The sequence below is a fragment of the Mustela putorius genome, unplaced genomic scaffold, assembly GCF_011764305.1.
Source record: "Mustela putorius furo isolate JIRA1106 unplaced genomic scaffold, ASM1176430v1.1 tig00003845_pilon_pilon_pilon, whole genome shotgun sequence".
Classification (NCBI taxonomy): domain Eukaryota; kingdom Metazoa; phylum Chordata; class Mammalia; order Carnivora; family Mustelidae; genus Mustela; species Mustela putorius.
In genome coordinates, this window is record NW_025421998.1 from 5427834 (window position 1) to 5499922 (window position 72089).

The window sequence follows — 72089 nt, forward strand, 5'->3', positions numbered from 1 at the left end:
CATTTGATAACTTCAAGAAATGGTTTGAAAAGCCAGTCTCCCCCAGGTTTTAATTTGTACTTTCTGTAGGGGGCACCTAGGGGAAGGGGCATTGGGTGCAAGTCAGAGTATGACCATTGGGTGCAAAATGATGTGGGTCTGTTGGAAACCTACCTGTCCTCCATTCTAGTGCTAATCCTGGGCAAGGTTGTCAGCTTTCTCACTTGTAAAACAGGTGTAACAGTGCCTGCCTCCAGCAGCCTTGTCACCATTTGTCACCATTAAGGACAGTGAGTGCAGTGAGATGCTCTTACCATCATTGTCCAGCTTTCACGGAGCCTTGAGATAAAAAAACAGAATGCATGTGTAGACACTGTCCGTTACTGTTCAACTGAATTATTCAGTAAATTGTGATGTGGGCCATTGCCACATGTGTAAGTTGAAGAGTGAAATCTTCAGAACGGTGACCAATACTCCTAGCCAACCCCACTGTCACATGCAGACAGAGGTTGGAACAAACGAAGAGCCCACAAGTTGTCATCGTAAAACTGTCTTTACTAACAAAACCAAAGAACCCCACACACGTTTTGTGGCCATCACCTTTTTTTCTTTCAAATTTTAAAATGGTATTGTGCATACACATAGTTTTTAAATTTAGACACATCTTGGAGATCACAAACAAATCAAGAGATCACTGGGAAATGTTCTGAGATCTGAATTCAAACACGTAGAACCGCTGAACTGACTTCCAGAAGTCCTCTGTTCCTCAAAGTGGGTGCGCTTCTGCCTCTGCCTTCAGGGACTGATCCGGCATCTGTCCCTTCGGCAGCAGCTACATGACAGATGCCAGGAAGGGGGACGATGCAGTCCGAGAACCGCACAGCTGTTACCACCCGGTGGGTAAGCAGGAAGGTGTCAAACCAGCTGATTAAAGAAGGAAAACCCATAAATAAAAGCTCCATTTATTCCATAAATATTTTTTCTTTCCCTCAGTACATCAGTTGGAAAGAAGCCTAACACTGACTTCTCATACGTGGGGAGATGCCCGGGGAAGTGAGTCCCCCTTGCTGTTTCCGGTCTGGAGACACGTGCCCCGAATCAGGGCTTCCACGTGCTCCCCCTCGCTGAGGCAGGACGGGCTGCAGGTGTCTGGGGGCATCCCAATTGCAGTCCCACTGGCTTCCCCTGAAGAATTAAGTTTGGGCAAAAGCTTTTAGCCGAAGCCTCGAGGCAGGCAAGACCTCCTGAGCTCCCATGTGTGGTTTGGAGGAGGTGGGTGGGGAGGGAGCGAGCAGGGCTGCTGGGCTCCGCTGTGTCATCAGGGGAGCTCTCCTGCCAAACCGTCTCCCTCAACGGGTTCAGGACTGCAGAGTCTGACTAGGAATGGGGCGCTTGGCCACCGGAGAAGCACTGGGCGGGCCGGGGAAGTTGGTCACACTATAACCATGAGAATTTATACCCCGGGAAGCCATCAACCTCGCTTGAGAGAGGATGGTCACGACTTAGGAACAATGTCTGCAATGAAGGGATCCATGAGGCTTCATTTAGAAAATGAAGGTCACAAGCTAGGAGGCCACAGCCCCGCAAATAAAGGGTCAGCAACATCCTACTAACTGGATATGCCTGAAGATTTGTCTTCCACGTTGATATTCTTGCTCCTTTATGAAAGGAGAGGGAACCAGGGCTGATGAGTGATTAGACAGACCCTTACAGGCAAGGAGCAGACCAGCGAAGAAGCCTGTCTAGGCTTTTATGACCCGTGCCCTAGCTCCCAAGAGGACAAGTACATGGAAAGTCCTAGGCCACTGGTATGGTGATGACAAAACTCTTCTAAAAACTGAAATCCAAAAGAATTATTGAGAATATGCTAATCAAAATTAATGCCCCTTTTTTTTTTAGATAAAACAGGTCAGACAGATAATACCATAATTTTCTTGGTTAGATTATGTTTCCCATATGTATAAATGCAGACTAGTCCTTTTTCACTTAATATATTTCATCAAATGTGAGATTTCAATCACCCAAAAGTAGGCCAAAAAATGACTGTATTCCTCCCAAATTTATACTGCAGTAACTTATCAAATTTTGAAGTAAGCTTAATTGCAAGGACAAGGGAACAGATGAGTATCTGCTTATCACCACCTGGAACTGTATCCACTGAACTTATAATAGGTTACGATGTTGATAAAATTGAGGTGTTGTCTGTTTTAATAATGTAAACCAAATCTACAACTGCCAGTGCTTAGTCACTCCTACTTGATTTACATTATGCTCATGAAAAGGCTTCCCTTGACTGTTTTGTGGGATCACGACGTCCACTGGCCAGGGCACAGGCCGTTTTGGATGGGGTTGAAAGGAGCCTCTGGAACGCCACACAGGTGCCCGGAGCTTCTACTGAGAACAGGGAGCCCCAGTAGAGCTGCCATGCATGCCCTCTGGCTTCTTAAAAACACTAAGGGTGAACACAGAACACAAAGGGGGAGCATTCAGCTAGCTTGTGCAAAGGTGCAACCCCCACCCCTCCATCTGTCCTGTTAATTTCAGTCTTCGGACCAGTCTCCCCTCATGCTTGTCTGAAAGGTACTCACAGAAAGTGCTGACAAAGTATCACTAGGATATCACCTCAGAGAAACTTCCTGATCTGTAAGAGGGACACCACCTGACCATTCCTGCTTGTCAACACAGAGGACACCTCCCTTGAAATACTATGTACAGAGAAGTGGCTGCCACCGTCCTCTCGTGCGTGGTCGGCTCCGGGCTCGCGGAAAGAGCAGGGCTTCCTGTCTGGAGCAACTTAACCTACACACAACACACACCAAGAAACATGCAAGTGCTACAGAAGGCCGGATGTGAAGAATTCGTATTTTACACGGGGAGGGGAACACTGTTACAAAACGCTGATGGGATGGTTTCTGTCATTCATGCTCTAACTTGAGGGTCTCTGCAACAAAGGGGGCCTGTGAAGGTGTTTGCTTCTCTCTCTCTCTCCTTTTCTTGCCTTCTTCAGGATTCATAGTTGGTTCCGTGGCAGGCACTAAGCAATCTGGCTTTTGGTCCAAACAGGTGTCTTAGTAGTCTCTCTACATCTTTGTGTTCCTCTGCGAAGGGGCAAGTTCAAATGCCGGAAACCGGGAGGTCTCTGGTGCCAGGATGTCGGAGAGGAAGTGAATCGCGCCGGCCATGCCTGCAAAGTACAATGTGGGTCCCTTTATTAGAGGCCATTAGGGAGTGTCTGAAACCAAGTGAACTTTAATCATTTCCTTTACCAGGTGCTATCGGGATGATGGAAAAGGTGCCGAGGACTTTATCAATGACTTAATAAAAAAAAAAATACAAAACAAACACACAAAGAAATCCTTACATTAGCACCCAGCAGATAACACCAGTTTTCTTCTTCTTCTTCTTCTTCTTTTTTTAATTTGGGTTCTGGGCTTTAATCTCATATCTTGAAACTTTAAGATGATCTCACGGAATGGCTTCCTACAAAGCTACAATGCTGCTGTTGTGCTATTTCAACTATAAAACTTCCTCTCTCAGAGCTTTATTCTTCCAAACAAAAGGTTGCATTTTTTTTTTTTAAATCTCCTTTAAGTTTTAGGAATGACACTTTAATTTTTAAAACTTTAAATTTTAACATTAGCTTCAGGTGTACCACTGAGGGAGTCAATACTTCTATACATGATTCTGTGCTCATCCTGGGTCCTCTTCATCCCCTTCCCCTGTCCAGCCCCCGCCCCGCCCACCTCCCCTCTGGTAACCTTCAGTTTCTTCTCTGTAGTTAAGAGTGTTTCTTGGTTTGTCTTTTTTTTCCCTTTGTTTTGTGTCTTAAATTCCACATATGAGTAAATCATACAGTATCTTTCTCTGATGGATTTGGTTTGCTTTGGGAAGTGGGACATTTGACCTTCTCCATCTATGGCATTATGGCAAGATTTCATTTTTTTTAAAAATTTTATTTATTTGACACACACACACAGAGGTCACAAGTAGGCAGAGAGGCAGGAAGAGAAAGAGGGAGAAGTAGGCTTCCTGCTGAGCAGGGAGCCGGACATGGGACTTGATCCCAGGACCCTGAGACCATGTCTTGACCTGAAGGCAGAGGTTTAACCCACTGAGCCACCCAGGTGCCCCAATTTCCTTTTTTTTTTTGTGGTTAAAAATATTCCATTATTCTCTCTCTCTCTCTCTCTCTCTCTCTCTCAAACACACACACACACACACACACACACACACACACAAATGCCACTTTAAAATGAACTTTGTTTTCGGGCGCTTGGGTGGCTCAGTGGGTTAATCATCTGACTTCAGCTCAGGTCATAATCTCAGGGTCCTGGGATGGAGCCCCATGTCAAGCTCTGTGCTCAGGGGAGAGTCTTCTTATCTCTGCCCCTCCTCCTCCTGCTCTTTCAAATAAATAAAATCTTTAAAAATATATATATATAACGAACTTTGTTTTCATCAAAATCACTGCAAATCATTGTGGTCTGCACCAAGATTGAGTTTTAAATTGATCTACAGGAAGGTGGGCAAGGTAGCCTGCTAGCTGGCTGGCCCCAGCCTCTAGGCCCCTTTTTAACTATTAAACAGGGGCACCTGGGTGGCTTAGTGGGTTAAAGCCTCTGCCTTCAGCTCAGGTCATGATCCCAAAGTCCTGGGATTGAGCCCCGCATGAGGCTCTCTGCTTATCGGGGAGCCTGCTTCCTCCTCTCTCTCTGCCTAATTGTGATCTCTGTCTGTCAAATAAATAAATAAAATCTTTTAAAAAAATAAACTATTAAGCAAACTGAACTTAAGTTTTAAAACTACCCCTGCCCAAATCTCTACTCCAAGGTTTTACTGGAGAATTCTACCAAACATTTAACACCAATTAATATATTTTATCTGTCCCAGAAAACAGAAGAGCAAAGGATAGTTCTCAATACCATTTATTAGGTTGGTATTACTTTGATACCAAAGCAGACAAAGACAGTAAACAAGGGAAAACTCTAGGCCAAATTCCTCATGAATATAGATGCAAAAGTCCTCAGCAAAATATTAGCAAATGCAACTCTTCAATCAGAACATTTCCTCCCTTATTGGATCTTTGTTTATAGCTTTCCTTTTGATGTAAAATTCATAGCAACAAAACACACAAGTCCTCAGTGGACTCCTCTGAGTTCCAACAAATGCATACACCCGTGTAAACCAAACTCCTATCAAGAGATAGGGCACCCTTCCATCACCTGCCCTGGAAGTTCCAGTCTGTCCCTCTCTTGCCCTAGAGGCCGCCATCGCCAGCACGGATTAGCTTGGCCTGTTTCAGAATGTCCTTTGAAAGGAATCCCAAAGCATACAGCCTATTCTGTGTGGCTTCTTTCCTCGATGATTTTGCAATTCATTCATATTTTGTGTGTGTCATTCGCTGTTTTCCTACATTTTCGTTGTTCTCAGACTAAACCTGTAAGGTTTTGTTTGAAGAAAGGGTTCCAGTAGCCCAAGAAATCTGAAACTCACTGACTTATTAGAACCCAATAGGAAAAGATGATGACCGATGACTCCCTAGAGTGGTCCATGCTGGAATGACCTTTGTTTTCTTGTTTGGTGTGGTGGGGCAGCAGACTCACCGAGTCACAGCACCTGGGCCGGGGAAAGCTCCAGAAGGGGTTACAGGTGTCAGTGACTCTTTCGGCCTAGTCACCTCCACGAAGACACTAGAACTACTCTCCACACACCCCACAAGGATCTACTTTGACCCGACTGCCGGCACTTGTGAGGCACCAGGAGCAGATGAGTCTAACTTCCCAGCCTTTGGGAAGTGGTACATTTGACCTAGTCGGGCTTTGGAGCTGCTGTTAATAAACTTGAATGAACTCCACTGAGAGTTTGGGTATTAACTCTGTTAAAGCTGATGCAAAAATGCTGCATTTTTATGATACAAAAGACTGAAAATTTTTTCTGAGAATTATTTTTTTCATTATGATGGCTTTGAATATTAAAAGGATATTATTCTGCATAAGACAATAGCAAGTGCTCTGTTTTCTGCTTTTTTTTTTTTTTCTAATATATGATTAAGCAGAAACAGAATAGGGCCATCCACCACAGACAATTCAGACACCAGAAGGGAAACAGAGGGGCACTAGCTTTACATACATCAACGTGACACACACCAGCTTCACAGAGCAGGTGAAACAGAAACACAAACTACTGAAACTTACCAGATATGAAACTGATAACTTGATACTATTGACACTGTTGATAAATTGATAAACTATTAAACAAACTGAACTTATAGTTTTAAAACTATCCCCTGCCCAAATCTCTACTCCAAGGTTTCACTGGAGAATTCTACCAAACACTTAACACCAATTAATATATTATCTGTCCCAGAAAACAGAAGAGCAAAGGATACTGTTTATTGGGTCGATATTACTTCGATACCAAAAGCAGACAAAGATAGTAAAACAAGGGAAAACTCTAGGCCAAATTCCTTATGAATACAGATGCAAAAGTCCTCAGCAAAATATTAGCAAATACACTTCAGCAATATGTTAAGACCAAGTGAGGTTTACCCCAGAGATGCAAGGCTGGTTTAAAATTCGAAAATCAACCAATGTAATCCACAATATATTAATAATTTTAAAAGAAAAAAAAAACATTATGTTAACTGATGCAGAAAAAAGCATTTGACAAAATGCAACACCATCTATTGTTTGGTTTTTAAAAAAATATTCAATCATTTATTCCTTCTGAAGTTTACTTCAGAGTTAGTATAAAATGTAGCCCTAAAGTAATTAAAATTCATCAACAATTTATCCTAATACCATTTAGCCTTTGACCTTTGATTTCTGTGGCTGGCATTACAAATTATCTAATTCTCTCTTTCTCTCCCTCACACACACACACACACACACACACACACACACACACATAGAATACAAATACAAAAAATGTATGAGTCCTCTCTGTAGGGTTTCTATTTTGTTTTCCTGAATTATATTCTACACATGGTGCTTTGCAACAGACTTACTGTGTTTGTTCATTTCCGGTCTTTGCTTGTTTTTCAGAACTTTCTTCTCTATGCTATCATTTTTCCAACTACTAATACTTTCAAATTACTAAGATCAATTATTTATACTTTTTTATATACCTGAAATAATTAAACACATTTAAGTAACCAGTTTCCTGTGAATAGATCGGTTTTATATATACACTGTTACAGACAATATGTAGAGGAGTAAACTTATTTCTTCTATTACTGAGCAGCAAACATTCCATCTTGTGTGCACATATTTTCCACCACTGAGAAATATCTGAAGGACACTCACGGGTACATGAATTAGGTAAGGCAGAGAGAATCCATACAACTTTCAGCAATAAACTACATTGTTCACAGTTATTTCATGGCTGTGGAGTTATTACTCGAGTTAGGAGCCAATGTAATAGAGCCAGTGCAGAGAGAGGCAGAAGCACCAAACTCACTCACCCACGTATTTAAACCTGGCATTTCCTGCTCGCTCTTACCTTCGAAGAGAGAATAGGGCCGGTCGGGAATGCGACACCCGTGTGCTCCATAGTCTAGACACCACTCGGCAAACTACGAGGAAACATATTTAAGAGCAGAGATTTCACTCAGTGAAAAGGCATGAAAGACACCACATGAATTCACCAAGAACTCAAGGAAGAAGATTCTCGGGCAACAGAGAGCAGTCAACATGGCCCAGCTTGGCCAGGGGTACGGTGGGGGGGGGGCGGGGCAGGAGAAACAGGGGAGACCACAGAGTTGCAAGAAATGGGCTAAGAGAAGGGGAGAAGCTGTATTTTTTGATTCTGCGCAGGCTCCGGAGTATTCAAAAGCTGTCTGAGTAAAGGTTCCTTACTTTGCAAGCTCGATAAAGGTACTTTTTATCCTGTGTGACATGGTACAGGGACAGGAACGAGTAGCCATTGCCGGCGGTCCCATGGCAGATCCCATAGCCCTTCCGAAGCAAACCTCGCTGCCAGATGACGTCACTGCACTCCATGGCGTCCTTCAAGTACTTCTCCTCCTTAAAGACCTGGGCCATGAAAAGGCAAAGCGGTGTTGAAAAGATGTTTCTAGTTTCCCGTTCTGCTTAGTCGATGACACGTTAGGAAACGTGACACGGCTCTGGGGGTAGAGCAAACGCCACCAGCAACGCCGTGTACCGAGCCTCACCATCTTAATCCACCCAAAGTCTCCTCCCCTTGTCCTCCTGGTTCATGGTTTTGCAGAAGTAAAATGAGTGGTTTGGACGGAAAGAGACAAATGAGCTCAGCGAGGACAAAAGCCCGGTGAGAGGAAGCTGTTTGTGCCTCCTCCAATTCCCTTTTACATTTTCTTCTCTTTCTCCCCACATTTCATTTATTTTGTTTCTCTAGTCCTGCCCTCAGAACCTGTCCGCATCTCCCCCTGCTTAGCTCAGTCCATGTGTGCGTAAATGAATTAGAGGCAAAAGCGTCATCAGAGACGCTCTCCTTGGGGGGAGCAAACAGGATTCATCTACCTGCGACTGATTAGCAGCGACCTCAAAAAAAAACAAGATGAACAACAGGAATCCCTGTCTGCGAGGGTCAAAGGGGAAGGAGAGAGACATTTGCATTTCACTTACTTTCTTCATGTGGGATCTATTTACCAGGGTCAGAAGTGAGACTCTGATTCCTGAGAGCAGCTGAGTGTGAGCTCTGGGGTCACACTGCCCTGTGTCAGAATCTCAGCTCTGTCACCTTTTTAACTGTGTGGCCCGGCCCTGGACAAGTCGCTCAACCTCTTATGTCTCAGTTTTCCCAGCTATGCAAGGATACAAGGTCTTCATCTCAGTGGCTTGTTATGAGTATTAATGACACCAAATCAATCAAATGGGGGAAAAGAAAAGTCTTTTCAATAAACAATGTAGGGACATTCAGACATCCTGATGCTTAAAAAAAAAAAAAAAAGACTCTCTTCTTCTGTCACATATACAAACCTAATATGTGAAACATACATGTAATATATAAAACTCAAGATAGCTCATAGTTCCAAATCTTAATCCGTGCAGGCAGGGAAGAATGCTATCTGTATAATCTGTGGCTAAGTAAAATCGGTGACCATTAAAAAAGCGAAAACTGGGGCGCCTGGGTGGCTCAAGTGGGTTAAAGCCTCTGCCTTCGGCTCAGGTCATGATCCCAGAGTCCTGGGATCGAACCCCGCATTGGGGGGGGGGGTCTCTGCTCAGCAGGGAGCCTGCTTCCCTTTCTCCCTCTCTGCCTGCCTCTCTGCCTACCTGTGATCTCTGTCAAATAAATAAATAAAATATAAAAAAAAAAAAAAGGGCGAAAACTCACTGAAGTGGGGTCAGGAGGTTAGAAGGAAAACCTGCTCAATTCCAGGAAGACTTGTCAGTTACAGATCCCAGCAGAAAAGGAAACAGGAAAGAGGAAAGAATCATCAATTTTAGGCCCCATCAGGAGATCACGGTGTCTCCTACAAGGAATCGGCTAGCCCTGCAACTCAGCCAATGAGAAACCGCCATGACCCTGAACTCCTGCTTTTGTCCAGTGGACTTACATTCAAAACAATCTCTCCCCCCCTTCCTCCTCCTTCTCCATAAAATAATGTTCATCTCCTTTGTTTGTTGGACTTGCCTATGGTTCTGTTATAGCTTGCATGTCCCAAAATGTAGAAGGGGGTGGGATTATCCACTATTCTTGAATAGGCTCATTTTGCTGGTAAAATAACTGACTTTTATTTTTTAGGTTAACAATTTCTTAGACAAGATACAGAAAGAAATTATCATAAAAAACTTGAAAACACATAAGACTTTATCAAAATTAAAAACTCTATTCATCAAAAGATACCACAAACATTATGATCAGGAAACTACAAAATTATTTCTAAAACATCTATCTGACAAGGACTTGTAACCAGAACATATGAAGAATCCTTACAACTCAATAACAAGATAAAAGAAAGAATAAAACAATGTGGATAAAAGGAATGAACAGACATTCAACAAAGGAAGATATATAAATGAGCCAGGAACACAGGCAAAATTGCTATCTATTAAAAACTACAGTGGGGGCACCTGGGTGGCTCAGTGGGTTAAGCGTCTGCCTTCAGCTCAGGTCATGATCTCAGGGTCCTGGGATCAAGCCCTGCATCTGGTTCCCAGCTTAGTGGGGAGCCTGCTTCCCCCTCTCCGACTCTCCTGCTTGTGTTCCTTCTCTCTCTGTCTCTCTCTCTGTCAAATAAATAAATAAAATCTTTTAAAAAACCCCCAAAACTACAATGAAATATCCGCCAGAATGTAAATAAAAAGCCTTTCAATACCAAGTGTTGCCAAATATGTGAACTCTCTTACGTTGTCGATGGAACGTAAAAGGAACAACACCCTTTGTGAAAAGGTCTAGCAGTTTCTTACAGTTACTCTGATCCAGCGATTCAACTCCTAGTATTGGCCCCAAAGGAATGAAAACGCGCATCTACAAAAAGGCCCGTACAAGTGATGTTCATAGCAGCTTATGCGTAAAAGAGTAAAAAACTAGAAACAACTGGAAAACAAACGGATGAAGTGTGGTAGATTGATGTAAGTGATGCTTAAACTTAGGAAGGTCTCCCAATCTTGAGGAAGAAGGAAAGAAAGTGCAATTTGAAGGGATCTCCAGCTGATTCTGACGGGCATCCCAAGATAGTCCATGTTTCAAAATAATCAACTTGCAAATGAGCTTCTGGAACACTGTTTACATGAAAGCATGTTTGATGTAAGCTCAACAGCCGGCCATCAGAGAGCACTTCTAATACGGCTCTGATGTGGGGTTTCCAGCAGAGGGACGTAGGTAGGAGTGGGGAAGGCAGGATGGTTTCATACTTCACAGAATCAAGAGTATATTATCTCATTGTGGTATGACTTACATGGTTTTCCTGGGCAGCATATTCGTAAATACCTTTCCAAGTACAATTTTCATTGGACCAATGTTAGCATTTGTTGATAGTGGCTGAATCCACACAAATGCTAACACCGGAGGGCCCATCTGTGTAGTTCGAAGGTAGAATTTGTTACCAACACCTGTAATCTATTGTCAGATAATCAAGAACTGCTCAGCAAAGCAGCTTCTAGCTATAGGGTCCAGAAATGTAAGCTGCTAGAAAATCATCTGCAATTCCTATAATTCCTAATATAGCATAGAATATTATTAAAACCCTGACATTTTTCAAGGATCATCTAGAATACTCCATAATTTCAAATTAACAATATGTGTTCATACAAAGTAGAGGACACCCAACTATGCACATGATCAGCATTTCTGGGAAAGGAAAACAAATTAAGTGAAACTAGATTCAGTTTATAGTTTTATCTGTGAAGGATATTAATATTTTTTTCAAATACTTGAAAACCTTGTGATTCGGTAAGCATTCTTGAAGAACTTATGGGTTCATATGCCAGCAAGAGAAAATAGTGAAAACTTATATAAAATGTAAGCACTTCCTAATTCTGAGACTGCTTTAGTGAATGCAGATGCTCTGAATCTGAGTTAACAATAACGCGAGAGAAAAGGGAGCCTCGAGCTGATTTTCTTCTCGCCTACCTCGGGTTTGAGAGTCTTGATGGAAATGGACAAAATCAAGTTTTAGTGACTGAGTATGGGATATTCATGTCTCTGCTCTACGCTTAAGAGAAGAGAGAACTTTCTGTTTCAGAGTAAGCAAGGCAGGGCCAGACATTCAAATGATACTCTGAGCCGAAGCCAGACAGGAAGCAGGGGCTCTGGGACATCTGTGGCATTGCTCCCCATCTGACCAGCAATGCTAGAAGCAGACCGCAGGGACAGGCAACAGCACCAGGAGAAATGGGCCTTCTCAGGATGATGGCCCCGCTGGATGTCGGGGCTCCTAATTACCTGCTTACCACTGACTCGGGTGGGGACAGGGGAGATCCCCAGAAGCAAAAGGTTCCACTTTCATCAAAGTCATACATCTGTTTTGAATATCAAAGAGTCCTTGTTTGTTCACAATACACTCATTAGGGTTGGACAATTCTAAAACGGCAGATCTATCTCTGTGTCACCGAAGTTGCAACAGTCTCTCTAAAGCTCTAAAAAAAGGGAGGCAACGATTTGAACAGAATTTTGTTTTAATTTAAAGACTGAGGTTGTGTTAAGATGAATCATTAAGTTCTTATTTCCAAAGAGTATATTTCACTGCACTTTCTAAAATCATAACTTTCTGAGTTATTTTCTTAAATGCTCATACCTGACTTTTATATTTGAATATTTTAGGTATTACTGTTGTAGGAGGACTAAAAAATTCAGAAAAATTAGCCAATATCATGAACAATTCCCACAATTTTTCTGAATTATTATGGTTAGCCACCCAGGGAAAATAAAATTGATTCGGGGACTAATTCTTTTGTTATTTCTAGGTAGAAATATGAATTTTGCTTCACTGATTCTATTAAAACTAAAGAGTTTAGGGGCACCTGGGTGGCTCAGTGGGTTAAGCCTCTGCCTTCAGCTCAGGTCATGGTCTCAGTCCTGGGATTGAGTCCCACATCGGGCTCTGCTCAGTGGGGAACCTGCTTCCTCCTCTCTCTCTCTCTGCCTGCCTCTCTGACTACTTGCGATCTGTCAAATAAATAAATAAAAATCTTTAAAAAAAAAAGAGAGTTTATGCCAAAACCCTAATCAATTATTATGGTTACTATTATATACCTTGATATATGAACAATCTCCAACACCAAATATTACAAATAAAGATGCATTAAAAAGATAAAATTACAGAAGAAGTACTGCTTACAATGCAATTACAAAATGGGCAGAGGACCTGACTAGACATTTTTGCAAAGAAGACATGCAGATGGCCAACAGACAATGAAAAGATATTCAATGTCACTTATCAACAGGGAAGTACAAATCAAAATCATAATGAGGTATCATCTCACACTGTCAGAATGGCTAAAATCAAAAAGACAAGAAATCACAAGTGTTAGAGAAGATAGGGAGAAAAAGAAACCCTGGTACACTATTGATGGCAATGTAAATTGGTTCAGCCACTGTGGAAAACACTATGGAGGTCCCTCAAACATTTAAAACTAGAGATAACATATGATCCATTAATTCTACTACTGGGTATTTGACCAAAGAGAACAAAAACACTAATTCAAAAAGATTATGCACCTCTGTTTACTGCAGCATTATTTATAATAGCTAAGATATGGAAGCAACCTGGATGTGCACTGATAGACAAATGGATAAGAAGTGTGTGTGTGTGTGTGTGTGTGTGTGTCTATTACTCAGCCATAAAAAAGGAGATCATAGCCATTTGGTACAACATGGATGGACCAAGAGGGTATTATGTGAAGTGAAATAAGTCGAACTGAGAAAGGCAAATGCCATCAGATTTCACTCATGTGGAATCTAAAAAAGAAAAGTGAATAAACAAACAAAAAGCAGACTCACACCTGTAAATACAGAGAACAAACTTGTGGTTGTGGGGGGATTGACAAAATGGGGGAAGGGGAGTGGAAGCTAACAGGCTTCCAATGGTGGAATGCATACGTCATACGAATCAAAGGCGCAGCATAGGGAATAGAGTCAATGAGACTGTAGTAGCATCACGTGGTGACAGACGGCAGCTACACTTGTGGTGACCAGAGCATAATGTAGAAATTGTGACATCACTATGTTGTACGAAGTACTACAAGTCTGTGTGTCAACTACATTCAAAGAAAAAAAAAATTAAGATTTTATTTATTTATTTTAAAGAGAGAGTCCGAGGGACAGTGGGGCAGAGGGAAAGGGGGAAGCAGACTCGCCGCTGAGGGAGCCTGATGTGGGACTCGATCCCAGGACTTTGGGATCATGACCTGAGCCAAAGGCTGATGCTTAACCGACTGAGCCACCCAGGTGCTCTCAAATTAGAAATTTAAAAAATAAAATAAAACGTGGTATAGTCTTCTAAAAAACTTGCTTGAAAACTTTTTTTTTTCTTTAAATGTGTATTATTTTTCCAAAAAATGTTAAACTACTTAAATATTGCAGGATACAGTAAGCTGTTTGTAATTTCAACTTCTATGTAATAAAATACTATGAAAACATACTTAAAGACAACAAAAAAAAAAAGCAGCATTGTTTGCTTTCAACTTATAAGGTTAATTCTTAGTCTAGGAGAGAAATCAAATATATTCCTAATATTATACCCAAATATTATCTTGAGACTACCAGAATTAATCAGTAAAGGTACTGCCTATTTTTTTGTAATACCCCATATGTGTAAAACTTTGAACATCACACTCCTCCCTTATGAATGATTTTATAACAATTTGAAGGTCAAATTTAAAGGGCCCTAAATAAGCATCGTCGTCCAGGAATGAAGCTTATTCAAGCAAGAAAATAAAATGATGTGAAGTACAACAAAAAAGCATTTGGTTATAATAGTGCCTACTGCCTTCTCGGATATTCACATGCAGAATGTAAATCCTTACTCTGCTGCCACCCAGGCTTTCTTTTACACATGAATATAATCCCTGTTAAAACACACACGCATTGGGGAGGGTATGTGCTATGGTGAGTGCTGTGAAGTCTGTAAACCTGGCGATTCACAGACCTGTACTCCTGGGGCTAATAATACATTATATGTTATTAAAGAAATTTAAAAATTAAAAACAAAACAAAAAAAAAACACACACACATGCACTCACAGCTCCAACTGCCGGGGCAAGATAAAGTGAAATAGGGAGACTTAATTTTGTAAAAACATCGATTGTAAAGGGTTTTTTGTTTGCAATCAAATGGGCTGGCCAAAACCAGACTGAGAGCCTGGTAGAGGAAAGTGGATCTCCAAATATCCAATGCGTGTGACACGAACGGCGACACTGACCTTGTAGGCCTGCATGAGCATGTGGATGACCCCAGGGGCGCCGTGGCACCAGTGGACCAAGCGATCTGTTTCATTGCTCAGTGATGACGGGTAGTTTCCAGAGCGGAATCTTTTGTGGCGCACATAATCGATACTAGGTTTCACCATTTCTGTCAGGGTTTCTTGGTCCACTTTTGCTGCTGGCTTTAAACAGAGGAAAGCAAAACATTTATTTTTCCTTACTTTTTTTTAAAGGGTTTGTACTGTAGCTACTATAGCAAAGCCTCAAGGCCTCAATTACCTGGAATACCGAGAAGCATATAAAGCTCAAATTAATTCAATTATCTGGTTATTTAAGACTTGGGGGGGACCTTTCTTTAGTTCAATTTGTTTTGAGGTCGAAGCCGAAGTTTGAAGGCCGTCTGCTGGAGAATTCTCTCTTGCTCAGGGCAGGCCTTTGACTGACTGAATGAGGCCCACCCACATTATGGAAACGGCTTTACTAAAAGTGTAAGCATCTATGGGAGTGCTGACAATTATGACTCCATCTCCGGCCCCCCATCTTGTTCCTGTTCGCTCGGTGACCTCTGCTGTGGCTACGTGCTCTGGGCCCCTGGGAGACTGATACATGTACCTTAGAAATGGTGACCAGGGCAGGGACTGGGGGAGGCTTATTTTGGCCTCTCATGAATTTGTCCAAGGTAACACAGTCTTGCCCTTTCCTGATGCACAGACGGGGGCCCCAAGATCTCCGTAAGGGGCAGTTGTCAGTTAGGTGCCTACAAACCCTTTGAGGGTGTGCAATCCCTCTGACCTCACTACAGTGCCCTCTGCACATTCCCTCTGTCTACACAATCTATGGTCTAAGGTCTGGTCTTCGCAGAGAATAACTAGGCAGCTGCTGTAGATCGTCCTCTGCTGCCCTCCCCCGGTCAGAAAGTCACCCTGAATAAAACTCTGTAGTCTCTGCTTCATTTTCTGGTCTCCAAGTGTCTTCTCAGTCGGGGGATACTTTACTGTCCCTCCTCACCTTCTAATGCCATTTAAATGTAAATCTCACTCAAAATGTCCTCACAGAAATATCCAGAAAAATGTCTGACCACTTACCTGGTCACTGTGGCTCGGCCAAAGTAGTAGAGACTAAGAGCCATCTTAGACAGCCAGCTAACATTTATAATGGGGGCTCTGAAACTCCTACATTAGGCAACCTTTCAACCGAGCAGTTCCTCCAATAACAAAATATAACAACAACAGCCCAACTTCAATCCCCGTGGGGGCAGGGAGGGCCGCCCAGAACCTGGTGGACACACAGGCCTGCCCCTGTGTTCGGTTCTATGCTTCATTTCAACTGTCTCTACACTGGCCTTTCTGAAGCTGCAGGATCTGGTTCAGTTGCTCCAGACCCTTCCACCTCCAGCAGGAGTCAGGGGAGGAACAGTCAGTTCGCGGGCCATCTCGCTGATGGAGATTCAGTGGCTCCATGTGAAGATTTTCAAAGCCGCCCTCCTGCACCCACACCTCCCCTGTATGCACAGGCGTTCAGCTCTGCCTCCCCCAGCAACGGCACTTCTGGTCCCCGGGGCCCGGGTGCTGCCTCGCGGACGCGCTGGCTTCCAGGGCATCTTTCTCTGACCCCATGCATGATCCACCTCTGTCCCATCTGGTCCCCCGCTGCTCTTTCCTCTACTCTCAGTCTATGTACGTGTACTCTGGGGCCCCAGAGTGTCTCCTAGTCTCATCAAGGAAGTTGGGTTTCTGGGGTTTTTTGTTTTTTGTCTGTTTTGAGCTCTTTTTCAAGAGGAGAAATGTCTTTATTCTGCCATCCTGAAAGCGAGTTTAAGTCACATTTTCAGTTTTTGTGCGGCCTCTTCTGAGAGCCTCCCCAATGAAACCGCACAGCAGAACCTACAGCACCACGCAGTTCCCCGCTGCTCTGAGGAGCGGCGTTAAGTGCCTGGCTGAGCGGACAGGTGAGACCTGGCTCTGGCTTGGGAGCTGGTGTAGCACACTGCGGCCTGTGATTGCTACAAGAAAACTGACATCGATTTCTATACAGAATCCTGCCTGAATTACAGCCTAAAGTGTATTCTCACATTCTTCACTTTAAAACAGATAAAGGGGACAACTTTGTGACTTGCGTTTCTCTCAAGGAAGCCCCTGATATCCAAAAAAATGAACCTAAATATCTACATCTAAACTTTAAGGTTTTGTCTTACTGGTGTGGTTTTCATAGGGTTCCATTCCCCTAAGGGCATCATTTAAAAAGAAAGTTTCAGGGGCACCTGGGTGGCTCAGTGGGTTAAGCCTTTGCCTTCGGCTCAGGTCATGATCTCAGGGTCCTTGGATCAAGCCCCGCATCGGGCTCTCTGCTCAGAGGGGAGCCTGCTTCCCCCCCCCCCTCTGCCTACTTGTGATCTCTGTCTCTCAAATAAATAAAATAAAATCTTAAAAAAAAGTTTGAAAGGCTAGTGTTAACACATTTTTTGCAGAAATAGAAAATATACACAAACTACCAGTGTTCCAAACTAATAGCGCTATTTTAAAATGAGCTCTGGAAACCCAGTTACTTTGAAAACGTGTCTGCACCATAAAGAAAATTCATAAACTGGGATATGTACACTTTGCTTCCTACAACAATAAACAAAGAGAACTAATTACCAGAAAAGGGATTTTCGTCCCATGTAGATATGGATTTCTTTTAGTGGTAGAGTAGGTTCAAAAAAAGGAATTTGAAGTAAAAAATTTCTCGCTTTTAGTTAAAAAGTTTTAATCCAAATGCTAATCCATGTTCCTTGACTTACTAGCTGTGTGATTTTTTAGCATTAATTAACTACTCTGTTATGGGTGTGGTAAAGAAAGGCTTAATTAAAAAAAAAAAAGAAAAAGAAAAAAAGAAAAGGCTGTGTAAAAAACAGGGAGGGGAACCAGAGGCCGGGAGGCTGAAGCAGGGTGAAGCGGTGTTGGCGGGTGGCGGGGGGGGGGGTTCTCTGCCTGCCTGATGCAGCAGTGACCACTCCAGATGGCAGGCACGACTGAGAGACGAGATCATAACCACGACAAACCAGTTATAGGTTTAGAACAGGTTTAGAACACAGCTGGTAGCAAGTTGGGATGTGTGAACATGAAAAAGCCCCTGTCTCCGTTGGGATTCTGGAGACCCTTTCTGCTCCGTGGGTCCCCTCTGTTCAGAGTCACTACTGCAGTGCGCAGAAGGACGCCGACAGAGGAGGAATGCGGGCAACAGACCCGACTCGGCACAAAACCGAGTGGAGAAGGTGCTCTCGGCACCTCACTGTCGGGGGGCCATGAGGCAGAGCTTAGGTTTTCATGATTCAAGGGAGGATCCTTCTTTTATATCAGCCTGCTTGACTTACACTAAAATTTCCATCCCCATTTACTCTTTGGCCAAATAGTTTCTTTTCTTTCTTTCTTTCTTTTTTTTTTTTTTTAAGATTTATTTATTTGAGAATCAGACAGAGATAGAGAGAAGACAGCATGGGCTGGTGGGGGGGGTGTGAGGAGGAGAAGCAGGCTCCTTACTGAGCAGGGAGCCCGATGTGGGGCTCGATCCTAGGACCCTGGGATCATGACCTGAGCAGAAGGCTGACACCCAACTGACTGAGCTACCCAGGCACCCCATGGCCAGATACTTTATACCGTGGCCCCTGTCTTAGCATTTCCGAGTGCTCTCACCCACCTGCATTAACATGTAGTAGATCCCTGTCATGCCGTGGGCCGCCCCCACGTACTGCTTCCGGTGCCACTGATACAGCAGTGGGCAGCGCTCGGCCTTCCTTTCTTCCCTTGACAGAGTCTTGCCGGAGTCAATGATAGCACTGACCACCTAGGAGATAAGGCGACAGCGTTAGTCTAGAAAACTTACATGGACCCTGCTTTCATCTCCTTGACACTAACAACTCTCTATTGATCACTTAATCTAAAAATCTACAAGCAGTCAGCAGCCACGACTGTTACCTTTAGTTCATAATAAATACAAGCAGAGAAAAATCAGAAGACAATCTCAGGACAGAAAAAGAAATGAGGAAGTCAAACAATGAGACTGAAAGTTCTTGGGAAGAACAGTTTACTAGAATCTAGTAAAACTTCCTATAAAAACTCTTACTTAGTTGCCTCGTATCTGCAACGTTTCCCCAAAGGACTGGCACTATATCTTCTAGGAAAGGCTGGAGGGAATAGCCTTATTTATGGAAAGGCTAATGAAATGAGGTCTCTTGTGGCCTGCAGAGTTTAGTTAAATCAAAAGAAGAACCTGTCTGTAGTGACTATGTAGCAAAGGCACAAAATGTTCCCTCCTCTCCTTTCTCCCTTCATACTTTCGGTAACAGTGCTCCAGGTTCTAGCTGGGTATCTGGCCTGTTGGCCATAGACAGACACAGTCCTTTGACTATTTCTGGAAGTAGGAAGTGAGCAGAAGTGTAGCAGACAACTTCTGGATCGTGGCCTTAAAAAAGAAGCTGCTTATCTTCTACTTCCTCCCCTGTCTTGAGCTGATGGGTACTCAATTAGCTTTGGGTGGGCAGGCAGGCAAGGGCATGGCCCTAGGATATGGTAGGATACAAGAGAAGAACCCAGATCTGGAGCTGTATGTGCTGGGACTGCCTACCAGTTCAGATGCATTAGGAAAGAGAAATAAATATCCTATCTTTCTGAAGCTGCTGCTGTTTGGTTCTAGTAAAGACAGGTGAATTAACAGGCCCAAGAGGGGGACAGATTTAAAAAAAAAAAAAAAAAATTCCAAGAAAGGAGAAAAAAGGAGCTACATATTGCCTATATGAGATCCCTTAAGAAATGACTCCTACCAAGAAGCAGTGTCCAGCCCGTAATGGTAGGTTGGGATGGTAGATATGACGGGGTGCCCATGGTTGATGCCAACCCCACAGTACCTCTTTAATAGCTGACTCACACACGGTGCCTGGACCAATCTCCGTGTTCAGGTAGAGCAAGGCGTACAGGTAACCTGCCCGTCCGTAGAGCAGCTCGTCGGGGAGGTCTGAATCCCTGCACACAATGGTCCTCTGAAGCTGCAAAAGTCTATCCAACAAAAACAATTCCGTTTTCCCAGAGAATGTTGGAAACACCTCTTCAGGAAACTGTTAGTAACCCTATCGCTGTAGAAGTTTCCTGTTATTTATTTTTCATTTAAAACTGATTTTAAGGAATGCAAACAAATGGAACCCAAACAACAAAAACTTCTCCACTACAATCATCTCCCTCTCAGATATCACAGTAACGACAACACACCTTTCTGTTCAAAATATCTACCTTGATACTAGCCTAACCTATGTGAGAGATGATAATCAATTTTGAAATCAGAATTAGAAGAAGGTGATTTAAAATTTAAGAGAAAATAGTACTAAATAAATAAATAAAAGGAAAAAAAAAGAAAATAGTACTAAAATGTTGTCAATGCTTGGGAATTAGCTTAACTCAGTCTATCAGTCAAGAAACATCAACAGAGGGGCGCCTGGGTGGCTCAGTGGGTTAAGCCGCTGCCTTCGGCTCAGGTCATGATCTCAGGTCCTGGGATCGAGTCCCGCGTCGGGCTCTCTGCTCAGCAGGGAGCCTGCTTCCTTCTCTCTCTCTTTCTCTGCCTGCCTCTCAGTGTACTTGTAATTTCTCTCTGTCAAATAAATAAATAAAATCTTAAAAAAACAAAAGAAACATCAACAGATACTCCACCAGGCACCAGGGGAGTGGAGTCTGACTTCTATCTCTTCCAAAACAGAATATAAACCAGAGGGGCAATAAAAGGTTTACACTGGCTGTTCCAAAACAACTGAACCTAAAAATAACTTAGTTATGATAGCAGATCTAAGGCATATAAGCTAATTTTTGTGCAATGAAGGCAACCAAAAATTAATTACGAAAAGGATCAAAGTAACATGAAGAAACATGTTTGTTTCTCCCAAAATTAAGGCAGACGCAAGCTTGATAGAAAGGAGGCACGTGATCTTATCATCACGGCTCAAGGTTAATATGCAAACCTCTTTACTTCTTGGAAAGACCTGCTGGCAATAGCAGATGAATTAAAAAAGAATTTTCTTTTTGAATGACTTCCTACAGGAAGACCTTGATCTGAGAAGTTAGAGTAAATACTTCCAGTTTTAAAGACTCACTTTGTGATGCATTCCTGGGACTCGCAATCACTTTTGAGTTTATGATACACCACAGCTCCTACAGCAAGGGGTCCAGCATCCCCACAGAGGAAGGTGACCCTGCGGCCATTCAGGTTGCGAAGGGTTCTCTTTACGTAGTCCAGGGATCGGAGCAGGTAGGTCTGGTCACAGGTGACCCGGTACAACTGCAGGTACAAAAGGGCTATGCCTGGAAAAGTCCCCCGGCCCCAAAGAAAAGCATTATTACCTTCCAGACATTATTTTGCGATCACCTGAAAAACTTACACAAACCCTCTGTTTCTGAAGGAACATCAACAAACTAATTACACCTGGCACATCTTTTAAAAACAGAAAGAAAAAACCTCTCAGGGTAGAAAAACCTGAACTGAGTTTAAATCCCTTCTTTTGCTAATTGCTCTTTTAGAGTGATTCAGTACCTCCTAGACAAGGTAAAAACCTAAGACTGCCCACACATTCCCATTTTCTGTACATTCATTTCAAGATTTTACTCCTTCTCTGTATTTTAAGCTAACTGGATCCTTTCCTTTCTACTTCTCATATAATCACTTCTTCCTATCTTACCCCAAATTAAATCATGACTTTCTAAATTTTACAGACCTACCAGGCTCCCCACCAAGCAGGACCCGATGCGGGGTTTAATCCCAGGACCCTTTCTAAAAAATTAGAAAATTTTTCTATTTCTCACAATTTTTCAATTGTCTTTAGTGACCAAACTATCCAAATGGCCAACCGACCAGTGAGACAACTCACAGTTTATGGAATAAGCCATATGACGCAGAGTAAGGTAACAAACACAGAAGACAGAGTTTATCACCTATGCAACTTTCCTATCTCAAAATTTTTATTTATTTATTATTTAGGGAGAGAGCAGACCATGAGCTGAGTGTGAGCCCCCTGTGGGGGCTCCATCTCACAACCCTGAGATCACGACCTGAGCTGAAACCAAGAGTCAGATGCTTAACCGACTGAGCCCCCAGGTGCCCCGTCACCTTCCTATTTTAAAGGACAAATCCAGACACTTAGGTGAACCAGAGAGGGGTCATCTTCTGGAAATCTCCAGAGGATGACCTATATAGCTTCTGGAAGAAGCCTGCTATTATTCCTGGCCTCCAGTCACTATGATGGCTAAGTAAAAAAAAAAAAGGATCTGTATAAATATATGCTTAATAAAATGTTATGGAGAAAGTACTGAAGGAAATGATAGGATGGTGAAAAGGACAAAGAGAACATTTATTCATGTTAGATGGGGATTCTCTCATATTATGTTCTTTGTCTAACATCCTACGCTCACTTCTGTTAGTTTTCATTTTGCTTTTTATTTTGTTGTGATGTTTCACTTGAGTGTAACTGGCACGTGACGTTCCAGCAGTCTCCAGTGCACCACACGGCGTGCTTTACCAGCTGTGTTCTGCTGTGTGTTTTGCTTTTTAAATTTCTCTAAATAGGTAGTTTCTTTTTCTTTAATTCTCCATTTCGGAGCATCCTATTTCACTTTCAAATGCTTAACAGCTCTCTCTCTACATGTATCTGAAAAGTCCTTTTCTCATTATCTATTTCTTGAAAGTTGTTAAGTTAGATATAAAAGTACCCTATTTGTAAGCCTTAAAAAGTGTCCTATAGGGGCGCGTGGGTGGTTCAGTGGGTTAAAGCCTCTGCTTTCTGCTTGGGTCATGGTCCCGGGGTCCTGGGATCGAGCCCCGCATCGGGCTCTCTGCTCTTGGTAGGGAATCTGCTTCCCCCTCTCTCTGCCTGCCTCTCTGCCTACTTGTGATCTCTGTCTGTCAAATAAATAAATAAAATCGTAAAAAAAAAAGTGTCCTGTATTTAAGCTGTTTCTGTATTCAAGAAATTGAAATTATAAACATATAGAAAGCAAGCTGAAAGTGAAGTACCTACAAATTTCAAACATATTTATTATAAAAGGTTTACAAATAAGTACTTCACGATTGACCCAGAAATCCTTAAAAAAGAGAATGATAATGTGGTCAGCCTGTGAACATTAAAACCTATAGTTATAGATGTATTCAACACTTAAATATTGTAATTAATTAAATAATTAATTTTAGAGATAGGGAGGGGCCGAGGGAGAGAGAGAATCTTAAGCAGGCTCCACATCCAGCACAGGGTCCAATGTGCAATAAACATAGGGGTGCATGTATCTTTTCAAATTAAATTTTCTCCCTATGGAAAAATACCCAGAAGTAGAATTGCTTGGATCACCTGGTAGTACTATTTTTAATTCTTTACATTTACTTTCCCACCAAAAGTATACTATGGCTCCCCTTTCTCCACATCCTTGTCATCATTTTTCATCTCCTCTATTTTTAACAAAAGCCATCTTAACAGGTATGAGGTGATATCTCATTATGGTCTTGATTTGCATTTCTTGATAATTAGTGAACACTTTTTCAGGAATGTGTCAGCCATTTGCATGCGTTCTTTGGAAAATATCCACTTAGGTCCTTGGCCCATTTTTTTAAACTGGATTATTGTTATTATTATTATCATTTTTACTATTGAGCTGTGTAAGTTTCTTATACATTTTGGATACTGACCCTTTAGCATAAATATGGTTTGCAAATATTTTCTCCCATTCTCCCAAAAGAAAATTACTTTTTCTGTTAATTGCTTCCCTTGCTGTGCAGAACTTTTTAGTTTGACATGGTTCCTCTTGTTTATTTTTTCTTTTGTTGCCTAAGCTTTGGGTATCATATAAAAATAATCATTGCCAAGATTTGAGTCAAGGAGCCCCTATGAATTCTCCTAAGAGTTTCATGGTTTCAGGCATTACATTTAAAGTCCCTAATCCATTCTGAGTTAATTTTTGAGAGTGGTATGAGATAGCAGTCCAGGTTCACTGTTTTGCACATGACTTTCCAGTTTCCCCAATATGATTTATTGAAGAGATAATTTTTTTTTCTCCATTGTGTGTCCCCTTGTTGCCTTTGTTAAGGATATTAACCATTTATGCTGGGTTTATTTCTGGGCTCTCTATTTTGTCCCACTCAGCAATGTGTCTGTTTTCATGCCAGTACCATATTGTTCTGATTACTATACCTCTGCAATATATTCCAAATTCAGAAGTGTGATGCCTCCAGTTCTGTTCTTTCTCAAGACTGTTACTGCTATTTTGGTTGTTTTGTAGTTCCATGCAAATTTTAGGATTTTTGTTTTCCGATTTCTGTGAAAAATACCATAAAACTTAATAGAAATTATATTATCTATAGATTTCTTTGGGTGATATGAATATTTTAACAATATTAATACTTCTGATCCATGACAATGGGATATTTTATCTATATCTTCTTCATTCTTTTATCAATGTCTTACAATTTACAGCACAGAGGTCTTTCACCTCCTTGATTAAATTTATTCCTAAGGATTTTTCTTTGATGCTATGATAAATGGAATTGTTTTCTTAGTTTCATTCTCCAAGTTTCCTGCTAGTCTTTAAAAACACAACTAATTTTTGTATATTAATTTTGTACTGAATTTGTTCATCAGTTTTAACAATTTTTTGGCAGGACCCTTAGGGTTTTCTCCCTCCAAGATCATGCTACCTGCAAACAGAAACAATTTCACTTTTTCTCTCTGACTTGGCCAGCTTTTATTCCTTTTTCTTGCCTAACCGCTCTGGGTACACGTATATATTCATTTCCTCTTGATGAACTAACTCCTTTATCATTACATAGCAACTATCTTTGTCTCTTGTTAGAAGTTTTTGAAGTTGAAGTATATTTTCTCTGTCATAAGTATATCCAACCCAGCTCTATTTTGGTTTTCATTTGCATCAAATGTTATTTTTTCCGTCTCTTCACTTCCAGCTCTTCCACTTTCTGCAGTCCACTAGAGCTGACATGAGTCTCTTGTAAGCAGCATATTGTTACATCTTGTTTTTTATCCATTCAATCACTCTGTTTCTTTTGGTTTGATAATCCATTTGAATTTAAGGTACTTATGATATGTAAGGACTTACATATGCCATCTTATTCATATTATTACTCATATTCTGGCTGTTTTATATTTTCTTCCTTCCTCTTTCTTTCTCCTAGTCTGATGATTTTCTGCATTGGTACACTTTGGTTCCTTTTTAAAAATTGCTTGACTAATACTATACATTTTTCCCTTGTGGCTTATATAACATATAACATTCTATTTTAAGCTGATAAGTTAACTCTGACAAAAACTCTACTCCCTCCAACATTTTGTTTCTAATGTCACATTTACATATTCTATATCATATATCCATTTAAAAATGTCATAGCTATAGTTCTTTTTAATATTTTTTGTCCTTCGACTTTTGTGGTAAAGTGATCTACACTACAGGGTCTGAATTTGACTAATACACTTCCCTTTATCAGTGTTTTATTTGTTCATATTTGCATCCTTTCATTGCAGCGTAAAGAACTATTTCAGGGGGCACCAGGGTGGCTCAGTGGGTTAAGCCTCTGCCTTTAGCTCAGGTCATGATCTCAGGGTCCTGGGATCGAGCCCCACATCTGGCTCTCTGCTTAGCAGGGAGCCTCCCCCCCCCACCCCCACCTGCCTCTGCCTACTTGTGATCTCTCTGTCAAATAAATAAATAAAATCTTTAAAAAAAAAAAAAAAAGAACTATTTCAGCATGTCCTGTAAGGCAGGTCTTATGGTAATGGACTCCCTCAGCTTTTGTCTGTGTAAGCCTTTGTCTCTCCTTCATTTTGAAAGGATGGCTTTGCTGGGTATAGTATTTTTGCTTGGCGTTTTTCTCCTTTAAGGACTCTCCTCCCACCCTACGAGGTTTTTGCTGAGAAATCCACTGATAGGTTGATGGGTGCTCCTGTGACATAAGGAGTTTTTTTGTCTCTTACTGCTTTCAAAATTACAAAATTATCTGTGTCTTTGGTTTTAGACATTTTATTACAATGTGTCTCACTGAAGGACTCTTTGGGTTGAATATATACTGGGAATTACAGGCTTCATGAACTTTGATGTTCATTTCTCTCTTGAGATTTGGAAAGTTGCCAGCCATTATTTCTTTAAATACGCTTTCTGTCCTTTTCTCCCTCTTTGTCCTTCTGTGACTCCTCTAATGCACATGCATTGTTTCACTTGATGATATCCCATAATTCACATAGGCTTTCTTCACTCTTTTTTCATTCTTCGTAACTTTTTTCTCCTCTGACTTTACAATTATTAATTACATGTCTTCAAATTCAGAGTCTTTTGTTCTGTTTCAGTCTCCTGGTGACGCTTTCTATTGCATTTTTTCATTTCATTCACTGTATTCTTCAGCTCTCCAATTCCTCTTCAGTTCTTTTTTTGTTTTTATGATTTCTATCTCTTGTTAAACTTCTTCTTTTATATATAGTTTTCCTGATTTCATTGAGAGGTCTTCCTGTGTTTTCTGGAAGCTCAATGAACTTCTTCAAAACCATTAATTTAAGCTTTTTCTCAAGCAAATTGTAGCTCTCCATTTCTTTTGTAGGTACTTGAAAATTATTTTGTCCTTTTGCTGGTATTCTTTGATTTTTCATGTTCCTTTAGGTCTTACATTGTTGTATTAGCATTTGAAGAACTAACCACCTCTTCCAGTCTTTACTAACTATGTCTGGAGGTGGGGGTGGGATGCCTCTGTCAGCCCTGCTAGGGATTCTAAGGCTTTTATCATACCTTCTCTACATATATGCCTACTCCAAATGTCTTGTTCTGTCTTAGGAGTGAATTATAATGATTGTATGACTGCTCCTAATTCCACAAAGTCAGGATACATGCTAGGACTCTCCTGTTTGTTTTCCCTACAACAGTGTTAAATGCTCAAGTTTGTAAGCTCTCTTTTACTTCTACAGGGTTGAGCTGTATTTCTATTTATTCTAACTGTCCACAAAGACTTGTACTCACTGCCTTCAGAGGCACATTCAGTTACAGGGTGGAGCACCACGTGGGTAAGGAGAATGAAATGTCAGAGATGCCTGTGGGTCAGATGGGAGGATTCATAGACCAATTGTCCCCAGTAGCCTGTGGCCAGGCTTCCTAATGGAATGCGTGGTTAGTAAGACCTGCGTTCCTTGTTGAGTTCTGAACACTGGTTGCCATGCTCCCAGTGTCTCCCTGCCACTCAGTCATGTAGATCACCCCTGTATTCTGAGAGAGTGAGAAAGAAGATGTCTTTGATAGCTGTGGAAGCTGCAAACTCACTCACATGTTCTCACTTTCCCGTGGGGGAAAGTGCAGACCAAGTTCGTCTTTTAGCCCTAAGCTGTGCCACCCTGGAGATGGGTGACATGGAAACAGGAAACTGTTCTGCTTATTCTCTTCAGTGTTCCCAGTCTCAGATTTTTCTCTTCTCCCAGTGAGTGTGCCCAACTTGTCTACTGGACTCCTAGATCCCACAAAGGTTCTCTCATCTGTGTGTGATTGCCAAAAGCAGTGTTCTTTGGGAGAAAGTTGGTAGAAAACTCCTGTTCCACCATCTTGCTAATGCCATTTTCCTTGGGATTTCCTGTTCTTTCAAGGTTTGGTAAAATTTCCCAGTGAAATTTTGGGGTAGATCTTGAACACCATTTTCAAGTTTTTATTTGGAAGTTTGTCTACTTAGATATTAAATCTCTTCTGGGGAGAGGTTTGGTAGACTATGTAGTCAGAATTTCCATTTCATTTACATTGTGAATAAATTTATACACAGTGAAAAGGAGTGTGGCTTCTAAAATTTCCTGTTACAGTGGTTTCTCCACCTTATTTATAATGTTTCTGTGCCTTCTTCCCCTATCTGCAAACTTCTGTTTATATATCTGCAAACTTCTGATATTAATTATATAATTAAAAGTAATGAATGTCATTATAAGCTCATGCCTGTGTTCCCTTAATCGTATCTTCATTATGGTCCTCTACCATAGGATGGCTACTTTCTCCCACCCCTTCTCCTTTTTTGTAAAGGGCCAGACAGCAACTTTTATGTTACCCTTTAAAGTCCCCATTCGGTCTCATTGCATACTCTTCTATTTCAAAATTTTTAAGAATTAAAAAGAAAAAAATATATAAATATATATTAGCAATAGGTGAAAGCTCTGGCTGTTCCACATTCATCAGGAATTGGTATTGTCAATGTTTTGGATTTTATCATTTCCCTAATAACATACGATGTTGAACATCTTTTCATATACTTACTTCACATGTGTATTATTTTTTGGTGAGGGCCTTTTAGTTATGTTGTGCATTTGTAAAAGAGTCTTTTTTTTTCCCTGACAGAGAGAGAGCATGCACAAGCAGGGGGAGCTGGAGAGGAAGAAACGGGCTCCCCACTGAGCAGGGAGCCTGATGCGGGACTCAATCCCAGGGCACTGGGATCATGAACTGAGCCTAAGGCAGATACTTAACCAACTGAGTCACCCAGGCTCCCCTCTTATTGAGTTTTAAGAGTCCTTTGTATATATTCCAAAAAAAAACCCCTTTATCAAATATGTCTTCTGCAAATATTTTCTCTTTTTTTAAAAGTTGTGTTTATTTGAGAGAGACAGAATAAGAGAGTGAGAGAGAGAGAGAGAGAGAGAGCATGAGCAGGGGGAGGGGCAGAAAGAGAGGGAGAAACAGACTCCCCACTGAGCAGGAAGCCCAACTTGGGACTCAATCCCAGGACCCCGGGATCATGACCTGGGGCAAAGGCAGATGCTTAAACTGACTGAGGCACCAAGGTGCCCCACAAAAATTTTCATCTAGTCTGTGAATTGTCTTCCCATTTTCTTGACATTATCTTTCACAGAGCAGTGTTTAATTTTAGCAAAGACCAGATTCTGATTTATTTAACTAATAATGTCTTTGGTGTCATATACAGAAAGTCATTGCCGTACCCAAGGTCATCTAGGTTTTCTTTTAGTTATTTTCTAGTTTTCCAGTTTTCTATTTTACATCTAGGCCTATGATCCACTTTGAGCTAATACTTTTGAAAGATGTCTAAATTAACTTTGTTGCACGTATATGCCCAGTTGCTCCAGCGTCATTTGTTAAAATGACTGTCTTCCCCCATTTTGCTTTTGCTCCATGGTCAAAGACCAGTGAACTGTATATAGTAGACTACATTTAAGTGAGTCTACTTCTGAGCTCTCTGTTCTTTTCTAGCCATCCATTTTTTGTCACTTCTTGCATCACACTCACACTGCTTTGATTGTCATAGCTTTATAATAAATCTTGGAAGTTGGGTAAAATCAGTCCTCTAACTTTGTTCTTTTCCTTCAATACAGAGTTGGCTATTCTGGATCTTTTCCCTTTCCATATAAACTTTAGAATCGGTTTGTCAATATCTACAAAATAACTTGCTGCAATTTTAGTCGGCATTGCACTGAATCTATAGATCAAGATGGAAAGAACTGGCAAGACGCAAGTCTTCTCATCCCTGCACACGGAATATCTATTTAGCTCTCCTTTGACATCTTTCAGAAGACTTTTGTAGTTTACCTCACACAGACGTTGTAGACTTTTTGTAATTTAAACCTATTTCATTTGGGGGAGTGCTAAGATGAATGGTATTATTATTATTTTTTTAATGGACTTCTTCATGAGTTTGTGTCATCCTTGCCCAGGGGTCATGCTAACCTTCTCTGTATCTTTCCAACTTCAGAGTATGTGGTGTCAAAATGAGCACATATGGTATTGTTTTTTCATTTCAAGTTCCACTTACTCATTGTTACATAGGAAAGTGATTCACTTTTGTATATTAACCTCATAACCTGTAATCGTGCAATAACTTACTCATGGATTTTTTCATTATTCTGATTTTCTACATAGAATTATCATGTCATCTACAAAGAAAGTTTTATTTCTTCCTTTCCAATTTGTATACCTTTTTATTTCCTTTTATAATCTTATTGCATTAGTTAGGACTTCTGGTATAATGTTGAAAGCTATTCTGTGAGAGAACATTCTTGTCTAGTTGCTGAGCTCAGCAGCAAAGTTTCAAGTGTCTTATCATTAAATATGATGTTAGTTTTAGGCTCTTTGTAGATGTTCTTCACTAAATAGAAGAACTATTCCTAAGTTTCCAGAGATAGTCTATCAAGAATAGGTGCTAGATTTTGTCAAATGTTTCTCTGCATTTATTGATATGATAATGTGGTTTTTCTTATTTAATTCTATTCCATTCTCAAATCACACTGTATCATTTCAAGGATAGAGCCAGCACTTCATAATAACAAAATATTCCTAATTCCTTCCTCTCATCCCTCATATCTTGAGGTCATTCAATTTACTTATATATATTACATGAATTTAAGCATTCAGAAGTATCTATATCTATCTATCTATCTATATATATATATACATACATGACTGAACAGTGTTATTGTTTTGAACAAATATTTCACACAAATGTTATTTTGTATATTTTGACTTGTTAGAGCAATTAAGAAAAAAATAATAATTATTTCACTTTTACTTATTCATTCTCTGATGTTGTTCTTTTCTTCATGTAGATCCAAGATTCTAACTTATATCATTTTCCTTCTCAGAATAACTTGTTTCAACATTTCTTGCTAGTAGGTCTACTGGCAACAAATTCCCTTAATTTTTATTTGAGGTTGTAATTTCTCACTACCTTTTCAAGGTTAATTGAGCAGGTTACAGATTACCAGGACCCTGATTCTTTCCTCTCAGTACTTTAAATACTTCACTCCACCCTCATCTTGCTCATATGGTTGATGAAAAGAAGTCTGGTATAATTCTTTTTTTGCTCTGCTGTAAGTAGGATTTTTTCCCCCCTTCTGTCTTTCAAGATTTTTTTTTTATGGTTTTATGAAGTTTGAATATAATATGCCTATGTCAAGTTTTTGGTTTTGGTCTATCTGTGGAGGTTTTTTTTAGTGGAAGGCATCTCTGCTATTTGGTGTTCTCTGAGCTTCCTGGATTTATGGTTTCGTGTATGATGTTAATCTCTAGAAATTTTCAGTCACTATTGCTTTAAATATCGCCTCTGTTTTTCCTTCTGTTCCTTCTCCTGATATTCCCATTTCATATATGTTGTACTTTTTGTCATTGTCCCACTGTACTTGAATATTCTCTACTGGGTATTTTTTTTATACTTTTTTTCAATTTCCTTTTCAGTTTTCTAAGTTTCTATGTCATTTTCAAGGTCACTATTTCTTTCCTTAACTATACCTCACCTAATAATAAACGTATCAAAGGAATTCTTCATTTCTATTATAGTACATATGATTTCTAAGCACATCTGTTTCATTTTTTCTTAGAATTTCCATCTGTCCTAGGGTTTCAAAGATGGTGGTGGAGTAGGAAGACCCTAGACTTTCCTCATCTGAAAAATACAACTAGGTAACTATTGAATCATCCTAAATACCTCAGAAATCAACCCAAATACTGAAGGAACAAACTCCAAAACTAAAGGAAGGAAAGAGGTAGGAAGTGCAGAGAGACGGTTTCTGAACCATGAGAGAAATGGATCACGAGTGTTGTGGGAAGGAGGGAGCACAGGTGGTGGAGAAGGGCAAGAGAGAGAAGCACACAGGGGGATGCACAAGAACATTTCTCCAAAGCCGCTGACTTGGAAAATGAGAGGGGCTTAATTTCGTGAGTTCTTGCAGCCAGAGGGGCTTAAAACCTGTTGTTTTAAAGGTCAGCTGACATAGATGCAATAGAGCCTAGAGGGCGCTGTGCAAATCATGGAAGGAGGGCAAGCAAACAACCCGAGGGGCAGATAGTGTAGAAAAAGCGATCAGAAGAATGTCTGAGGCACACAGTAGAGATTATTTGCTCTTCTTGGAACATGTCCCTGAAAAGCTGTATTCAGGGAGATGCCTCTCAAAGGAGCTAGCTGGCACCATTTCCCTCTCCTGACCCGAAGCATAAAGAGAGTCACTTGCAGGAAGCAGCAAGGTGTAAACACTGTCTGCCTAACTTTTTGCACCAAGAAGCCCCACAACCCTGTGCTCTGGGGAGACTGCCCTTCCAGTCACACTTCCTTCAGTCCCAGTGTAGAGGGCCCTCGCTCCAAAGACCAGCACAAACTCATGCCCACACATCTCCAAAACAATGAGTTCTGCAGGGCCTCAGTTCCAGTGGAGGTGGTGACAGGTCTCATTTCAAAAGCAGAAGAGTACACCTAGTTAAAACTTGCCACATTCAGGCCAGGCAACAAACATGCCCACAGCAAACTACTGGTTTGAAGGATGGAGAAGCCAAAAACAGCAGTAAAGTCCATGCAGCACCCACCAGAGACACTCCCTGAAGTGCCAGGTCTTGGGCACTATACGAACACATTTCATAAAGCCATTACATTCAGAAGCATGACACAGAACTGGTTTTTCTAACACAGAGAAGAAGGCAGAAATTTAGAAAAATGTGAAAACAGAAGAATTTGTCACAAATGAACAAGATAAGGCCACGGCAAGAGATCTAAGTAAAACAGATATAAGTAACATGCCTGATGGAGCATTTAAAGCAATGGTCATAAGGATACTCACTGGGCTTGGGGCAAAACACAGGAGACAACAGTGAGATCCTTACCACAGAGATAAAAGTTAAAAAAGAATCAATCAGAGATGAAGAGTTCAATAAAAAGAGATTAGACACACAATTAATGAAATAAACAGCAGGCTGGAAGAAGTAGGGGAACAAACTAATGACCTGGAAGACAAAGTAATGGAAAGAAATGAGGTAGAATGAAAGAGAAAAAGAGAACTATGCATCATGAGAATAGACTTAGGGAACTCCATCAAATGTAGAAATATCTTTCTTATAGGAGTCTCAAAGGAAGAAGAGAGAGAAAAGGGGAAAGAAAATTTATCTGGAGAAATAATAGCTGAAAATATCCCTAAGTTGGGATAGAAAACAGAAAGCCAGATACAGGATGCGGAGAACTCTCAACAAAATCAATAAAAGAAGGCTAATACCAAGACATACTGCAATTAAATTTGCAAAATATAGTGATAAAAAAAATCTTAAAAGCAGCAAGACAAAAAAAAAAAAAAAAAAGGTCTTTAACTTACAAGGGAAAACCCATAAGGCTAGCATGAGATTTTTTTCAACAGAAACATGGCAAGCCAGATGGGAGTGGAATGATATATTCAACATGCTGAATGGGAAAATTATGTAGCCAGGAATACTTTACCAAGCAAGGCTATAATTCAAACTAGAAGGAGAGAGTTTTCCAGACAAACAAAAACTAAAGGAGTTCATGACCACTAAATCAGTCCTGCAAGAAACATTAGAGGGGACTCTTTGAGTGGAAAGGAGAGATCAAAATTGACAAAGACAAGAAAAGATCAGAAAAAAAATCTCTAGAAAGAATGACAACACAAGTAATAAAATCGCACTAAATACATATCAATAATTAAATGGATAAATGCTCCAACCCACACAGAATAACAGAATTCATTAAAAAAACAAGACTCATCATGTTGCCTACAAAACTCACTGTATTTTAAATTCAACCAGTACATACAGTACACCATTAGTTTTTGATGTAGTGTTCAGTGATTCATCAGTTGCATATAATACCCAATGCTCATTGCCTCACGCGCGCTTCTTAATGCCCATCACCAAGGGGCCATCCACCTCATCCACATCCCCCCATCCACCTCCACCACCTCCCTTTCTACAACCCTCGATTTGTTTCCCATAGCTAAGAGTCTCTCATGGCGTGTCTCCCTCTCTGATTTCTTCCCATTCAGTTTTCCCTTCCTTCCCCTATGATCCTCTGTGCTGTTCCTTATATTACACATAGGAGTGAAACCATATGATAATTGAAAAGACTCACTTTACACCTAAAGTCACATTGAAAGTGAAAGGATGGAGAAATATTTATCATGCAAACAGATGACAAAAGAAAGCCAGAGTTTGTAATACTTCTATCAGACAAACTAGATTTTAACCAAAGACTGTAACAAGACAAAGAAGGACACTATAGGGGAGGAGTTAAGGTAGCAGAGGATTAGGGGGACCCTAAGCTGTGTTGTACCTCAAACACAGTGTTATATAGCAAATTATTCTGAATACCCAAGAAATCAGAAGTCTGAGAGAACAAAAACTACAAGTCTACAAGTAGAAAAGCGACCATTTTTTGGAAGTTAGGAGGGGCTGTGAGTTGAGTTGGGAGAGATAGAGCTATGGATACAGTGGCAGGGATAAAGCCTACTTACAGAAGCCACTGCAATGTATTTTAAGCAAAATCTGACCTTTTAGAAGTCTGCTTTAGTGGGGAATGTGCCAGGCTTAAAGATGCTCTGGTGGTGAAGTAGGGCAGAGTCCCAGGTGTGACCCTGTGGTCTGAGAAGCCCCTGGGTTGCAAGAATGGGTGGCACCTGACTGCTGTCCTGTGCCCAGACATTGGAGCACAGAAGGTGGCTGAGAGCAGCGAGTATTGGTGCTGGCTTTCTGCTCTGTTTGGACATAAACTGAGAAACACTAGGTGGCTGTATGGTCACTCTCCCAGGACGGTCCAGCAAATGGTGAAAGCATGGTGATACACTCTCCTGGAGGAACAGTGTGGGTCGGCTCTGGAGAAGCCCATACAATTCGGAGTTTTGAAACTTGGTCCTGCACCTGAGATAAAAAAAACCTCAGACACAGCCAAGGTGAATGCAGAATTCTGATCAAAACAGAGGACACAGGACTGGCTGACTGTTCTTCTGTGAGGGCTCACTGGAGAGTGTGGAGGTGAACTTTCACCTCCAGGGCTAGAAAGTAGGACACTACCATATTCATCAGTGCTGCAGCCTCCAGGGAGGAAAAGAGCACCACCTTGTGGAGGCCAGAGTAGCTTATAGCCAGCCTGCAACCCTGCGCCCTGGAGGGGTGCACTTCCCACTGAAACAAGTCAGCCTGAGAATCCGTTACAGCAGACATCTCCTTCAGACCAGCATGAACAACTTATTTACACTAAATTTCCTCATCACAGAGGGCTGCAAAGCTTGAGCTCCAGGGGTAAGAAGGATATAATGACCTTTTTTACTTTCATTCTTTATTCATTTTATTATTTTGTAATTATTTTATTTTTTCAATTATTTCTTTCTCTTTTTTAATATTAACTTTAAATTTATTTATATGTGTATACTTTATATTTTTTTATTTTTTGTTTACTTTTACATTATTTTATCTATTTTATATTGTTCTCTAGATCCTTCTAACAAGCAGACCAAAACACACCTAGGATCTAGTTTTTTTGTTTCTGTTTTGTTTTCTATATTTTTCTTTATCCTTTATGATTTTTTCCCTCTTTTTTCTTCTTTTCTGAACCAAAATGACAAGATGGAGAAATTCTCCCCCCGAAAAAGGAAGTTCAACTCGTGGCCAGAGATTTAATCAATACAGATATAAGATGTCTGAACTAGAATTTAAAACAATTATTAGAATACTAGCTGGGCTTAAAAAAAAAGCATAGAAGACAGTAGACAATCACTTACTGCATAGATTTAAAAAAAACCTAAAATCTAATCAGGCTAAAATTAAAAATGCTATAACTAAGATACAATCCCAAATGGAGGTCATAAGAACAAGGATGGATGAAGCAGAAAAGCAAATTAGTGATATAGAAAATAAAATTATGAAAAACAATGAGCCTGAAAAAAAAGAAGGAAAGATAGGTAATGGACAGTGAAGACAGAAAATGAAGAGAGGAAAAAGGGCAGGTTTATTTGAACAAATGACAGCTGAAAACTTCCCTAATCTGGGGAAGGGCATAGACATCAAAATCCAAAAAGCACAGAAAGCGCTCAAGAAATTCAAAAGAAGTTCACAATCACTAATGTGCATCATAGTCAAATGCGCAAAATACACAAGGAAAGAATCCAGAAAGCAGCAAGAGTAAAAAAAAAAGTCCTTAACCTAAAAGGGAAGACACATCAAGTTCACAGCAGATCTGTCCACTAAAACTTGGCAGGCCAGAAAGGAGTAGAAGAAAATATACAATGTGCTGAATGGGAAAAATATGGAGTCAAGAATTCTTTACCCAGCAAGACTGTCATCCTGAATAGGAGAGATAAACTTTCCTAGGTAAACTAAAGGAGTTCATGCTCACCAAACCAGCCCTGAAAGAAATATTACATGGGAATCTTGGAGTAGGGGGGAAGGGGGAGATCAAAAGCAACAAAGACTAGAAAGGAGCACAGAATACCACCAGAAAAAAATCACACTAAATTCATCTTTCAATCATCACTCTGAATGTAAATGGACAAAATGCTCAAGTCAAAAGACAAAGGGGTATGAGAATGGATAAAAAGCAAGATCTATCTATAAGCTGCCTACAAGAGACTCATTTTAGACCTAGAGACACCTGCAGATGGAAAGTAAGAAATGGAGAACCATCTCTCATGCTAATGGACATCAAAAGAAAGCTGCGAGTAGCCATATTTATATCTGACAAAATTGACTTTAAAGTAAAAACTGTAACAAGAGATGAAGAAGGGCATTATATCATAAATGAAGAGACCTATATCCATCAAGAATATCTATTCTATTCTATATTTATGTTCCCAGCTTGGAATACCCAAATATATAAAACAATTAATAATAAAGAAACTCAATGATAGTAATTCAAGAATAGTAGGGGACTTTAACACCTCACTTACAGCAATGGATAGATCACCCAAGCAGAAAATCAACAAGGAAACAATGGCTTTGAATAACATACTTAATCAGATGAACTTAACAGTTATATTCAAGACATTTCATCCTAAAGCAGCAGGATACACATTCTTATCAAGTGTACATGGAACATTCTCCAGAATAGATCACATACTAGGTCACAAATCAACCCTCAACAAGTACAAAAAACCTGAGATCATTTTATCATGCATATTTTCAGACCACAATGCTATAAAACTGGAAGTTACCCACAAGAAAAAATTTGGAAAGACCACAAATATATGGAGGTTAAAGAACATCCTGGTAAGGAATGAATGGCTTAATTAAGATATTAAAGAAATGTAAAAAATACATGGAAGCAAATGAATATGAAAAGACAACATTCAAAAACCTTTGGGATGCAGCAGAGACAGTCGTAAGAGGGAAGTATATTACAATACAGTCATATCCCAAAAAACAAGAAGTCTCAATGAGCAATCCAACCTCACACTTAATGGAGCTAGGAAAGGAATAGCAAATAAAGCCTAACACCAGCAGAAGGAGGGAAATAATAAAGATTACTGCAGAAATAAATGTTATAAAAGCAAAAAAAAAAAAAATCAATAGAACAATTCAACAAAACTAAGAGCTGGTTCTTCAAAAGAGTTAATAAAATTGATAAACCCCTAGCCAGACTTAACAGAAAGAAAAGAGAAAGGGCCCAAATACATAAAATCATGAATGAAAGAGGAGAGATCATAACCAACAAAGAAACACAAATAATTATAAGAGAATACTATGCAAAATTATATCCCAATAAACTGGGCAACCTGGAAGAAATGGACAAAGTCCTAGAAATCTACAAACTACCAAATCTGAAACAGGAAGAAATAGAAAATTTGAACAGACCAATAAACAGTAAAGAAATAGATTCAGTCATCAAATATCTCCCCCCACACAAAGATCTTGGGCCAGGTGGATTTTCAGGGGAATTCTACCAAACATTTAAACACTAATTAATACTTAAACTGTTCCAAAAAACAGAAATGGAAGGAAAAGTCCCAAACTCATTCTATGAAGCCAGTACTACCTTGATTCCAAAACCAGACTCTACTAAAAAGGAGAATTACAGAACAATATTCTTAATGAATATGGATACGAAGATTTTCAACAAGATACTAGCAAATCAAATCCACAGTACATTAAAAGAATTATTCACCATGATCAAGTGGGATTTATGCCTGGGCTGCAGAGGTGGTTCAATATTCTAAAATCTGTCAATGTGATACACCACATCAATAAAAGGATGAGAACCATATGATCCTGTTGATGATGCAGAAGAAGCTTTTGACAAAGTACAGCATCCTTTCTGGATAAAGACCTTCAACAAAGTAGGGTCAACTGGAACATACCTCAACATCGTAAAGGTCACATATGAAAGACTTACAGCTAATACCATCCTCAATGGGGAAAGATTGGGAGCCTTTCTCCTACGGTCATGAACAAGAGAGGGATTTCCACTGTCCCCATTACTATTTAACATAGGACTGGCAGTTTTGGCCTCAGCAATCAGGCAGCAAAAAGAAATAAAAGGCATCCAAATTGGCAAGGAAGAAGTCAAACTTTCACTCTCTGCAGATGACATGACGTTCTATGTAGAAAATCCAAAAGACTGCACCAAAAAATTGCTAGAATATGTGCATTCATCAATATTGCTGAATATAAAATTGATGTGCAGAAATCTATAGCATTTCTATACATCAATATCAAAGCAGCAGAAAAAGAAATCAAGGAATCGGTCCCTGTGTAGTCGTGCCCCCAAAATAAGATACCTAGGAATAGGTAACTAAAGTGATAAAAGATTTGTATTCTGAAAACTACAGATCACTTGTGAAATAAATTGAAGAGGTCACAAAGAAATGGAAAGATTTCCATGGTCGTGGAGTGGAAGAACAAACATTTTTAAAATGTCTGTGCTACCCAAAGCAATCTCACATTAAATGCAATCCCTATCAAAATACCACCAGCATTTTTCACAGAGCTAGAATAACAATATTAAAATGTGTATGGAACCAGAAAAGACCCCAAATAGCCAAAAGCAATTCTGATAAAGAAAAACAAAACTGGAGGTATCACATATTCCAGATTTCAAGCTATTTTACAAAGCTGCAATCATGAAGACAGTATGGTACTGAAGCAAAATCAGACACACAGATCAATGGGACAGAATAGAGAGGCCAGAAATGAACCCACAGCTGTCTGGTCAATTAGCCCTTGCCAAAGCAGGAAAGAAGATCCAATGGGGAAAAGGGTCTTCAACAAATGGTGTTGGGAAACTGGACAGCCACAGTCAGAGGAATGAAACTGGACCACTGTCTTACACCATACACAACAATAAATTCAAAATGGATGGAAGACCTAAATGTGAGACAGGAAATCATCAAAATCCTAGAGGGAAACAAAGGCAGAAACCTCTTTGAACTCAGCCATAGCAACTGCCTATTAGACATGTTGTCAGAGGCAAACAAAAATAAATTATTGGGATTCATCAAGATGAAAAAAAGCAGTTTTAGAGGCAACATACCTCATGATAATCAAAGCCATCTATGGCCTCTACCATCCACAATGGCGAAAAATTGAGAGCTTTTCCATAATGATCAGGAACAAGGTAAGGGTGTCCACTCTCACCACTGTTAGTTATTTAACAGTATTGGAAGTCCGAGCCACAGCAACTGGACAACACAAAGAAATAAAAGGGACCCAAAATGACAAGGAAGACATCAAACTTTCACTATTTCCAGATGACATGATACTCCATATAGAAAACCCAAAGACTCCACCAAAAAATTGCTCGAACTGATACATGAATTCAGTAAAGTTGCAGGATATATAATCAATGTATAGAAATCTGTACTGTTTCTACACACCAATAATGGCACAGCAGAAAGAAAAATTAAGCAATAAATACCATTTACAGTTTACACTAAACATAATAAGATACCTATGAATACCTAATCAAAGAGATTAAAGGCCTGTACTCTGAAAACTGTAAAACACTGATGAAAGAAAGTGAATATGACACAAAGAAATGGAAAGACATTTCATGTTCATAGACTGGAAGAACAAATAGTGTTAAAATGTCTATAGTACCTGAAGAAATCTACACATTTAATGCAAGTCCTAACAAAATACCAACAGTACTTTTCACATACCTAGAACAAACAATCCTAAAATTTGTATGGAATCACAAAAGACCCTGAATAGCCCAAGTAACCCCAAGAAAGAAAAGCAAAACTGGAGGAATTACAATCTGGACTTCAACTTCTATTACAAAGCTGTAGTAACCAAAACAGAATACTGACATGAAAACAGACATAAATCAATGGAACAGGATGGAAAACCCAGAAATGAACCCACAGCTATATGGTCCATTTATCCTTGACAAAGCAGGGAAGAATATCCAATGGGAAAAAGACTTCAACAAAAAGGTGGTTGGAAAACTGGATAGCAACATGCAAAAGAATGGATCAGGACCATTTTGTTACACCATACACAAAAATAAACTAAAAATGTATTAAAGACCTAAATGTGAGAGCTGAAACCATAAGAATCCCATACGCAGTAGGCTGTGTGACATCAATCATAGCAACTTCTTTCTAGTTATGTCTCCTGAAGCAAGGACAAAAGCAAAAATTAACTACTGGGACTACATCAAAATAAAAAGCTTATGCATAGCAAAGGAATCAATCAACAAAACTAAACTGGTCCAGATGATATATCTGATAAAGGACTAGTTATCCAAAATATATAAAGAATTTATAAAACTCAACACCAAAAATACAAGCAATCCAATCAAAATATGAGCAGATTTTGATAACAGTGGAGGGGAGGGGGCAGAGATCCAGCAGAAACATGGACAGATATTTCTCCAAAGAAGACATCCAGATAGCCAATGGACACATGAGAAGATGTTCAACATCACTCATCATCAGGCAAATGCAAATCAAAACTAAAATGAGTTATCACCTCACACTTGTCAGAATGGATAAAGTCAACAACACAAGAGACAACAGATATTGGTCAGGATGCGGAGGAAGGGGAAACTTCTTACGCTGTTGGTGGGAACACCCAATCTGGAGAACAATATGTAGGTTCCTCAAGAAGTTAAAAATAGAGCTACCCTATGACCTAGCAATTGCTCTATTAGGTATTTACCTAAAAGACAGAAATACTAATTTGAAGGGTTACACACACCCCAATGTTTATAGCAGTATTATCTATAAGAGCCAAAATATGGACATAGCCCAAGTGTCCATCAACTGGGAATAGCTAAAGAAGATGTGGTATACATATATACAGTGGAATATTACTCAGCCATAAAAAGGAATGAAACCTTACCACTTGCATTGACATGGATGGAGCTAAACAGTATTACGCTAAGCAAAGCAAGTCCAAGAAAGACAAATACCATGTTATTTCACTCATATGTGCAATTTAGCAAAAACAAAGGAGCAAAGCTAACAAAGAAACAGCCTTTTAACTATAGAGAACAAAGTGATGATTACCAGTAGGGATGTCAGTGGGGGATGCTGGTTAAATAGGTGATGGGGATTAAGGGGTGCATTGGTTTTGATGAGCACTGCGTGTTGAATGGAAATGTTGGATCATCTTGCATATTTACTTTTCACTAAAATCCTTAGCATTATTAATCATAGTATTTGAAAACTCCTGGTTTGATAATATCAACATTACTACTGTATCTGATTCTGGGTCTGACGTCTACTTAGTCATCTCAAATTCTATTTTACTTTTTAGTATGCCTTGTAAATTTGCAAGGTGGACTTAATGTATTGGGTAAAAGAAACTGCAATAACCAGTCCTTCAATAATGTGGTGGTAAGGAACAGGGGAGTAGCAGTATTCTATGGTCCTATGATTAGGAACTGGTCTTTTGGTGAAGCTGTGCCCTTGGACTATGACCTTTATTAGTGCTTCTCAGTGTTTCTTTCCTGTAGGTTGGACAGGATAGGTACAGGGGGCTGGAGCTGGGTACTTCCCTTCTCCCATGTGAAAGGCCCAGACAGAGAAGGTAGAGTTAGGGAAGTCTAGCTTCAGTAAAACTCTGGTAGGTCAGGTTCTAGTAAAAGTTTCTCCGGAGGGCGGGTCTTGTGAAGAAAAACAGAATGCTCTGGCATATTTCAAAATGGTTCCACTTTCCTCCCCTTTCCGGAAGCACAAAGGGATTTTTCTCTAGTATCTACGGTGAGAACCTGGGAGGACTCGTGGAGTTAAACTTGAAAAAGTGAAGAAGGGTCCTTGTAACTGGGTCCATCTAGAGGCATTTTCTTCTCATCAAATGAAGTTTAAAGTTATTATCCCCACACCAGTTTCCATGGATGTTCCTTCTTGTGGATCTCTGCTCCAGTAAATTGTGATTTTCTGTGTGTGTCTCTCTCTCTCATTTTTGGTGTAGACATTTGCCCTATGACCTCACTTTGGTAACGGATCTAAGAAGTGTTAATCTTTCAGTTTGTTCAGCTTTTGACTTGATAGGATGCAGTGACAACTTCTAAACTCATTACACCCCAGACCAGATCTTGTGTTTTTTCCATTTTTATGGTATCGCTGTGCTTTCTGGAGCATCAGTTCCTCCTTCAGCCCCTTGTCATTTGGACCTTGTTTCTGAAGGGACTTTCCCTTGTCCTTCAATTTCTTTTCTTAGTTCTTTCAATTCTTATTTCACATCATCTTACTGTCTGGCCATCTCTTCCCTGGGTTCCTTTATTTCAGCTTTGCGATCCATTTGCTTAATTAAGTTCCAAAATTCATGTTGAAAACGGGACAATTTTTCTCCACGTCATAATGGCATTTTCCTGGTGTTTCTTCTTCTTCCATTGATGAAATTTATATTCCTTTTTTCCTAATATTACGTACACAACTGAATTTTTTCTTAAGTTTGAATTAGATGAATTTTTCTGAATCAAGACCCTCTAAAAGAGGGAAAGTATTAGGACAGCTTTCCCAGTTTTTTTTTTTTTTTTTTTAATCTCAAGGGCATCCTCTTCTTACCAAGTGACAAACAGGTTATTTGTATATGATGACTTGTGGTGACTGGATTTCCTTTGATTCTCAGATCCTTCTTTGTTGCACAAGGGTTCCCCCACTGACGTTTCCTTTCTGACTACACTATTAGCCAGCGCCACCAGGGATGAAGTTCCTGCCTCATAAAACAAACCCCTTTATTTATTTTATCTTACATAATTCACAACAATCCTTTTTTAGAATAATGCGGTTTAAAAGAATTTTATAACCTCTGTTCCCTGTATGCTCTCCACACCATTTTTCTCTGCCTCTCTTCCTCACCCATTTCATGTTCAGATATGACCTCAAAAATTCCCCCTGAGGGTGTGTCTCATCCTTCTGAGAATAACTATTTATTGATTTGGGAGAGGGGGAATTGCAGAATACATTTTGCCACCTGTGGGTCATCTGGCTTCCTCCCGTGGACAACACTGTGGCTTTCTCAGTTGTTTGGATTCTATTTGTTTTTCATACATTATTATTCAGTGTATTCTCTATCTCACAACTTTGCTTAAAAAAAAAAAAAAAGGTACGGGTGCTTCATTCCTTCTTCTTGTATTGTACAATTTTAGGAGAAAAGAGAGAGGAGGTATGGGTGTAAGTAGATTCCATGGTGCTACCCGGATCCCAAAGCCCTAAATAATACTTTTAACCATTCACACCAAATACCTCCATGATGGCTCTAACACTGAATCCAAAAGATAACAACAAATGGGGATTTTTAAGAAATACTGATTCTTGGACTCCTCTACTATGTAATCATTCTGAGAGAGAGGCTTATAATATGTTGTTTATTATAAAGCTCTCTGAGTGTTTCTGATACATAGCTAACTTAGAACCTAATAATCATGGACTTAAAACCCCTATTTCAACAAGAAATGTTTTAAGTAAAAAATTTCTTAGGGGAACTGTGCTAATAATCACTATGTTATTTTTCCTTGAAAAATATTCTTCTTGGGGCGCCTGGGTGGTTCAGTCAGGTTGAGTCTCTGCCTTCAGCTCAGGTCATGATCTCTGGGTCCTGGGATCAAGTCCTGCATTGGGTTCCGGTTCTGTATTGGGTACCCTGCTCAGTGGTAAGTCTGTTTTTCCTTCTCCTTCTGCCCCTCCCTCCCAGCTCATTCTCTTTCTCTCTCAAATAAAAAAAATCTTAAAACAAACAAATAAATAAAAATATCCTTCTTTGCTTTTTTAACTTCAAGTTAGCTAAAATTATCTTGAGGCTCCTGGGTGGCTCAGTCAGCTGAGAATCTAATTCTTGATTTCGGCTCAGGTCGTGATCTCAGGTCAGGGTCATGAGATTGAGCCTTGTGTGGAGCTCTGCACTCAGCGGGGAGCCTGCTTGAGATTCTCTCTCTCTCTCTCTCTTCCCTTCCTCTGCCCCTCCCCCCACTTAAAGACTCTCTCTCAAAAATAAATAAATAAAATATTTTCAAAAAATCCTACTTTGCATTTAAGTTAGCGAAAATGATCTAAATTTACATTTAAAGGTGAATTTCTTTGGTTCTGTAAGCTGAACTACCTCCATGTCTTCCTGAGTATAACAGTTTGAAGAATTTAATTTTCATGTCATTATGTAAATGTTATATTAACATGAACAGGCAAATACAAATAAAGCAGCACAGAAAAAATTATAAAAATGAACACACAAAAAAAGATCAGGGCCATCATGTTTGCTTGTACACTGCAAAAGCAGGTATCAGTTCTCAGCGATTCTAACATGAATACTTAAGTCTGTGCTGTTCATTGGCTAAACTGTAATAACTTAACAAGGGCTACAAATTGATACGTAAATTGTTATTAGCAGTAATCATACTGTAGTCTCATCTCTCAGGAGAGGCTCTTTTATTTCTTTTACACTCCCTAAAGAGTTATTACAATGTTCTGGCTATATAGTAAAATAATAAGAATGTAAAGATTAGATAAAGCAAGCTAATTTTGAAATCGAGTTATTTGAGGTATGGTGTGTCTATTACACGTTGCTTATTCAATTGTTATCACCAAATTCAAAATCAAAATCTTTAGGTGTACAAATGAGTCAAATGACTACAAGCAAGAGGTTAAACGGTTTATGCATAATGGAGAAATCACATACTACAACTTGTCCCAAAGATCAAAGGAATAAAGGCAAACAAAAAACTGACCTGAGGGCAAGTTTTCTCTTATTATGCATTTTCACAGATACCCATATATTCGGTCAAATAAATAATGCTATAAAAATAGGACATACTACATATCAAATTTCAAGTGGAGAAGATTTCTTTAGAAATAAAACTCCAAAACATCTCATCACTGATTAAGTTCACGTTTTCACTTAAAGGGTAAAATCTAGGGCGCCTGAGTGGTTCAGTGGGTTAAGCCTCTGCCTTCAGCTCAGGTCATGATCTCAGGGTCCTGGGATTGAGCCCCACATCGTGCTCTCTGCTCAGCAGGGAGCTTGCTACCCTTCCTCTCTCTCTCTGCCTACTTGTGCTCTCTCTCTGACAAATAAATAAATAAAATCTTTTAAAAAATAAAATAAAAGGTAAAAAGTCACCATTTTCAAAGAAGAAAAATTTTAATCGAAGTCTTATAAACCCAAAATAGAACATCCCAATTACTTGTATCCCACATTTGTACCTGTCCAACCAGTATAGGCCGAGCAGTCATGGGGATCGGCTGTCTTCAGCCCTTCTTCCATTTGCTGCAGAAGATCTTTGATTTTGGTCTGGATTCGCCTCGTGAAATTATGTATGATCTGAGAACCAAAAGAATACAGAAACTTAAATTGCACAAGAATAGGCCAATATTACAATAAATACTCTAATAATCTAAGTTTACAGAACAGAAGAGGTAGAAGTTATATTACTTGGCCCATGTCAATGTTTCACTGGTGAGAGGATATCTCCCTTAATTTTGTAGGTTAAGTTCTTAAATGAGGTAATGCCCTGTGTGGACTACAAGGCATTGGTAGGATTACAAAAAATAAGTTGTAGGAACCAAAGAAAAAAAAATTTTTAAAAGATGGATTGAGTACACAAACGTGTTAACTTCTGTAAGTTAAAGAAAGTAAGAATGATGGCTTAAAAATTACTGACAAGGGGGAAAGAGCTGCAATATAAAACACTAAGTAAAAAAAGACTACAGCAATACAGAAATAGACCTAAAATTACTGATGTACCTTATAAAAAGAAAAATATCAAATGACAAACATATAAAATATTCCCTTAGCAATTAATGCAGTTCAAATATATATGAGTACCAGACTTTGCCTTATCAGAATAATGAAAAAAATTCAAAATATTAAGTCCCAAGGCTGCTAAGAGCTAAGGAAACAAGTTTTCTTAGTCACTGAGAGCCTTTCTCAAGAGTCTTTTATGATTTGTAAAATCTAGCTGCCAGAGAAACTGCTGAGGTATATTAAAATCCATGACCATTTCCTATTTAACCCTTTAATGATTATTTTCTGCTTTCATGTATTTTGTAGTTCTGTTATTAGACACAAATGTATGACTGCATCCACTGACAGATTGACTTGTTATAATGAAATGTTCCTCTGTGAGACTCAGGAGGAAATGTTTTTGTGTTACTACACCGTTCGGGCTTTCAAGGCAAATTTCCTGAAATTTGGGATTCTAGACTAAAAGTAAACCTTAGGAATCAAGTTACAACTGTATATATTGTAAGGCATCCAGAGAGGTTTACTTGACCCTGGAGGTATGTGTTTATATTTCAGGGGGATGAGGCCGTGACACAGGGATATACTTCTGAGTTGTACTACTATAGAGAACTGGGCTTCTCACTTTCATAGAGAAATCTATTTACATTCCAAAGACTTAGAGTATGGTATTTCCAATGAAACTCTCCCAGAAGGAGAAGGGAAGACAGTTGCCTCCTTTCCATTTGTAAAAAGCAGAGAAAGGTTCAGCTTCTTCCTTATTTGCCTACAATACATAGACTTTGCACATGGAAGACATCTGACCTAGGTTTCACTGTGTTGCCCCACAGGGAAGACTTGAGACAGATGGAATCACTCACAGGTTATAGTCTGTCTGATAAATAATAAATCTGTGATCCAGAAACCTCTTGTGTAAATTCAGGAAAAAATTAATAGATAAACATTAAAGGCCTCAACCAGGGTGATGTCAGCATCACTGCAGCATTAAGATTAGGCATCCCTTGTTTTGTCCTCCCTTGAACAATAAAAATTAGGCATCCATCCACAAACAGAAGTGCTTTTGTGTGAGTTGTGGAACCCAGCACCTTACACCAAGGACCCATGGGCAGTCCAGCCCACCAGTCTATCAGGTAATAAGCAGAGGCTTTGATACTGGCTGTGGAACCTACAGGAGACTGGGAACTAGTTGTCGCCCCTGCCCCCAAGCTGTGATCGAAAGCGCATGCAGAACCCGAACTGAACAATCAGACCAGATCTGAAAACCTCTGCAGAAGTCCAGGGTTTCAGAGCAAAAGTTCCAACAGTCCAATAGAGGAAAATAAAATGAGTTCGTGTGCATTAAATCGGGTAAGAGCTTTTCTTTATCAGCATCACTCCTTCCCGAAGGTGGAACAGCATAGGGCGAAATAGATGCCCATGTTTTCTCCCAAAGGGAAAGGGAGAGCCCTCAAGTGCCTAGTTTTCAAATCTGTGTGGGACTCTGCTGAAAAGACTCACTCTCTCATGGCATCCAGAGCATTGCTGACAGAGCTCTACAAGTGGGGTGAAGAAAATCAGGCAGTAGCATGTAAGATTCTCAGAGCAGAGTGCATGAAAGGGACAAAGTTCCTGCAGATGTGTTCTGACTCAGACATAGGTTAATGAAAAGTTAAGGAAACATGACATACCCAAAAGTCACAATAATCTTCCACTAACCAAACCCAAAGACATGAAAATGTATGATTCACCCAATAAAGAATTCAAAATAGCTGTTTTAAGGAAACTCAATGAACTACAAGAAAATGCAGAAAGAAAACTCAATGAAATCAGAAAATGAAATACATGAACAATATAAGAAATTTAACAAGGAGATGGAAATCATAGAAAAGAATCAAAGATAAATTCTAGAGCTAAAGAACTTAATGAAATAGAAGACACAGCACAGAGAATCAAAACATAGTAGACCAAATATAAGATAAAATCAGTGAGAGGATAGGAAATTTGAAACAACACAGTCTGAAGACAAAAGAGAAAAAAAAATCAAAAAGAGTGAAGAAAGCCTATGTGATCTCTAGGACATCTTCAAAACAAAACAACAATATCTGAATCAGTTCCACAAAGAGAAGGGGGCAGAAACCTTATTTAAAGAAATGATAGCAGAGAACTTCCCAAACCTGGGAAAACATTGGGACATAATAAAGAGATCACCACATTAATTTAATCTGAAATGTCCTTGTCTAAGACACATTATAATAAAACTATCAAAGATCAGGCTGGAGGAGTGCTGACAACACTGACTCCATCTCTGGCCCTCCATCTTGTTCTTCCTGTTCACCTGATGACCTCTCGAGGCTACATGCTCTGGGCCCCTTGGAGATCAATACACACACCTTAGAAATGCCCATCAGGGCCAGGATTGGGGGAGGCTTGCTCTGGCTTCCCATGAATCTGATAGAGATACCATAGTCTCACCCCTTCCTGAGGCTCAGGTGATGCCATAAGAGGTAATTAAAGATTAACTGCCAATCAGATACATGCAGGTCCTGTGAAATGCATGCGAACCCTTTGGTCTCTCTACAGGGCCCTTCTGTGTCCCCACCCTCTATAAAATCTCTGAACTAATGTCTGGACTTTGCAGAGAATGACTACAAAGTGACTGGATCATCCTCTACCTGATTCCCCATCAGTAAGTTCCCCTGAATAAAACTCTTGTAAACTGTATGAAGTTGCCTGCTTTGTTTCCCAGTCTCAAAGTCCTTCTCCATTTGGGGGATGATGTAGGAAAGATGGTAGGGTTCGAAGCCAAGGGCCAAAAAAGGATTCTTGAGACATCACAGGTGCAGAGAGGTGGTTTTGTGGGGACAGGACCCGTGGGTGGAAAAAGTTGCAATGAGGTCATGAGGGGTGGTGATTATATACCTACAAGTTGGGAGGGGGCTTAGGGATAGCATAAGTCTCTAAGGAATTTTGAAAACAAAGTTTTCAAAAAAGAAAACAAAACAAAACAAAAAAAAGAAAACAAGGTTTTCAGGACCTTAAAGGCACTTAGCCATTGTTGGGAAAAGGTCATTTATTACCGTTTAATAAAACCTTAGTCATGAGATCCTTCAAATGCATATCAGGGGGCCATACATTTAGGGGATGATTGCCAACACATATCTTATGGGATTTAGAGATAAAGGAAAATTTCTGAAGAAATTTTTATATGTTAAAGCAGACTTACAGGATGGGGAGGGGGGTTGGGCTAAGTGGGCCTTTTGCCCTTAGCAAGGTGTTGGCATTGGGGCAGTTGAGTCCCTAGAGGAATGTCACTCTGCCTGTTTCAAGGACTTGTCAGTGGGCTGTAAGTAATAATGATATTTAATAATTTATTTTCTTTTCTTCTGTCTCTGTTTCCCTCATCAGGGGATACTTTACTGTCCCTCTCCTACCTTCTAAAACAACATAAAGAGAGAAACCTAAAGATAGTAAGAGAAAAGATTAAAACCTACAAAGGAACGTCCAATGGAATTTCTCAGCAGAAATCTTACAGGCTAAGAGAGACTAGGATGGCTTATTCAAAGTGCTGGAATACTGACACATGATTAATGAAGTTAATTAATTAAGTTCATCTACTTTTGGCTTATTACAAAGGAACGAAAGACATGTGGAGCCACTGGTAAACAGGTCTGCCCCATTGAAAAAGCTACCATGTGGAAGAATATACTTCTAGAAATTGTAAAATGTATTCATTAAGTAGCCAATTCACAGAATGCTTGTGGAACAGACAATCCATAATTGTTTACTTCTTAGTCTTCATTAGAAATTAAGGTCCCTAAGGGTTAAGAATCCTAATCAATACACATCATTAAAACTAAAAGAAATACCAAGACTAAAATTAAAACTAAAAGAAATAACAAGACTAAAAGGAAACAACTGTATTAAAAGTAGGCTAAGAAAAAGTACAATATTTTGGATAAGGAAAGATATGTTTTTTTGTTAAAGAAAAGAAGTGGAACTGTGTCCTAGTAAAATGACTGGTTGTTCCAGGATAAGAAAGAGATAAAACCTGAATGGATGGGAAGGTTGTGGAAAAGGAGTCTTGGGAAAGGAATTTTCTGTGTCAGCAAGCAAGCTAAGATTGGAATGAATTCAAGTTTTTAAAGAATGAGTTTGAATATCAAATGGACATGCGCAAGATTAGAATTTGGTTTTCTCCCTGCTAAAAGGAACTTTTCTTGGACTATTGGTCTATGAAGAGGCTGTGAAAGGTTTGTCTTTACTTTTTAAGTAATCGGCCCAGAAAGCAAAGATTGTATATCTTATTAAAATAATTTTCTGTGCTTAATGTTGTCTCTATCAAGATTTTGATTACTTCGGAGCACTGAGTCTTCAATATTATAAGAGTTGAGTTTTGTTCTCAAATCCGCAACCTTGTGAATTTGCCTTTAAAACCTTGTGTGGCCACTGTGGTTATGTGAATGGCTAAGTATTATTTCATCATGATCTATGATCCTATTTAGTCAAATGCTCCAAAGAGTTGGCATTTTGGCAACTTGCCAAAAATCAAATTCTAAATTGTATGTTTGACATTAAAACAACCTGATTCTTCTGAGGGTCCCTGGAAGATCTCAAAGGATTTGTCTCTTAACCTTGTAAAGCAGAGATAAAAAACGAAATACGTTTATTTGGTATGTTAAATTACATGGGGATCATTGACAAATAAGTGATGATAAACTTTCCCAGGGTAGGTAGGGGTCAAGAGGAGGCAGCCCCAAGTCAAGATGGGCCACTTTTGCATGAACACTATTTTGAATTAAAAGTAACCAAAATCCAGGGGTGGCTGGGTGGCTCAGATCACCATCTCAGGGCCCTGGGATGGAACCCCACATTGGGCTTCCTGCTCAGCAAGGAATCTGCTTCTCCTTCTCCCTCTGCCTCCCCTCCCCCCTGCTCTAAAATAAATCTTAAAAAAAAAAAAAAAAAGTAATCAAAACCCAGCAGATGCAGGAAGAGCTCTCTGTCTCCCCCACAACTGCCTAAATTTACATTGGAAAGGACAGACTGCAATAGGAGAGCTAGTAAAAGAGACTCCCCTTTACTTAAGGAACTCATCTGTGTAATATGGTAACCTTGTTTTTTCCGAACATCCCCTTTCACCTCCTTGCTAAAGGTCTTTCTCCCTCTTTCTGTCCTCAGAGGTCCCCCCACCTCTCTTATGTCGATCTGATTCTAAGTCCAGCTAGAAGGACCATAGGGCAAAGCAAGGTCTTCCACCCCAACAGGTGTATGTGTACAGATGTCTGTTCCAATATGTCCAATTATCTTAAACTGTTTCACACCACAGAAATTACTACATTTCCTTATCAAATGAACTTTCATCGCATCTTTAACCATGGCCATTGTTTTAAGTCTTTGCTCATTTATAGTCATTGTCTTACTCTGATGCTTTTGCAAATGTGCTTCATCTTCAGAGAGATACACAACGCTAAAAATTCTGACAAATAGTCTAGAATACAGATTTCACCTAGCTTTAGGATCATAAAACTGAACTATGTAATAATTTCCAGAACTAATAAAAAAACTGGATTGGAGCAGAACAAGAATTAACAACATGGGACTTATTGAGCTGATGAGAATTAGAACTTTTTCTTTGAAACATCAGTGGACCCTTAATTTTTCCTCCAGATATAAGAAAACCTCTTCTCTCCACTCTTAAGCTATTTGTGACAGGCAATAAGAATACAAAATACATGGGGAACCAGGGAGGTGAAGTGGGGCTTGGAACACTTAGATCAGTTGAGGGAGGAGGGGTTAACTGGTAAGCGTCTGGGTTTAGCAAACGTGAGCAGCTATGCTGATATTCACATCTTCCTTTATTTCTACTTTCCCCTGCGAAGTGAACATTTGTTCAAATAAGCAAGTCCTGGGCACTCAGACAAGACCCATTCAAATGACGCTACTGTTTATGAACAATATTTTGGTTGGTGTTCCTCTGCTGTAAATACCAAGGGCAGGGACCAGGGGCCAGACCCGATTAAACTCGGCCTCAGGGAGACTAGGAACAGATCGTCAGGGGGCACGTGTGCAGCTCCAGAGGCTGGAGGGCGTGCAAGGGCCCGTGACAGAAAATACACCTGCACGTCGACCGCCACCACAGCCCTGATATTCACTCCACGTGCCAAGAAACAGAAGCTTCATCAATGTGTTTCAAAGGCACAAGAGGCCAGGAGGCGCCTATCAAAACGCACGTTGTTAACAAAACAGAAATCCATAACCCTTCCTCCCGGAAGCGGGCAGCTTGCTAACGGAGAAAGCGCGCCCAGAAGCCATCCCTCTCTCTCCGATTCCCTCCAGCTCCCAGGGTGGGACCCGCTCTCGACACCGGGCGCGGAGAGGTGACGTCAGCGCGCCTTAGGGGCGGGGCGGGACGGGTGGACGCTACCATCGCCACCACCCCCCCTCACCTGGCGCGGCCCAAGGCCCGGCTAGCGCCCACCGCCCACTCACCTTTCCGTCGTTGTGGAAAGGGAGGCCAAGCTCGTCGGTGGTGGGCGGGGGGCGAGTACAGCCCGTCTCCTCGGCCGCTCCGGCGGCGAACACCGCGGAGGCAGCGGCCTCGTAGTCCGGGAAGGGATTGGCGAACGCCCGCTCCTCCATCTCTGCTTCCCCGCCCAGATGGAACTTCAGTCTCTTTGACATGGTCTCGCCCATCTCAGCCGCGCGCTCTTTCCCTTTCACGGGGGCCGCGCAGCACGGCGGGCGGGCGGGGACAAACCTCCTGCCGAGGCGCCCCGATTCGAGCAACGCTCTGCGAACCCGAGGGTGTCGCGCCGCCGCCTCTCTCCGGGACCCTGCCCGGCGGGGGCCGAGGGCTCCCTTTACGAAGGCCGCCAGCTGCGAGGACGAGCGGGGCTTCGGAGCTGGTGGGAGCCTCTCCGGGGGGCCTGCCTCGCGGCGGGTGGCTGGCACATCTGGCGGCAGCTGCTGTGCTCCACGTGGTGCCCCGGCCCCGCCCGGACGCCGACTGGGCCGCCGATCCCCGGTGGCGCCGGCTCGGGTCAAGCTGCCCAGCCGGGAGCGAGCAGGCTCCGCGGGGAGCGCTCAGGCCGGACCCTCCGCTGCGCCGGGCAGGTCAGAGTCCGCTCACGCCTCTCCGCGTCGCCCCTTCGCTGCCGCCGCCGGCTCTCGGGCAGCGGCCTCGCGGGGACAGGGACCCGCGGCTGGCACAGCTCGTCCGCGGCGACGCGCACGGCAGGTGCCGGAGTCCCCGGGCTCTGGAATCGCTCCCGGGGTCGCCGCGCCCGGCTCCTCTTCTGCGTCCGAGACCCTCTCGGGATTTTCTAGAGAAAGCCGGAGGACCGCGCGTGGCTCTTCCCGCAGGAGAAGCCTGTAGAGAATAATCGCTGTCATTCAAGGTGTGTGCGATTTGCAGACCAGGGAAAGCGCGTCCCTAGACGCGCCATCATCAATCTGCATTTTCACCAGCCGGGAGGTTCCGCCGCTGTCCTCGGCCCCCGGTGCGCCAGCCACGCGAGCAGCAGCGGCTCCTTGATATTAAGGAAAAAAATTTCTAAAGAAAAGAATTTCAAAACAGCCTACAACACTGCAAGGATAGTGTCTCCCAGGGGCAGGGGGAAACAGTCCCTCCTATTCATCACAGTTGGGAGGGGGGTGTCTGGAGGAGGAGCCACAGGCCTTTTTTTTTTTTTTTCCTCTTCACGTTTTATTTCAGACCCTTTGAATAAACATATCTTTGGTAACAAGAGGTAATGTTAAGCATACTTAATCATCCAACTGTTTAATTGACCTGAAAGATTTCTCCAGGATTAACTTAATTGCCAGGGAAAGTAACATGCATAGTTAAAGGACAAGCAAATAAATCTTGCCATTTATGTAATCACAATATGGTTAACAACAGTCTTTATTGGTTCTCTTTGTTCTTGTTACCTTAATTATTTGGCACCAAACACATAATGATTTTTCCTTGAGGAAAATATCTTCTCTTCCCCTCCCCCATTTAAGTATTGACTGAATGCCAGGTGATGCTAGGTGATGAAAAATTGACATTAAAAAGATAGTTTTTGCCCTTCAGGTTCCTAAAGTTAATGGATGAAAAAGGTAAGGATTATGGCATAAGGAGAGAAAGATTTTTTACCCCCCTGGAACCAAGCAGGATGCATTAGTATAACAAAATTGACATGACAGAGGAAAACAGGTATCAGACAGGAAGGGATAAATCTTGCCTGTGGTCTGCCTCCCAGGACTGCCTGTAGGGTTGTCTCCCCCAGGTGCACAGGGCTGTGCATGTGAAACAGCCCCTGCTGATGGGATGGCCACCCGTGATAACCATGTAGGAGGAAATAATTTTAAAGGGATTACTCAGCACAAGTATCCTCAGAGTTCAAGGAAACAGCTGTACAACAGTGTGCCTGTATAGCTGTGTCCCTTGAGGGCCGGCTCCACTTTCTGCTTCATTTCCAACCCTCAGTAAAGGAAATTTTCGAAAATTTTCTTATTGCTCCCAGTTTTCATGCGTTCACCTGAAGGATATTGAATTCCCTGACTACTGATGTTCAGCTGCCTCAGAAACCAGCCCTCGCCCCCTTCCAGGGACTTCACTAGACAAAATTACACAGCAGATGTTCACGCAAGCCTGTGTTATATAGGACACCACAGGCAGGTGTGGCAGAGACAGCCACAGCTGGCTTTGCTATGGAAGTCTGGTGACCATTTGCCCTCGCTGTGAAGGGAAGATCATTTTTTTTTCTCATTCTTAAAATTTGGTGGCTACCTGCAGACAACTGATGGCAAGTACACGAAAGAAGGACAGCCAATATTTTCGAAGGCTGGAAAATTTAAAATCAATTTAAGGAATTGGCATATTTTGCTAAATACTGTCAGGTCTGCTGTTAGTGGAAATTTTACTTACACCAGTTTGCAGGGGAGTAAACAGTTCTTTCTTCACACTCCTGTTCCCTGGAGGCTTTTTAATACAGAAGATGTGGGGATCCCTTCTGCTGCCCTGTCAAGCTGAAGGACCATCTTCCTCCAGTAGCCACTCTTTAGTAGCAAAGACTTAGGTCAGTGCCTTGAAGTTACAACTTTCTATTCACTTAAGGCCAGACCAGATTCTTAGGGTGTCCTTTCCTACTCGTCTATGCAAGTAAGGGGGGGACAGTTATAAGGATTGATGTAAAAAACCAATACCTGGGCTTGGTGAGGACAACTGGCAATTCCTAACAAAGGAATCTAACTGGGAGAGGGGAACACCTGTGTTGACCTGGCTGGAACTAGGACATCACTCAAGACTGGGAACTCAGAGGGTCCAGGTGATGAGGGGAAAGAAGACAAGCTAAGGACAAAGCAGAAGCACAACCCCCCCCACACACACACACACGCACACACCATGGGATATGTGACACTCCTCATGTACTCCCGGCTGCCCTAAATGAAAAACAAATAGTTAACCTATAGAGACCAAAATCCTAGAAGACTTGAGTCTACCTCAATTTACAAAACCCTTAGCAGCGTTTTGAGGAAAATTCTTTTGAAACCTCCCTTTTCCCTTAATTCCCCCATCCCATAATATGTAATCAACCACCCCTCACAATGCTGGGACAGCAGCTCTTCTGCCCCTGGGTCCTGTCCCCATGCTTTAATAAACCACTATTTTGCACCAAAGATGCATCGGGAATTCTTGCTTGTCGGCTCCAGACCTCACCCGAACAAACCTCACCTGTATTCCAAAACCACATCACGGGGAGTGAATCTTCCTCCTGTAGGAGACAGGTTTTCCTGAGAAGGTGAGCAGGGCTGCATGGCAGAATCTTCTAGGTAGCATGAATGCTGGCAGAAGGGTCAGGTGAAGGAGCACCTCTTGAGTCCATGTGAAGGCCTGAGGTTTTGTTTGTTTGCTTGTATTTTGATTAGTAAATATCTTTTTATTTATTCTCCAGATGTGTGTCATATGACAAGCTTTTAGATTTTTCTGCGTTCCTAAGCCACTGAGTGAGTCCTCCAGTCCTTTCTGTGTTTTCCAGAGCTGCCCAAGACCCCCCAATGAAGACTTTTCCTTTGCATAGTGCAAGGGGAAGCCCCAACAGGCAGACCAATAAATTCCCTTCTTCTTACACAGCAATTCGCTTTTGAGATTGCCCTACACTCTGTCCCTCCAGCAGGGTCCAGGTTGTTGGCTTGCTGGGGGAAAACAGGCTGGTGCAGGGATACGGAGGGGAGATTTGCTTTACCCCCATTCTCTGTTGATTTGGAGGATGGTTCCTTCCAGCTTCAAGCCATATATGCCATACAGCTCGAACTGACAAATTTGATCCCTTAAGCTCATGACTGGTTCTCAAAGTATCATCAGGGACTTTTGGGGAGAAGCTGTAAAGCTAAAAATGTTTTTCTTTTTTTCTTTTCCTTCCTTCCTACCTCTTTCTTTCTTTTCTTTTTTTTTTTTAATTTTGAGAGTAATTTAGTATGTTAACGTAAACATACAACTATATTCTAATGTCATTATTTGAAATATAAAGAAACTGATGCTCACAGAACTAAAATAACTCATCGGCCACGAGGTTGTTTTTTCCCTTGTCCTTTTCTTTAAATTTAAACAAATTTGTACCATGATATAACAAATAAAGTAAACGCCATGAAGGAAAGCAGCAGTTTGCACTATACCCATCTAGAACCCAGGGCAGGTGCAGTAGACAGAAGTGGTAGTCATCAGGATAGCATAAAGAATAGAGTCGATAATATTGTAATAACTGTATGGTGACAGATGGTGACTGTACTTACCATGCTAAGTATTACACAATATATACAATTGTCAAATCAGTATTTTGTGCACCTGAAACTCAACTATAGCATTGTGTGTCTACTATACCTAAATAATAAAAACTAAAACAACAATAACAACACATCAATTAGGTAACATCATGAAAAACTGGTTTGCAGTATCAAACTGTCCACTTAGATTTCTTTCCTCTTAACCATCAGAGGTCTCCTATCGTCTCCAGTTTCTTCATTGTGTTTTGTGTGAAATCCATCATAGAGTGGGAATTTTTGGACCACCACCAACGGCAGCACACGCTGGGGTTCACGTTTCTGGATGTGGATGTTTACTGTAGATTTACCGCAATGATCTTCAACATAAAGTCTCTGTAAACTAGATAAGCAATTGCAGCTGTTCTAGTACCACTGGTGACTGCTGGAATCCACTCAGCTGGAGCTCGGGAAGTCACTCTTTGCTTACAAGGCATGTGCCCAGGACACTGAGCACAAATGGACTTGTGTAGACAGTGCCGTCAAGGTGTGAGAGGAGTTCTCAACACATTATTTGCTTTTCTCACTACCATTCTCCCATGAGCATACAGTGGGGTTTTCTAGAGGCAACATGGTATAAGATGTCATCGCAGATTTAATAGAGAAGCAAATATGAGAGTTGAGCTATCTTCTCTTAGCCAGGTGTAAAGAAATTTTGTAAAAATGTAAAACAATGCCACTTTCCTCATGTGTATTATTTCGGTTTTGAAAATAGTTACCTTTCATAAAAATATGTTGTTTACATTAACCTATTGCATGTAATTTACATTATGTTACCAAATTAATAGTTAAAATTTTTTAGTATTAATTTCTAAATTGGTACCTATTAATAGATGTTGTCCACACAAAATTTCTTTGGGATTCTCAGTAAATTTTAAGTGTAAAGGGATTCTAAGATAAAAAATTTAAGAATTGATGCCTTCAAACCTATGGAATGGAAGATATTTGCAAATGACATAAAGATAAAGGGCTGGCATCCAAGATCTATCAAGAACTTCTCAAACGTAACACCCAAAAACAAATAAGCCAGTGAAGAAATGGGCAAAAGTCATAAACAGTCATTCTCCAGAGAAGACATACAAATGGCAACAAGACACTTGAAAAAATGTTCAATATCAGTCAGCAGCAAGGAAATACAAATCAAAACCACAATGAGATACCACCTCATACCTGTCAGAATGGCTAAAATTAATAACACAGGCGACAACAGATATTGGCAAGGATGAGGAGAAAGGGGAAACCTCTTGCACTGTTGATGGGGATGTAAATTGGTTCAGCCACTCTGGAAAACAGTATGGATGTTGTTCAAAAAGTGAAAAGTAGAGCTAACTTATGACCCAGCAATTGCACTACTGGGTACTTATCCAAAGAATGCACATAAAATGGTTATGCAAAGGGCACATGCACCACAATGTTCATAACAACAGTGTCCACAATAGCCAAACTGTGGAAAAAGCCTAGAGGTCCATCAACAGATGAATGGATAAAGAAGGTGTGATATATATACATATATATATATATATGTATATATATATATATATATATATGAATATTATGCAGCCATCAAAAAGAGTGAAATCTTGTCATTTGCAACGACATAAATGGAACTAGAGGGTATTATGCTGAGCAAAATAAATCAGTCAGAGAAAGACAAATACCATGATTTCACCTCTATGTGGAATTTAAGAGATAAAACAGAGGATGGGGATGAACAGAGGAGGGGAAGAAAAGGAAAAATAAAATAAGATAAAAAGAGGGGGAGAAAAGGAGGCAAAGCACAAGAGACTCTTAACTGTAGGGAAAAAACTGAGGTGTGCTGGAGGAGAGGTGAGTGGGGGGACGGGGTGACTAGGTGAGGGGTATTAAGGAGGGCCCTTGATGGAATGAGCACTGGGTATTAAATACAACTGAGGAAATCACTAAATTCTACCCCTGAAACTAATAAAACACTAAAAACAAAAAAACACAAAAAGGGAATTGCTGCCTTCAGCAAGCTGTTCCATTGGGCATATTTTATTTCAGAGATATGGAAAATACAAAGCAGTCCAATGTGTGGACGAATATTGCAAAGTGTACATGGCAAAGAACACTTATCTCCTGCTGTTTCCTGCCTCCTGTTTTCTTTTTTTACTATGTCTCCCTGTGACAACTCATGTATTTTGATGTCGTTTATATAATTTCTTATTTTGTGGGACTCAATTCATGACTGAAAGGTGATGATCAAAGAAAAGCTAAGTGTTTCTTCAAACATGTCAAAGGAGAGTAAGAAGTTACTGACCCAAATTTTGTGTCTAGTGATGGAAGTTTCAACAGATTTGAAGCCTGTGCTGAAATTCAGAAGGTAAGTTGGACGCTAGTGCTTATACTATACTTGTAGAACCCCAAAGCATTTTAGCTTTTAACCAAGCTGGGTTTCTGTAAGTTTTCCCAGGAAGACGTGATGGCACATTGGAGAACATCTTTTTCTGCTTTTGTCCATGTGGCAGCTGTCACGTGGGTTCTCTGTGGCACTGCACGTGGCTGCTGACCACAGGGCCTCTGCTCTGATAGGGCTTGGTGGGGACTGCTGAAGAGGTTCTTAGCAGAGGAGGGCGTGGTCATCCTTAAAGTCTCTGAGTCAAAACAGACAATTTCATTTTCTTCCATGCTCTCTTTCTACCTAGGATCAAAATCTGTCATGATCATCCAAAATATCGAATTCGATTTCTAGCTTTTGGTAGGAATTTGTGAGGATCTAACTTTTTCAGACTGAGGGACAGACAATGAGGCAGAAAGGAAGCCAGAAGCTGGTGAGATCCCAGGAAAGGTGATGGAGAAGCAAGAGGTGTCACCGAGGTACAAGCACAATTTCTGCACGACTCAGTCTGGACACCCCACCTCATGAAGAAGGCTTCTCTGGAACACGAGGTCAGGACCTGAGGTGGAAAGAGGAGCCGAACTTAAAACACTGTGCTTATGCGATGCTGGTAACTGGGCTTCATGTGGGAGACTCGGGCCAAGGGTTGTGCTAACATTACCATCTCCACCCCACTTTCTTATCAAGGCATGTGTCCGTGGGGCACCATTCCTTAGCTGTCCTTCTGGAACCTGACCTGAGGAGAAAGGCCACACTGAGAACAGAAAACTCTGGAGAGAAGCTCATCTAGAGAGTCCCAGAATGTAAGAGACATAAGGATTTACTCAGATAGGAAATTAAAGGTACAGCAGGGATCTCACTGCTGGGGTTCAGATATCTCTGAGAAGGTCTGGGGACTTTTCAGGCAGGCCCAACACCAGGCATTTTGCAAGAGTTAGTCTTCTCGTCACCCTCCGAGAGTCAGATATAACCATCTGGCGCAGCAACAAAGCCTCAGTTGTTTGCAGGCATGGTGTGATTCGGAGAACAATGTGGGTGGAATTGGGGCTTGTCCTCAGCTCAACCTGCCACGGGTGGTAGGAAAAGAGAAAGTCACATTGAAGGAAAGATGGGCTTTAGCAATCTTGTGTATTTCCGGCTGTGCATTTCTTCCTTCTTACTACAGACCAGGCACAACCAGGTGCCAGACACAGTGTGGTGCCCTGCAAAGGAGAACCAGCACCCAAGGGAGCAGACTTATTCATGAACATAGGAGACGTACTATGAAGACTCCCATGTATTTGGGAGGGGGTCGGTTTGCAGGTAATGAGCCAGTGAAATGTAATTACTGTTCATGTGATCCTACTCATAAGCTAGGGGGCTCTGCCCTACCTGGCACACAGAGCAATTGCAGAGGTAAAGTCTTTCTGAGACAAAAATACAGTATTTTTTGGTAATGAGTATTGTAAGATAACTTCTCTACTTGGTTGACTGCTCTGCCTCCATCTAGCTAATTATCTCCTTCACTCTTCTCCATGCAAGAAATAGGCCTCTCCTGATGCAAGCTGAACCTCATTTGGGACAGCCCTCCCCACCCCTTCATTTATGAAGAAAGAGTTGACTAGCTAGTTAACTCCCTGACTCCCGAAGCAGATAATGACATGGAGAGGTCCACCTCCTATCTAAAACATTGCATTCCATTTCTAAGAACTACTCAGAATAATCTATGAAAAAAGAAGATAGATTAGTGGTTGTGTGGGATTTAGGGGAGTAGAGGTTGGGTTGGAGTGATGGTTAGGAGGTATGAGGTGACTTTTTGTGGTGATGAGAATCTTCTAAAATTGGTGTTGGTGATAGTTGCAAAACTTTGTTACGTACGAAAACCTAATGAATCGTACACTTTCAATGAGTGAATTATGTATGAATTACATCTCAATAAAGCATTATACTGGAGGGACTGGTAGCCAATTCCTAGACAGCAGAGTGCTATGATCCTACTCTCCAAAAATATAGGTGAAAGAAAGGACTGTTCTAACTTGCACTATGTGAGGTAGAAAGAGACTCAAGACACCTGGGTTCCATGTTGGAACACAAATCATTATTGATTATTGTTGAAAAAGAGGGTTGTGGGAGTAGGCATTGCATGACACTGTTTGAATGTGCTCTAATGTGGGCCCCTTGAGACTTAGCAGGGGGATAGAGATAACAAAATGCCTCCCTAGGCCTTTCCTCAGAATTCCCTAAGTTCCTCTTCCATCCTAGGATTGGCGCAGTCTGGCAGTGCAGTCTGGGTGGGGAGTCCCAAGCCCTGACAAAACATACAAGGGCCCACTCCCATTTCTTTTCTTCATAGCACTCACCCCTATAGGGTACAAACCAGGAGCTCCAGGAGTAGTAGCTCTGAGGTCTTCCTGGGGTCCCCATGCCTGACCCAGATTCAAAGAGAGTGGCCTAGAGAATGATTAGGCCATAAGAATGAGGCTGATACACTGATTCAAATTGTTTATGTAAATAGTGGTCCTGTAAAACACCTGCCATGGGCCCTACACACCCTAAAGGATGACTTCCCCAACCTCAGAAATAAGGTTAGTGGAGAAGAAGGAATGTCATGTGACTCTCTCACAGACAGTATACGTGGTTAACAAGGGATACACAAGAATACACTATTTCTTCTAGAAATGATATTGGAAAATGATATCCACATGCAAAAGATATCTTATACCATACACAAAAGATATCTTAGACCATTTATCTTATGCCATACACAAAAATCAGCTCCAAATGCTTAAAGACTTAAACATAAGGCCCCAAACTATAAAATTCCTAAAACAGAGAAGAAGCTTTATGGCACTGATCTAGGCAATGATTTCACCAATGATTTTGTGACACCAAAAACACAAGTAATGAGAGCAAAAATAATCAACTAGGGCTGTATCACACTTAAAAGCTTCCATACAGCAAAAGAAACAATCACCAGGGTAAAAGGCAATCTGTGGAAAGGGAGAAAATATTTGCAAACCATATATCTGAGAAGGGGTTAATCTCCAAAATATACAAGAAACTCCTACAACTCAACAGTGAAAAACTAATAAATGGATTTAAAAAATGGACTAATGGGACACCTGGGTGTCTCAGTGGTTTAAAGCCTCTGCCTTCAGCTCAGGTCATGATCCCAGGGTCCTGGGATCAAGCCCTTGTCAGGCTCTCTGCTCAACAGGGAGCCTGCTTCCCCGCCCCCCCCTCCTGCCTCTCTGCCTATTTGTGATCTCTATCTGTCAAATAAATAAGTAAAAAATATTTTAAAAAATAAAATAAAAAATGGACTATGAACTTGAATAAAATAGTCAAATTTGTAGAATAAATAAATGAAATGGTGGTTGCCAGGAACCGAGGGAAAAGGGAAATAGGGAGTTACTAAAGAACAGGCATAAAATTTTAGGCAAATGAAATGAAAAAGCCCTGGAGATCTGCTATACCACTTTGCACATACAATCAACAGTAATATATTGTACACTTAAATATCTGTCAAGAGGGTAGATCTTGCTAAGTGTTTTTTTCCAAAATAAAATAACAACAAAGAAGAGGTATGTTCAGCTACATCTCCCCTATAATTTGTGCTGTTGTTTATATCATCTACATATGTTATAAACATCACAATACACTGTTAAACTTTAAACGTAAATTAATATAATGAATGAATTAATATTTAAAATAAATTAATAGAATCTTAAAAATTCAAACTCTGTGTCCCCTGCAGTGAGCAGCAGCTGAAATCTCTGTTATTTCAATTTTCAGCTGTTACTATGTAGCTGGGCTCACTGGAGTCTCCCAGGCATGTGTCGTTTATCAAATCAGCCAAGAATTTGGGCGGATTTTACAATCAGATTTTAGCATTTATTCCTTTTGTCTTCCTGTCATCCAGGATTTATTCCCTAACTTTCCATCTGCTTTGCCAGCCCCACATTCTGTCATGGGACATCTCAAGCCAGTCAGTCTGAGGCTGAGGCTGCCTTGAGCTACCTGTGGACTGAGGAGAACCTTCTGGGCAGAAGCTGCATAACTGCCTATCTCTTGCCTACGGGGCTTCCTGATTTTCAAAGAATGACTGCACTCCTGTTTCTTCCTGCTTTGGGTCATACTCCAGTACCTGGACACATTTAAAAAGACATTTTAAGATTTTTTAATTCAGATTTTATAATAAGTAAAGAGTTACAGTTTGGCAAAATCATTCCAGTATAGCCTCCAGAACTCCTTTCTGTTAAATATTCTTCGATAGCATGATTTTACTGTCTGCATGAGATGCCACTGTATGATCTGCCAGATCTTATCTTACCAGTCTACTATTATTAGACATTTAGTTGTGTCTATTTGTTTAATAAGTGATAATAAGAAGATATTAGTGGCCACCAGATGGCCACCAAAGTGATCATGTGGCAGTACCCCTGTGTTGTACAGCTTTGGGAGGCCGCTCATACTGTGTTATACCTGAAGCATCCCTGGAGCACAACTTAGGATGTGGTTAGCACACTGTGGAGGTGTGCTTTGCTGTGGTCATATCTGGGAATCCCTGGGGCCCTTTCTGGGGAAAGGGGGATATGAAGCTCTTGGGGATCCCAGTGAAATTATGAGTTAAGGACTTGGAACTGAATAATAGCTTTGTTGTTAACCCTAAAATTACAAGTCATGCCCTTTATGGGGTTGTCTATGTCTCATGCTTCTGTGGAAAGTATGGATTACATATGGTCTCAAAATCATTGGGTCCTTTCTTCTTTTACACTTACCTTTGGTCTTTCTGAATCTCTTTCACCTTGTCTGACCTTGAGCCCATTCCTTCTCCATTGTTCCCATACTCAGCTCCAGGAATTAGCGTGGCTCTGTCTGTATAAAGTAGAGAGTGGCACCTTGATAACAGGACATTTTTGAAGACTTGCCTAGGGAAGAAGAGAACATTCTTTATTGCTGATTTACATTTAGGAACTCTCTTGCTGGGTAGCGCTTGGCTTAGAAGAGAAAGCATCTTCACACACAGACACATACACAAAAAGACATAACTATAGTTTTTTTCCTGACCTGGATATTTTAAAGATTCTTATTTTGATTGAGAGGACTTTGGATATAATAAGACTTTAAACATTGCATTTACTTTCCTTTATATTCCGTTCTAGGAATATAACATCTTGACTGACAATTTATATATAAGGCTACACAACTAAGATAATAAAATATTATGTATTGCAAAGGAAGAAAAAAGGAAGGAAGGAAGGAAAGAAAGAAAGAAGGGGAGTATGAATGAGGGAGTAAGGGGAAAGAAGAAGGGAAAAAGACAAAAGAAGGATGTAGGGAAATGATGAACACTGCATATTATGTGTAGGTGATGAATCACTGAATTCTACACCTGAAACTGGTATTACACTGTATGTTAATTAACTGAAATTTAAATAAAAACTTGAAGAAGAAGAAAAAAAGAAGGATGGAGGGAAGGAATGAAAGGAGAAGAAAGTACCTTGTGTGGGTGTCTTAAGTGACTAAGCTCCTTCTGGGTGAAGTCAGTTGGGGTCCCCTAAGCCAAATCTTTTCAAATGAGTGTTAATATTGTAGTCCTACAAGTGACTAAATTTTAGAATGTTAATCCTGCTATAGACACAGTTTAAGATCATTCATCTCTCCATCTGTCAGGGAAAGAATTGGCAAGGGTAGGGCTGACTCACATGATGTTAACTTCTTCTAGACTTGTATTATTTCCCTGGCCATATGAACACCATGGGCATTCTATGTGCTTGAGCAGAAGGTCTCTCTATGCTTTTTGTTATTATTTTTAGTAAACTCTATATACCCAGAATTCATATAACCACTGGAGGTTTCAGTTCTTAAAAGAAAATGAAGATTAACTAAGACTGGTTCCATCTGTACTTGTCCTGTTGAGTGTGGGATTCATCTTCCTCCTAGTACTTGGTTAACAAAGACAGAGAGCCTGCTATAACTCAACTGACTTAAAGGTAACCCAACAAAGAAAAAATTATAGATTGGGTATCATGGATCTAATTAATATAAAATTTATCATTTATCACTACCAGTATATGGGTATCTATGGTTTTCTTGGGTTCATAGATTCTTCAGATATTTTACTGGTGGATAATGACATGATAACCCATTGATATAATCAAAGCAGGCAGTGAAAAACCCATAGTTAGGTGAAAATTGTACATTCTGGGAGGGGTTATTTAAATCTAAAAAACGTTTTCCCTTAAGTCTAAGAAAATCTTTTCCCATCAATATAACAACTCACAATTAACTTCATGGTAAAAGGATTAGGAAGATGGGAATATTGACCCTACTAGTATGATTTTTTAACTTGATTTCTGAGATACTTATCTTTAGAATTTTCAGCCCATACACTTATGATATTTTAAAAAAATTATTTATTTGTCAGAGAGAGAGGGAGAACAAACAGGGGGAGCAGCAGGCAGAACAGGCAGAGGGAGAAGCAGGCTTCCCCCTGAACAAGGATCCTGATGCAGTTCTTGATCCCAGGACCCCAGGATCATGACCTGAGCTGAAGGCAGATGCTTAACCAACTGAGCCACTCAGGCATCCCACACTTATGATATTTTTGTTATCTTTCAGTGTCTTTTAATATGTGACACTGAGATGTATCCAGATGGAGCTGGGGGCTCCTGATATAGTTGCATCCTACACGTCCTCTTCAGGTTCAGCATCAGTATGTCTAAATGTCTACAATATATAAAATCCAATAACTTTTTTTTCCCAAAGCAATCTACAGATTTAAAGAAATACCTATCAAAATACCACCACCATTTTTTCCACAGAGCTAGAACAAACAATCTTAAACAAACAATCTTAAACTTTTAAACTTTGTATAAAACTTCAAAAGACACCAAATAGCCAAAGCAATCTTGAAAAAGAAAAGCAAAGCTGGAGGTATCACAATTCTGCACTTCAAGATATATCACAGAGCTGAGGTAATTGAAACAGTTTAGTACTGACACAAAAAAAGACACATAGATCAATGGAACAGAATAGAAACCCCCAGAAATGGATCCACAATGATATGGTTAACCAGTCTTCAACAAAGCAGGAAAGAAGATCCAAAGGGGAAAAAAAGTCTCTTCAACAAGTAGTGTTGGGAAAACTGGACAGCCCCATGCTTCAGAAGAATGAAAGTAGATCACTGTCTTACACCATACACAAAAATAAATTCAAAATGGATGTAAAACATAAATATGAGACAGGAAACCATCAAAATCCTAAAGGAGAACAGGCAGGAACCTGACCTCAGCTGTGGCAACTTCTCACTAGACACGTCTCTGGAAGGAAGGGAAACAAAAGCAAAAATGAACTATTGGGACTTCATCAAGATAAAAAAACAATCGAAAAATTTGAAAAGCAACCTACAAAATGGGAGAAGATATTTACAAATGACATAGCTGATAAAGGGTTAATATCCAAATCTTATGAAACTCTAGCACACTCCCTAAAAAAAGTCCACTTAAGAAACAGTGTGTGAATAAAACAGAAATATCTATAAAGAAATAGAAAACTTTAAAAGAAACCAAAGAATTCTGGAGCTGAAAGCTTTGGTAACTGAAATGAAAACCCAGCACATGGATTCAAAGGTGGGTTTGAACATTCTGAGAAAAGCGAACTTGAAGGTAAAACAATGGAACTCTTTAGTCTTAGGAACAGAAAGAAAAAAGATTAAAAAAAAAAAAGTGAACCAGGCCTAAAAGTTTTTTGGGATGAATCTTAAAAACAGATGAGAGAAAAGAATCATCACTTGTGAGGGATTCTCAGTAAGATCAAAAGCAGATTTCTCATCAGAAGCTTCGGAGGCCAGAGCTTAGTGGGCCAATACATTCAAACTGCTGAAAGATAAACACTGTCAACCAAGAGTCTGTATGTGACAAAACTGTCCTTTAAAGGTAAGGGAGAAATTAAGATATTTCCAGATAAACAAGAGCGGAAGGATTTCATGACCAGTAGATCTGCCCTGGAGGAAATACTCAGGGGAGCCCTGCAGGATGAGATGAACGGACACTAGACAGTAACTTGAAGCCATGAGGAGAAATAACATCTCAGTAAAGGGAGATGCCTCAGCAACTGTAATGCTAGCATTGTGATAATAACGGTTTATAACTTTACTTTTTGGTTTCTGTGTGATTTAAGAGACTAATAAATTTAAAAAGCAGTTTGAACAAAAGCTGGTATTACTGTAACATTGGTTTGCAACAACCCATCTTGTTTTCTACATACTTTAAGTGACTAATGCACTTAAAAGTATTACTTGTTTATGTTTCAGGGCTCACCACCTACAGAGATGTAATTTTGTGACATCAACAACCATAGTAAGTGGGAACAGGGCTATAAAGGAGTGAATTTTTGCATGTTTTCGGAGTTCAGATGGTATAATTTCAATTAGAGTGTTATAATGTTAGGCTATTAAATGTAGTATCCATGGTAACCACAAAGAAAATAGCTGTAGAATATTCATAAGAGAAAATAAAAAATAAATTTAAGTATTTCACAACAAAATGTCAACTGAACACAAAAGGTGATAGTAATGTAGGAAGTGAGGGACAAAAAGCTGTAAGGCACATGGAAAACAAGTAGCAAAATGACAGAAATAAGTACCTCTCTATAAGTAATTCTTTACATGTAAATGGACTACACTTTCTAACTAAAAGACTGAAATTAGCAGAATAGGTAAAAACGTGATTCAACTACAAGTTGTCTATAAGAGATTCGTTTTATGTCCAAAGGAACAAAGAGGTTGAAAATGAAAGAATGAGCAGACATATTCCACATAAATAGTAACCAGAGGAGGGCAGGGGTAGCTCTGCTGATATCAGACAAAATAGAATTTAAATCAAAAACATTTAAGAGTGTGGAGATTCCTTAAGAAATTAAAAATAGAGCTTCACTATGGCCCTGCAATTGCTCTACTGGGTATTTACCCCAAAGATACAGATGTAATGAAAAGAAGGGCCATCTGCACCCCAATGTTCATAGCAGCAATGGCCACAGTCGCCAAACTGTGGAAAGAACCAAGATGTCCTTCGACAGATGAATGGATAAGGAAGATGTGGTCCATGTACACTATGGAGTATTTATTATGCCTCCATCAGAAAGAATGAAACCCAACTCTTGTATCAACATGGACGGGACTGGAAAAGAGTATGCTGAGTGAAATAAGTCAAGCAGAGAGAGTCAATTATCATATGGTTTCACTTATTTGTGGAGCATAACAAATAACACGGAGGACATAGGTAGATGGAGAGGAGAAGGGAGTTGAAGGAAATTTAAAGGGAGATGAACCATGAGAGACTATGGACTCTGAAAAACAACCTGACGGTTTTTGAAGCAGGGGGTGGGAGGTTGGGTGAGCCTCATGGTGGGTATTATGGAGGGCACGGATTGCATGGAGCACTGGGTGTGGTGCATAAACAATTAATTCTGTTACATTGAAAAGAAATTAAATAAAAAAATTTAAGAGACAAAGAAAGACATTATGTATTAATGAAAGGTTTAATACAGCAGGAAGATACAACAATTATAAACAGTTATGCACCCAGTGAGAGACCATGAATATATATGAAGCAAGAACTGACAGAATCAAAAGGAAAAATTAGTAGCTCTACAATAATGGTGAAAGATTTAATATGTCACTTATAATAATGAATAGAACAACCAGAGAGACATAAATAAGGAAATGGAGGACTTGACCAACACAATAAGCCAATGTCTTTCGTAGAACACAGACCCAACAACAACTACATAAACATTCTTCTCAGGGGACGCATAGGACATTTTCCAGGATCTGCCATATGTCAGGTCACAAGTGAAGTCTTAATATATTTTTTAAAAATTGGTATCACACAAGGTGTATGCTCTGATCACAGCAATATCAACATAGAAATTAACAATAGAGTAAGAACTAAAAAATTCACAAAATTGTGGAAATTTAACAACATGGTTTTAAACCACCAATGGATCAAAGAAATCACAAGGGAATTAGAGATGAATGAACACAGAATCTAGGGACTCTGTAAAAGCAGGGCTAAGGGGGACACTTATAGCTATAAAGACTTAGATTAAGAATCAGCAATGGGGAGCACCTGGGTGGCTCAGTGGGTTAAGCCACTGCCTTCAGCTCAGGTCATGATCTCAGGGTCCTGGGATCGAGTCCCGCATTGGGCTCTCTGCTCAGCAGGGAGCCTGCTTCCCTCTCTCTCTCTCTGCCTGCCTCTCCGTCTACTTGTGAATAAATAAATAAATAAATAAATAAATAAAATCTTAAAAAAAAAAAAAAGAATCAGCAATGGTCTGAAACAAGATGGAAATGTAAGAGGATCCTGAATTCACTTCATGCCACAGACATACCGAATCTATCAGCCACATAAAAACAAAAAACCAAAACCCTGTAACTTCTGTGAAAAACAACAACGACAGCAACAACAACAAAAACTACCTGAGCAGCTCCTACACAGCAGGCAAATGAGGAAAAATGCAGATCCGAGTGGGTAGGAGAAACTGAGACAAAATCTCGTCATAAACCCCACTCCTGGTGCAGCAGCCCACAACTGGCAGGGAATTTTAAAATTCCAAGCTTCTACCTGAGAACTGAAGGGTTCAAACCCCACACTGAACATTCCAAATTCTAATATCTGCAACAGAAAGACAGGCTCCAAAACTGCTAGCTTTGAAATTCGAAGGGTTCATGTCCATGAGACCCACAAGGCTACCGAAAAACAAGAAACAGTTCTCACAGGGTTTTTGCATATGGACTCCCTCACCTCAGGGTCCAAGGCAGAGGCAACTGACTAAAAAGGACCCAGTTCTTGTGAAAGAGGCTTATTTATCAAGGCACCAATCTGAGGGGAGGCACTTAATCTCACACACACTTAGGGGAGGAGACTGGTCGTTTCCATCTTTTGTGTTCTCTCTTTGCCTCACTCCAACTTGCTGGTATTGCCCCCAAAGGAACACATGCCCTTCTCTGGCACCCTGATTTGTGCAGCTGCCACTGAGCAGACACCCCTGGATCACCTGGCTCTAGTGTCCAGCAAAGCTGTAACACATGGAGAAAGAGTTCCACCAAGCCTCAGGGCACACAGGAGGCAACAGACTGAGGAGCCCAGTCCTCTTGTGAAAGGGGCCTCTTAGCTCATCTTCACAGCTATGGTGTTTAGAAGCAGGCTTTTCATTAAACACACATCTAGGGACTAACTAGAATCCTCTCCAGAGACCCTGGGGCATGGATGCTCTCCTCGGACCCTCCCTCTGCTGGACTCCAGAGCATCTGTCTCTTCAAGAGGGAGTTTTACATGCATCTGGGGCTCTAGTTTTTACTCTCTGATTAGCGGCCATGGGTGGCCAACAGTCCCTGCATTTCTCAGTCTCATGGGGCTGTACCAGTTGGGGAGAGAGCTCTTGGCCAGCCATTGACCTCAGGGAAGTGCAAACAGACCAAAAAATAACCTTAGTCATTCTGTGAAAAAGAGGCTATTTGCTTGTCCTGAATCTTTGGTTTGAGGGTCAGGCTTCTGGTTTAGCTCGCATCTAGGAGTCTAGATGGGCTCTCTGAGGATAGGGTCCAGTGCAGGCCATTTTTGTGTTTGTCCTCTGCCTCACCCCAGGTTGATGGTATCTATCAGGAAGCAGTCTGTACACTCACCTGTCACCCTGATCTTTGTGCTGCTGTCAGGGGAACACCCCTAGATCCCCCGGCTCTGGTGGCCAGTTGAACTTATGCTTGTTGTCCCATAAGACACTGCATTTGCATACTTTAAAAACCACTGTGTGAGACTCTAACTTCTAATCAGCTTGTGTCTAGATGCTGACTGAAATCGTCTGCTTTAAGACACTCATAGATCTTGTACCTACTAGGGGCCACTAAAAATAAAGTAGGCTGTTTGGACAATCACAAAGGTTTAAGAGACAACCATAAATTAGGGTAGGGTTGAGCAGTATGGCTCATCTCCTAAACAAGGTCACTGCTTTAAGACTGGAAGAGGAGGGTGCCTGGGTGGCTCAGTTCTTAAGCGGCTGCCTTTGGCTCAGGTCATGATCCCAGGGTTCTGGGATCGAGGCCCAGAGTGGGCTTCCTGCTTGGTGGGAAGCCTGCTTCTCCCTCTCTTTCTGCTTGTGTTCCCTTTCTCTCTGTGTCTCTCTCTCTGTCAAATAAGTACATAAAATCTAAAAACAAACAAACAAAAAGGGGCACCTGGGTGGCTCAGTGGTTTAAGCCTCTGTTTTCCGCTCAGGTCATGATCTCAGAGTCCTGGGATCGAGCCACACATCGGGCTCTCTGCTCAGCAGGGAGTCTGCTTCCCTTCCTCTCTCTCTGCCTGCCTCTCTGCCTACTTGTGATCTCTGTCAAATAAATAAATAAAATCTTTAAAAAAAACAAAAAACAAACAAACAAAAAACACACAAAAAACAAAACCTTAAAATAAAAAGCCTGGAAGAGGAGGCAGTTTTTATGTATTGCTTAGAAGCCAACACAGAGAGTCAAGCAAAACAAAAAAGCAAAGCAATATGTTTCAAACCAAAGAACAAGGTGAAACAGCAGACAAAGACAACTTTAATAAAATGGAGATAAGTAATTTACCTGATAAAGAGTTCCAAATAGAGAGGAGTCCATGATGGCAGAAAAATAGGAGACTTGAATTTTGTCTGATTCCCAGGAATTCAGTTAGACAGTTATCAAACCATTCTGAACACCTGTGAACTCAACCAGAGATTGAAGAAAAGAATGGCTGCAACCCTACGCATAGAAAAGTGACCATTTTCTTCAAGGTAGGAGGTATGGAGGAGTGAATCCTGGGCAATACATGGGAAAATAGTCCGTGGCGGGGAGGGAGCCTCCATCAGCCGGCTACCGGCAAGTGACAAAGCAGTGGAACACAAAATCAGAATTTTTAGAAGTCTGCTCTGGTGAGGGACATAGCTTAGGTGGCTAAGCAGAGGTGGAGGAGGGATGGGGAAGGGGTATGTGTGAAACCCTCGCTGGGACAGAGTGGTGTCAACATCCTCAGGGTTCCAGGAAGACCAGGGGTGCCTAAGTGCGGCAGAGCTCCCAGGTATTGGAATGGGGAACCCAGCTGCCAAGAGTGAGCCCAGGAGTGGGCTCTCAGCTTGGGGTTGGCATAAACTGTGATCTGTGGCACAGTTGGGCCACTGCTGTTTAAGCAGGGGCCCAACAAGTAGCAG

The 72089-nt window shown here is 40.7% G+C and overlaps 1 protein-coding gene and 1 non-coding gene across 2 annotated transcripts; both read right to left on the reverse strand.

Moving 5' to 3' along the window:
* Window positions 1-1954: 1954 nt before the first annotated feature.
* On the reverse strand, window positions 1955-53341 carry LANCL2 (LanC like 2). The gene is made up of 9 exons (XM_004739375.3): window positions 52211-53341; window positions 45205-45322; window positions 20944-21151; window positions 19711-19858; window positions 18504-18650; window positions 14828-15010; window positions 7836-8012; window positions 7480-7552; window positions 1955-3163 (listed from the first exon to the last, which is right to left on the reverse strand). Exons 1-9 carry the CDS (start codon window positions 52412-52414, stop codon window positions 3060-3062), a joined length of 1362 nt encoding a protein of 453 aa, XP_004739432.1. The 5' UTR covers window positions 52415-53341; the 3' UTR covers window positions 1955-3059.
* Window positions 29472-29579, reverse strand: LOC123387086. Its single transcript, XR_006601449.1, has one exon. It is a non-coding gene; the product is annotated as a U6 spliceosomal RNA (small nuclear RNA).
* Window positions 53342-72089: the final 18748 nt, after the last annotated feature.

What these genes read in the sequence shown, in the direction of transcription:
- LANCL2 (XM_004739375.3), bottom strand. Translation starts at nt 52,414, where the DNA reads ATGGGCGAGACCATGTCAAAGAGACTGAAGTTCCATCTGGGCGGGGAA. An exon ending in GGCCTATACTGGTTGGACAG is followed by an intron (nt 21,152 to 45,204) that starts GTACAAATGTGG and finishes GGACTTTTCCAG; the next exon opens with GCATAGCCCTTTTGTACCTG. An exon ending in TGCTCATGCAGGCCTACAAG is followed by an intron (nt 8,013 to 14,827) that starts GTCAGTGTCGCC and finishes TTCATGGCCCAG; the next exon opens with GTCTTTAAGGAGGAGAAGTA.